Source organism: Rissa tridactyla, chromosome 2 (assembly GCF_028500815.1).
Source record: "Rissa tridactyla isolate bRisTri1 chromosome 2, bRisTri1.patW.cur.20221130, whole genome shotgun sequence".
Taxonomy (NCBI): Eukaryota; Metazoa; Chordata; class Aves; order Charadriiformes; family Laridae; genus Rissa; species Rissa tridactyla.
Window position 1 is genome coordinate 64,816,919 of NC_071467.1, and position 72,089 is coordinate 64,889,007.

Consider the following 72,089-nt stretch of genomic DNA (forward strand, 5'->3'; position numbering starts at 1 on the left):
ATTCATGCAAAAAAATAGTACTGGTACGTCTTTGTGGAAAATTTTATGCACATACATACTGAAGGCTTTCATTTTGAAATGTATTTCTTGTGAGGCTTCAGACAAGAACCCTGACGAAGGTTGCGTTCATCCACTCTAGGAGCAGAAATAATACCATGTGACAAATCACCATCAAAAATGCAGCTCTGGTGGGAAGTGTTTAATATCAGCTGGAGAGTGAAAAACAGCTCACAGATAGAATCTTTGCAACATTTATCAAGAATTTTAATAACAAATACATAAAAAATAATGCAATCTCCTCCTAGCTGTAGCTTGTTAAAACTTGACTGAATTTCAGAATTTCAACAGAACGTTACATTAAAATTTCAACTGACAAACAAAAACAAACCACATTGTTAATGATAATTTATGCAGCAGAATTTCATGCTCTTTAACTAGTTCCACCAACTTAACTATTAGAAAAAAATCACACTTACAAAGCACATTCCTCAGGGTTCCCTCTGTAGTACCACTGAAGGTGAAGAGAATGGATGGAGAGACAGGAAGAATCCTCACTGACCCCATGCAGCTTGTTTTGTTATGTTTTGTTTTGTTTTGTTTTGTTTTGTTTTGTTTTGTAAGTACAAAACTTGATCTGGTAAGTCTCTCACACTTGATAATTCCCATAAAAATTCACTGAAAAGTAAAGAAGAAGAAACATGTTTTTGCTTTGTCTGGTGGCAAAAATATTATCCAGACATTTGTATTTATTAAAAAATATGTAACTATTTAATATTAATACAGTCTAGATCATAAAGTACTCATTTTCAGTCCTTCCTTGAGTACAATTGTTTAGTTATTTCTGCTATGGCAGTATTTGCAATCTGAAGCTGCAATCTCGACTCTCTTTATAGAAGACACTTTACAAAATAGAGAAGGAAACCTTGTCCCTAAGAGCTATAGTGCTGACTGCACAACTTCAAAGGGAGGAAAGTCTATCTTCCAATTTCATATGTGCTGAGGATACAGTAGAGTCAACTTTATGATTGGTATGTTGGGTAACAAAGGTGATTTCCAAAGGCATACTAGCTCACATGAAAGCAAGAAATAGTAGAAATTACACAATCCATTATGTAGACACCTTTTCAGGCCGTGGACAAAATGTGAGTTAGCAGACAGGGACTGAGTACCCATCATGATTCATAGCATCATCACCCCGTCCTGAGCAGATATTAGAGGGTCTGGACTTGCTATTGTTCTGTGTGCAGGTGGAATTCTACCACATAAAAACTGCCAATGCTCCCGCTTTCACGTCATTGCAGCATATGCACCAAATTCTTAGGATATTAAAAAATGCATGTGCTTAATTCCTATTTATTTAACAAAACACCAAACCCTTCGGGACGACAAAAGCAAAAGTTTCCCAAGGTTATAGCCATAATTTATATGGAGATTTCTTCTGCAGTGACAGGGGCCCCAGGCAGTGACTATAGGCTTTCCTGTTTCTCTCCACCTCCTCTCTCTGGTGTCAGTCATGATGTACTCCATAAAAGTCTATCTGTCGGTGCCAAGGATTTGACCTGGGGACTGCAAACAGGTCTTAGTAAGGGTCACAGAAAGGCATAGCTAGGAAATGGAAAGCTTTTTTTGGCTGTTTTTTCAGTATGTTCTTCAAGCAGCTATAGATACAAACCTGTTTTCACTCTCTGCCGTGCTCTTTGGCTTGCATTTTCAAATTAACCCAGGAGAGTTCAAATCTCAAATCCCAGTAAGCCATAACGTGCCTCTCTCTTAGCCGTAGTCTTTTCCCTGTGCTTTGATAATGAACCACACTAGTCCTTTAATGTTAAGAGGAGACTAGATGTTCAAAAGTTCATGGGGAGGAAAAGCCTGGCCACCACTGAAATGATGTGGTGTGGTGCCTTTCAGTAAAGGGAAGTCCATGGGAGAAGGTCACCCTCAAAACGTCCCTCCTGCCTTCTCCGGCACTGCACTGTGTGGGGCAGGGAAGGCTGCTCATGGTGCTCACCGAATGCTGGTGAAAGTCAGGAGACTGAAGAGTAGGCTCTTGCAGGTATCTCAGAGCTTAACTCCCACTCCACCTAAGAGGTGTAAGCACCTGGTCCTTAAATCATGTGTGGAGAGTAAGAAACAGGTGGGCGGTGGGCAGTTGGCAGGGAAGAAGCACCCCTGAGAACCCATGATTTTGAATGAAATACTTAGGCAGGTGAAGAGATTTCTCCCTTCTAAGAACCGGATTCACAAGGGAAGGACACCTGGATTTGTTAGCCTGGGATCAAGGCTTTGTAGCCTCTCTTGATAACCACGAAGGCATGCTCCCATTGAGGCCAAAATCATCCCTTTTACCCAGGAAAAATCTGCATTTGCACTAGGCTCATTACCTTCATCCTCGACACAGTAATGTTCAGCCTCTACTACTGACATGCAGCCCTCAAATGTCTGCTTGGTGCCATGGGCTGCTGCAGGGTGCCACGTACCAGCTTTCCCCTGAAGCTGTAGGAGAAACCACAGTACTCCTTAAATTTTCTCACAGGTCTCACTGGTATAGTGGGGCCCAGGATGCTGAATGCTCACCTTCTAAACCAGAGGCTGGACATCCAAATATCATTAGCCTGAGTCTCAGAAGAGCTCGCCGTCTTGAATTAAAGTAACGGAAGATATTGGTCCTCAGCATTTTCTTTCAGGGACAAAATACAGGGTTTGGCATCTAATCTAGGTTTAAAAATTGTCTCTAAGATCTGAAAAAGCCTTTCTTACTGTGGCACATTCTAGACGTATAAGCTCAGTTAAAAATGCACCTAGTTCATATTCCTTGCTTTTAAATTAACGCATGTCATTGCAATGATTTGTCAATAAAAGTAATGCAGAGACGAGCACTGACTTCAAACTTGTCTGAAACAATGAGAACAAACCGCGACTACGTGGGTAGGTTAAAAAAAAAAAGTGTTTGTCAGGTGTTCGTGGACACACGGGTTTGACTTCAGGATGGAAAAAGAAGATTGAAAGGAAAGGGTAACTATGAGAAAAAAAATGACTGAGGATTTGTTTCTGCCACTGTTTTTTATATGAGACCAGATCTTGACTTGTGTACAATTAGAGCCTGAGCAGCAATGATATTCTCCTTCATCTGAGATTTTTGAAAATATTAAATATTAACTTATTCTTAATGTGTTCCTTAAATTGATAAAGAGGCAGAGCTGGCCCCAACACAGGCAACGGTAGGAAATAAGTAAATCCTCAGGTTCTGAGGAAATGAATCCTGGCCATTATTTTACTTCACTAGGGCTGCATGCCCTATTCAAGAACACAAACTTTCTGTATGGAACAAAGGAGGTTTGATAAAAACACATACGCACACATTCCTCTCTGCTCCCTTATTTACACATTTTATATGTGAATCAATAAACCACGCATTTTTCATCCACAGTATTCATATTGAGCAGAGTCATGACAAATTACTGCAGACCAGTAAAAGCTTTCAATGAAAAATTTAACCCATCTGGAGTGTTGAAGATCACCTGATTGTTTCAAGATATTTTTAGTAAGAATGATAGTTGCTCTTTAAATTAAAAATTAAAAATCTCTGTCCTCTGGCAGATGCTTTTACTACCTTGTCAAGAGCTTCGCATTTTTCCCTATTGGTGATAATCGGATGGTTTGAGGCTTATGTGTTTGCTAGGAGGAAAAATATGGTTTATCCTGTGCCTGATAGCCAGTTTACATATCAATGCATATATCAATGCATATACTTTTACATATTAATGACAGCCCTATAAACCCTAAAAATTTGGTGAATCAGGAAATAATAATCTGGTTTAGGCTGTAGCACAGCAAAAAATTATTGTTTCACTCTGGAGAAAATTCTGGGGTCAATCTATGAAAATTTTTATTTTTATATGCTAATCAATTACTGTTGATCTTACCCACAGGCATCGTATCCTATAGGCAAAGACCTGAGCCTAATTGTACCAATAGGATGAACCAATGGACAAGTTTAAAAATATACAAAAATGTATTGTGAAATCCGTATTTGTTATTCCGTTCTTTAAAAAGTCATAATTCAAACCTTTAGCGTTCCACAGAAATAGGCCCTGCCAATGTGAACTTCTCCGTATTGGTTGCCCTTAATTGTTCTAAGGGGGACTTCAACCCCATCAGTGTCTGACCTGAAGTGTCTCACCTCTGTCTCACCTGCTGAAGCGAATGGCAGAGCATCAGCAAGAGGATGAGGTGCTTGGGTTTTTCTGGTGGGTGCCCACCGTAAGGAACTACCTTATTTCCAATGATGAATCTACGACAATAACAACGTATGGGTAGCACTAACCTGCACAAGATCACGCTTTGCAAGAATGAGATGTGTTTCTCATTTCCTGTTCCCATCTCCTCAGACTTATCATATTTCCTATCTCCTGTCACCCTTTTCTTTCGGTTCCCTTCCCTGCCTCTTCTGTGGTTTTCCTTCTTTGTCTCTACCTCAGTTTTAATCTAAGTTTCTCCCTAATTCATCGTACCTACTTCGTGTTCACATTGTCCTATTCCTGACTTGCTTGCTAGCCCTGTTCTACCAGGAGTTCATTGAGATCTCTTTAGTGTCCAGGAAAATACATGGCATTTAATAAACTGCACTTTAAATGAAACTCAGTCCTTCTGTGCTGAGACGTTGAGGTACCTCAACTATTTCGTTAAATATCAGCAATGATGATATTTAACAGTTTAGAAAAATATCTGAGGATGCAAAATGACTCATTTGGGGCCAGAAAGTGAATCAGAGGCAGAGCTGGGAGCAGAAGCCCAGACTTACATTTTTTGCCCTCCGTTCAAGGACTTTTGCTGCCCTGTGTCTGCAGTGACTTTCATCTGAAGAGCTCAATATAAATTCAAGTAAAGTCCAGGCCTCTAAGCAGTAGAAAGCATTGTATTTATCTATATCTGTGCTGCACATGTACAGAAAGATTCATGACTTGTCTATATTATAAGGGCACATTCAGAGTCAACGGTAAGCAGATCCCTTGGTCAGAGATGTCACAATGTTTCAGACTGCCTTAGTTTATTTCTTCACTATAACCTTGAAATTCAGACTAGATATATGAAAAGGTTCACTCAAGCTCATCTGAGCTAATGCATATTTACACCGAAACAACGCATAATGTGTGATAATTTGCTTTTCACAGCAAAATAGAGACCGTAACCCAACTACAACCAATATAAACATTGTTTTGCTTCAATTTTTAGAGAAACATCCAAAACTTCCAACACACCCACAACAGGTATTCAAAGTAAAAGCCAACAGCAACTGTTTGCACACATCTTTGCAAAGTAAAACCACAGTCATTATTCAGTTCCTTTTCTGTTTCTTGCATTATTCTTATTGCCTCTCTAATTCCATGTTACCAGCTGCACACATTCTTTGGGATCCAAGTCTTCATACTTAATCCAGAGTGCATGAGTAGTAAGCCTGTGCCATCATACTGTCCGAAGTGATGATAGTTAGAGATTAGGTAACTATTTTGGGCTTAATTTCAGCATCAATATTAAAACATAAGATAAATTTGTAAAATAAGCTCTCAGAAAACAAGTCTTCTGCAGAAAATTACTGAAAAATTTAACCCTTTCCCTAGTGTTTTAGTCAATGTCTGGAAATAAAAAAATGGTACAAAGTTCTATTTAAGTTCACTATTACATTTCCCAGTTAGTTTAAAAATGCTGTAGAAAGTCTGTTTTCCATTATATCTTGCATGATAATATAACATCTCCTACAAAGTGAATTAGCAACTTTTGCATATCAAAATGCATATCTGAATCGATTTGCATCTGATGTGCAGTTGTCTCACAGATTCTGAAAATAGTAAGGAAGCAGGTAATTTTTTTTTCCATAGCAGTAGATGTTCTCCTGCCCTATATCTGCAAAGCTAAAAGGATATTCTTTATCTTTTCAAGCATTAAAGAAATGTTGAATAATTAATTTCCAGAAGTATCAACTGTACAAAAATTTATGAAAAAAAAGGAGAATTTATTTTATTAGTTTCCCAGTTTGAAGACATTTCAAAATATTTGTGAGATACTAATCTAACAAATGTAATGTCCTTGGGAAATGGAACTTGGTGCCTGCTTCTCTAACCAAACTTGACTCCGTGTTTACTTTATGTATTATTCAGCTTCTGCCTACTCTGTCCTTACTGAAATAAATGGATGAAATTCCTGAAGAGTGGTGGAATGGATATTCATAATTATTATTGGCTATCATAAGATTTTAAATCACTACTGAATTCTTTGATTACTTTATAGTATGTTTAAAAAGTTTGGATAGGAGGGAGAGACGGGAGAGAGAGATAATGAGGCATTAAACTATTTTTTCTTCAACCCTAAAATTGAAAAGTTATTAAAAAATGAAAAAAGGGAGGAAAAAAATCTACTTTTTGAGCTTTTCCAGCTAGTGTGCGTTTTGGCAGGTAGATTCATCACTAAGAAAAAGTTCCGACACTGAAAAGTTTTACCTTTGCTCTGCTTTTACTGACGTATCACTTCGAAACACTGAGTGACTTAGGAAATGAAAACTCATCTTTGTTAAACAGGATAACAATTACAATTTATTTCTCAGGTGTTTTGAGCGCCGCCTTTGACTTACTCCGCATGCTGGTCATTGAAGTGAGATTATGGTACTTGCCAGTAACCAGGCTTTGAGATCCCAACGTGGTGTGAGGTGGGTATACTTTATTTGTTCCAAAGCCCTGGGGTGGGGTGGTGGGGGGGAAAGGCATCTCAAAATATGTTAACCTTGGAAGAAGAATCACGTAAGGAATTTCAACAGACACAAGGCCAGCATGACTTAAAATAAACTACTGAAATGATCGAATTGAGCTCTTCATTGCTGTGGTGTTTCTCATGCAGAAAGAAGCATTTCTCTCCCCTCCGCATGTTTTAGGCTTGCCACTTTAGGCAGCAATGTCCCCAAGGCAGGGACGGGCTCCCGGTGGGGCTTGGTAGGGTGCCCACCCCAGTGAGGCCCCGGCCCCGGCTGGTCTGCAGACACCACGGCACCCTCAGTGTCACCATCTCTGCCCACACTCCTCCTGATGAAACCTAAAAGCCCTAAGTTCAAAAGGGGAAAAGGTGGCAGGATGAAGTGAAACAAAAAAACACAACACACAAGACAAAACCTGGATCGTTTCAATGGCAGAAGAGGAGATGTTAATTCATACTCTCTCTCCATACCTTTAATTACACAGTGCCTCAATAAATCAGGACAATACGCTGGAAAAGTTGTGAAAGACTGGGAAGAAATTAGAGGAAAGGGAAGAGAGGGGACATGTCAGTGCCCAGGAACCAGTTCTTGCCTTGGGGTAAATTATGCATCTTCATCAGAGGATGCTACAGCAGAAGATCTGCCAGTAAAAAGTGCTGAAGGGCAGTTACTGAAAACAAATTCCTCTTTGCCCAGAAAACAGGTGGAGCAGAGTCAGTGACTTGGCGGAAGCTCTGCCTCATCTCCTCAGCTTGCCGTGGGTGGTGGACTGGGATTTAGTTTTGGTGGGAATTTTCTTCTCCGTACCCAAAGCTTTGTGTCTCTGCTTGCATAGCTCCAAGGTGCCACTTCAGGTGGTTCTGGTACGGCAAGAAACTGGGCTGCAACCAACAGCACTTTTTATAAAGGCCACTGAACATACACTGGATGCTACTACCGCGATTTTCGGTAGCTAACAACCTGAACTTGATTCAAGTCAGTAACCTGGAAGGAAAAGGTACTATATCCTTTTACCAGTACTCTGAGCCAGGTCTCCACCTGCTTTTATCTTAATGGCTGCTCTGCAAACTAGGAGCTAGCATCCCTCCATCCCCCCTTTTTTTTACTTCTTTAGAAAGGAGAGGAGGTTCCCCATCTATACTCATGCCCCATGGGAAGAGGCACACAAGAAGCTCGTTTTATGGTTTACAGTAAATCACACCATGCAATTATTGCTCTCTTTCTTTTCCTTCTGTATCTTCATCAATTTCATAAATTGAAAATGTATTGGCAGGGAATAATTGTAGTCTTGACATCTAACTTGTGCAATGTGTCACCAGAGGAAGTCTGATTTTTTTTGCTTTCCGAAATAGCTATTCAAAATACAATCCATAGTGCTCAGGACTATTTTCTGCATCAGAATAGCGCAGAAAAGACATATATGATTATTAGGTTTCACTGTGATGCCAAATATGTATGTACAGATGGAAGGACAGCAGAGAGCAATATGCAATTAGTTATCAGGAACTAACTATTATGAGAAAATTTTCTTTTTTATCATGATACCAAGCAGCAGCAGTAATGTAGTTTTACCTTTGAACACCACTAGAAATATGATAAGCAACTGCAATAGCTTCTTAATGGAGGGAGTACATGTCCCTGCATATTTGAAAGGCATGCATCATTAAAACACCAGAAAATATACACCTGCAGATCAATCCTGCCGTACATCTGTGAAGCTCTTTTGAAAATGGTATAGTTTTTACTACTCTTAAAGTATCTCGGTTTAAAGCCGAGAACTCCGGGGCATAGTTTTAAACGACACTTCAGGTGAGAAGATTTGTCTTTAAACTGACTAACGAACTCCCTGTGATGGCTGATCCTGCTTGGCAGCAGCAACGTGGTAGGGGCTGCTTTGTGCTATTCTTAGAGCACTATCCACAAGAGCTGGGCTCAGGCTTGAGTTCCTGCTCTCTCCTTTTACCCCAAGGAATGGGAAATACTTACCACTGGTAGACTCCAGGTAAGTGCATGAGGCAGTTATCTGCGGGTTTTAAACAGAAGACACCTACCCCATGTGCTACCATGCTGTGTGTTTGTGGAATGGTTGGCTGACGGGCTCGGAGGGCTCCTCCCGCGCTCCCCATTCAGCATTACCCAAAATGTCGTTGCCTCTAGGGCAGCCACGTGACAGAAGCCAAAATGTACAGAAGCTGTTGCAGGTGAGCGAAATTTTGTGCACGGACACTAAAGCAATATTTAGCACTAAAACACTGCTATGCTACTTTCCAAACCTGTGGAGAGCAGGTCTTTAAGATTTCATCTATAATTCCACGGCTTTTTCCACAGAGAAGCAACCTGGTACTCAGATTACTTATTTGTACCAATTTCTGCCTAATTTTGTAACAAATGAGCAATCACCCTGAGCCCATTGCTGCAATCTTTACATGTTCCACAGATTAATGAATTCTTTTTCCTCGCTGTGCGAGAGGGAGAAGTTATAATCCCTACTCTCAGAGGGGATGAACTGCTGCTAGAAGCTCAAGACAGAAATCCTCAGATGTCTGACTTGTGTGTTGGAAATCAATGGAGGTTAGGGGTACCAAAGAGGAGCGAAATCCCTCAAAGGCTTTTGGACCAAGTGGCTTTCTCTGGCAAAGCAGAGAACTAAATCTAGATGCTCCAGCTCTGTGTGTCTAGTAGACCATCCCTTGTCTCTAACAGTAAAGGGTGACGAGTTGGATCAAGCAGGATATAAAACAGTATTACAACCTCAGGCTGAGTTGTAGGTCAACTTTGCAATCAACTCAAGGCCAGGATTTTACTTGGTGCCCTCCTCATGTGTCTGGAAAATAGAACAGAAGATAAAAATACAAAGTTAGACAGGATTTTTTTTTTTAATATTTTTGTTAAAATTATTTAACTTGGTTTACCGCTTCTAATGTTTGTGACTAAAATGCTGAATTAAAAAAAAAACCCAAGAAAATTTTATTGGAAATGAAACTTCCTAATAAGAGACCGGCTCAGCCAACTAAGTTCTTCATTCGATTTTTATCCTCAGTCTAATGAGCCTCACAATGACTGGAGGCATATGGCATTTTGTCAAACAAGTACAGTAGAAGTACTGTAAACCTATTTTTTCTCCTGAAAGTACAAGACTTTGGGTCACTTTGTCCATAGAATTTGCTAGAAGCAAAGCAAGTATGTCATTTTCTTATTATAAAATACATCCAACCTAAACGTCTTCCTAAATGCAGCCTGGAGGATGATGCTTCCTCTTTAAGGGAGGATATTGCAAGCAACAGATAATGCCACTTGCAAAAGAGGCATCTACAAAACTCATATACATCTGCATCATGGAAGAAAAATTGCTGCCATTTACTTCCGTTAACTGTGCTAATTGCCAGTCCAGTCACCAATCCTCCAGACAAGCTTTGTAGGAAAAAAAAAAAACAACAAAAAAACAAAACATGAAAAAAGAACTTTTTTTATGCCTGATTCTTTCAGCTCAAATAATGCAACTTTATAGCTAAACAATTAGACTTGTACGGAAAAGTGATGATAAACTTCCTTATTGCCCATAATTCTTTTCAGGTGCTATGTTCACAGGGTCAGTGTGACAGCAACAGCAACTCCTGCACAGAAAGGTGCTGCAGACCTGCAGAAGAAGAGTTCAACCAGCACCGAACACTGGGAGACCTGAGACCCCTATTGCAGAATCTGACAGACTGCTTTAATGATTTGGGCTTTTCTGCCAGTGTCCAGAGTCTCCAAAACCAAGGTTTTTTGAAGACATCTTTCATGCATTGACAGCGTTTGACCTATATGGATCCAGCTGATTTGGAACACGGGATGAAAGGTTGCCAACGGCGAGATGGTGGCGCCAGGTTGTACGTTTGCCAGGTGAAAGAGGAATGAGTTCAGACCAAACACTTCTTGAACTTCACCTGATGTCCTTGGTGAAGGACTTAGTTACCTTGGTGAAGGTAACACTTAGGCAGGCTTCGAGTCTCTTTCCGAGGACTGAAGTGCGATGAGGCCAAAGAGGATCCCACCTCTCAGTCTCAGCCTTAAATCCTAACCTATATATTTTCTGCATTCTGAGGATAAGGCTGAGTGGGGGATGCTGGCAGGAACCTTTGTCAACCACATATTGCGTTGCACTCACACTCTCACCCCAGAACCTTTCTCTGGTTCTGGGAGAGAGACGGACAAGCGGGTCTTCTGAACTTGTCATATAAGTCTTTCCATTTTCTCCCTGTCCTGGGAATGAGGGCCCCAGCCACAGGATGCGCTTTGCTACCTGCAGGAAAGTCACTGGCCTCGTCCTCATCCTCCCATCCACCCTCCAGAGATGAGCTCAGTGGGGAGACCCTCCAAGGCACAGATGTGTTTTTGTTGCATTTTGACTGATTCAGCCCGAGGTGGTATATGCTGATGATTACGGTAGTCATGAGATAGTTACAAAATATTTCTACATTTTTCTCCTAGCTCAACAAGACAGTGTGTAGTAAACCCCATTGCCCAGGTTTCCCTTTGTAGGTGTTGTTGCATGTTCTAATCCATGTCTCCAGGTGTCTTAAAGCTGTTCAACCAGAGGGCAAAAGGCATTTTGCTCCTAAAGAATTTCAAGCCATTTCCTCTTTACTCCTGACCAAAAGGAAGAGTAATGTGAGTGCTCTGAGGCTGCTTTAAATTATGCAGAGCCAAAAAAAGCCCCTGAGCAGCCTGAGAATGCAAAGGGTAAGAGAAGATAACTTAAGCTCTCTCTGTTTCAGCCCTTCTCAGCTGCATTAAGGGTACCTTGGTGACGGCTAGGTTTGCGACTCTTGGTAATTATCTTGGCCATTTTCTTGTGGTATGAGCCGATAATAACAGAGATGTCATAAGAATAAATTATGTTGTGACAGACACTGATTTTAAGGATCCGTATCCTCTGCCATATTAGATATGGACACTAGATACTAAAGTCCTACAGAGCTGGCTGGCAAGATTTTAAAGATCAAATTCAAATGATACCCCTGATTTGCCTTTCAGATTGAACTGAAACATGAACCTAATCCAGGTTTCAACATGACTCATTCAGCCCATCTAGCAACACCAAAGTCCACCAAAGTCAACATTACCTGACATGCTGTTTGATTGTGGTTTTTTAGTATAGCAGATGTCAAATCATCTGAGAGATTTTGCTTACAGTCACAAGCAAGCTAACAGAGATAATGTTTTATAAAACACTTACAATTGTATAACTTGCCAAAAGTTTCAGTAATGGAGAATGACTGAGTCTGGCTTCTTTCTTTCACAGGTTGCCAGGTGTCTCCTCACACACCTGCAGAGTGGCCACATGATTTGAAAATATTTTTGAACAGGAGAAAAATAATTCTTTTCTTTCCTTTAATATCTTTATCAAATATTATCAAATGGTCCTGGCTTTGCAAACCCAATATCATGAGGGTTGCTTTTTAAAATGGGTTTATCAAAAGGATTCACTTCAAAATCTTAGGAAAGGCTGTTTTAGCAGGATAATTTATATTGTCCAAAAATGACTCCATTAGTATAATACTGTATTTTTTCCCTGTGGTGAGTGAGCTGCTTGGTGGTAATTACGTAAAGACAATAAAAGCCAGCCAATACGCAGGTATCTGTGTACCCCTGAGAGGACCTAAGGTATGTAGCAACCTGCAACGAGGAAGGAGATGGGGCTGCAGGAGTCCTTATAGAGTCACTCCCTTTGCCCGTGGCTTGAGTATTATCCAGCAAAGCAACTCCAAGCCTTTCCCTTCACCCAGAGCCAGCTCAGGTATGGAAACAGCCTTTCTCATTATGATCGCTGGGCACGCTCTGCATGCAGCATACATCAGATGTGAGGGGGGCCAGGCTGAGCCTGGTGTTTCTCTGGGTTCCTTTGGCATAATGGAGATCAGGACCCCACGGCAGGAGGGATGGCTGGGAGGTAGAGGCACAAGGGGCCCAGGGAAGCTGTAGCTTACCGGAGTGGACATTGCTGACTGCTGAGGTGATGCTAGTACCACGGCTACCTAGGACATTTCTGCCGTGGCAATTAATTGCGTACAGTCATCAGTATACTGATAACAGTAACCCTTGTTTTTATTTCGTCGGGGTAAATCCTTCTTGGGAATCCCACTTTCCAGAGCTTAGAGGAGAGCAGGGTGAGTTGATGGAACTCTATGCATTTACCAAGTCACTAGAGAAAGAATAAGTTAATGTATCTAATATCCGTGTGGATGGGAAGATCCATGGATACGCAGGTGATGAAACTGTGTGAGGTGCTGGAGGACGGGGCCAAGGCAAAAGCCCATGACAGGGATGACTAGGCAAGGAACCTCACTCCATTTATTGGCCAACTGTTTCTCGTAACCAACATGATTCCTAGTGGCCAAACCCCTGCCTACAAAACAAATATGAAGCAAATATGTTATGGCCTGGAAGAACTAGGTTTCAGTCCTAAATACAGAGTAAGGAGAAAAATCAAATAAAAATCATTTGGTTGTGATTTCCAGCACCAGAATCAATAGGAAAAGCAGGTATAAATCCAGCTGGGGTCACAAGAACAGAGTACCTGCCACTTGCAAGGGCTGTGCTGCCGGGGAATCCCCTGATGGCCAGGGACAGCATGCTTGCCACTTTCCGCTCTGTCCCCCATCTCTCCCCTGTTCACTGCCTTGTTGTAGCTCCTTGCTGCATTCCCACTTTAGATAAATTCCCAGAAAAATGTTAGGGTTTAGTATCGCATGAGCTTTTCAGCCTGGTGCACACCACAGTGTGTGTTAATTCTGATCAATCAGGGACGGAGGAGGAGGAAGCAACAGTGCACGCCCTCCCCCATTAGCAATGCTGGGATTACGAGTAAGGTCTTGATAACACCATTCATTCTTAAAGGGCCACTTTTTGTCAGTCTGGTCACGGCAGCTGGCCATGAAAGCAAAGGATTTGGGTCTGGGAACCTCCATACAGGGTCTTTGTCTATACCTTATAAACAATTTCCAACACTTGCTCACTAGCGTGATTTTTCCATGACCTTTTCCCTTTGTGCTTGCCCTCGGCTATACATACATATATATATACATATATATATATATTCGGACCCTGTGCTGTGTCCGTCTTTTCTTTGCCTCCTTGGCTTTTTAGGTAAGCTTCCATTTGTGATCCCCTGCCAGCAGCACTACCTGTACCTTTTCTCTCACCTGCTTGTGCCTGAGGTTCTCTGTTCACTTGCCATACTTTTGCCACAGACATAAACATAAAGAAGGGGGCAGGGATTTTCTTTCTTTAAGCTGCATTAAAGCACCTGCTTACTGGAACTCGCTATCTTTTGCTATCATTTTATGCCAACACAAACACGGGGCACGTGGTAGGGTTTTACCCACTTGAAAACAAGCGCCTGAGAGGCAGAACAAGGAAGAACGAGGCAAAGAATTTAATCCCTGCTTGTTTGATGCTTAGGAGGGGCAAATGAGGTGGCTTTATTATAGGTGACAATGACAAGCTAGGGACTAGGTAAGCTTCCTCAGTGAAAACACTGCTATTGCTTTGCATATCCAGCCTTAGGACAACTCCTTAGTCTGCTGATACTCCATAGGCAAAGCTAGCATTCATAAAACTTTAAGTCTTCAGTGCTTGATCATTGTTTAAATACAGCACTTATAATAAAAGGAAGTAAAGGTTGATGTGTATAGAAAAATTTCATCATGGTTTCTCATTCTTCCTTTTTCCTCCCATTGTTTATTGTGACCCTTTTCTATGTTAAGCCTGGGTTATGCTGTAAGATCCTTTAGTTGCTTAAAATGTTGTGCGTGCTTATCGTGGCATATGAATACGCAGACCAGGCTCACACTGGTGAATAGTGGGTGCTGTCCCGGTGTGGTGGAAGGCAGTAATTGGGTGTGGAAGAATGCCGGTTCAGAGGACTGCCGCCGGTAATGCTGTCTTCCGAGGGACTTGCCGTGCTTCTGATAGAGCTATCCACGCCTCTGCAACATTTGTCAAATGTGCTACCCCTACCGCAAGTGAGAGCACAACAGAGTCAGGCAGAGTTTCTTTCTCCAGTTAGTATTCTTCTTGTAGAGACAGTGGAAAATCTGGTTATCCAACTGATAATAACACTCCAGCTCCAGCATGCTATTCTTCTCCGCTGCACCAGACTAAATCTGGCTGTTATAAGTGAAGTTACTCTTATTTTCACAGTGCCAAGGCAGTACCACACTGTCTCTCTCCTTCTCGTCAGCTCAGTGCCCTCAGAGTTACTATGGACTCACACCTCACATCAAAGCCTAGCAAGAGTCAGGGCTTTTTTAAAAAGTATGTCCCATCTATTTAGCAGAGATTCCTAATCCTTTCATACAGCTAACATGGAAGAGCAAGACTCAAAAGGCTTCTGTTCTGTTATAAATCAATATTTTTAGAGACAGATGTAACTTAATGGACCCATTTGGCTGCCTCTCACTGTTTCCCATGTTGAGACTATCTTGAGATCCACAAACCTCCTTCAGTGCTAGGGACGCTGGTAGATGGGAATAAAAGGAGCTTTGTTTTCTTTCTCATTTCTCAAGTGTGTTAGCTAACAGGTTTTAGACTCCTGTTATTGACAGGACAAATTGTATTTTAATATGGTTTAGTTGGCTCACTCCTAAGGCTCATGTACACTACCTAACACATATTAAAACATTACTTGCTCAGCCTGCACCGGAATATATAATATAGTAGTTAAAATGAGTTAGCTAACAGGTTTTGGAGAAAAATGCCGCTTCTACTCAAGCCAAGACATTCTGTTAATGAGCTGAATATTCCTTATAGCTCTTTCTTCAGCAAAGGGAAAATAGTTTTTACATTGTCCAGACCTCTGGCATGGGCTCAGACGATGGGAGAGGCGAGAAGGCTGGCCCATGGGATTGGTGGAGCACACCCCTGCCCTGCAGCGCTGTGCGCTGGGCCGCGGCCAAGCACTCGACACCAGCTGAGCCTCGCAGGAGAAGGAAAGCAGGGCCAGGTGCCTTTGGCTGGAACCCTGCTACACGTGGAACCATGCTAGCTGCAGGGCCACAGCCTCTCCTGATGGTCAGGCCTTCTGCTGGCACACAGGGAGAAGCTGAGCCACAGCACTGTAAAAGCATCTCAGAAAGAAGACGATGGCCAGGGAATATTAGGATGGAGGACAAATGAGTATGTCATCCATAAAATGAGTGAAACACAACAAGGCTGGCTGTCAAACCTGGTGACAGTGCCTGATCCTATGGCTGCTGAAATTACTAGGAAGAATGGAATGGAATGGAATGGAATGGAATGGAATGGAATGGAATGGAATAGAATAGAATAGAATAGAATAGAATAGAATAGAATAGAATAGAATAGAATAGTTTGGGTTGGGTTGGGTTGGGTTGGGTTGGAAGGGACCTTTAAAGCTCATCTAATCCAACCTCCCCCACAAAAAGCAGGGACATCTTCAACTAGATCAGGTTGCACACAGCCCCGTCTGACCTGACCTTGAATGTTTCCAGGGATGTGGCATCTACCACCTCTCTGGGCAACCTGTGCCAGTGATTCACCACCCTCATTATAAAAAATTTCTTCCTTATATCTAGTCTAAATCTTCCCTCTTTTACTTTAAAGCCACTACCCCTTGCCCTATTGCAACAGTCCCTGCTAAAAAATTTGTCCCCATCTTTCCTGTAGGCCCCCTTTAAGTACTGAAAGGCTGCAATCAGGTCTCCCTGGAGCCTTCTCTTCTCCAGGCTGAACAACCCCAACTCTCTCAGCGTGTCCTCATAGGAGAGATGCTCCATCCCTCCAATCATTTTTGTGGCCCTCATCATGACCTGCTCCACCAGGTCCATGTCTTTCCTGTGCTGAGGGCTCCAAAGCTGGATGCAGTACTCCAGACGGGGTCTCACCAGAGTGGAGTAGAGGGGCAGAGTCACCTCCATTGACCAGCTGTCCACACTTCTTTTGATGCAGTCCAGGATACAGTTGTTCTTCTGGGCTGCGAGTGCACACTGCTGGCTCATATCCAGCTTTTCATCCACCAGTACCCCCAAGTCCCCCTCGGCAGGGCTGCTCTCAATCCCTTCATCCCCCAGCCTGTGTTGATACTGGGGGTTGCCCCGACCCAGGTGCAAGACCCTGCGCTTGGCCTTGTTGAACTTCTTGAAGTTCACATGTGCCTGCCTCTCGACCCTGTCCGGGTCCATGACCTGCCTTGGCAAAAGTGGCAGGCAGTGGTGAGGGACTCAGTTTGGATGCCTCCTGTCGAGTCTCTTCCCCCACCATGCCCCAACCCATGATCCCTTTATTTCAGGAAACTCTGAGGTATGAAACCAGACCTCTTTGCTTTCTGACACTTCTGTTACCACTGTCATGATATCCCACTCCACAAACCCACCAGTCCAAGCTGTGTCTGGATTGCTTGAGCCCCCCTAAAATAAATGTGTTTGGTTGCATCTGGAAAATGGGCCTTTGATATTTTCATCACTTTGTACAATTTTACTTCAGGGTTGGTTTGTTGTTGTTTTTTCGGCTATATTTACAAATTCCAGCAAGCTATCCTTAAGAGAAAGGTGCTTTTTACAAGTCTCCCATTCAGCATTCATGGCACAAATCATGGAAATTCCTTTAGGCTACGCTGGTGCCAGACTCTGTGCCTCCGACTTTTATGTATGCTTAATAAAATGCATCTATTTTCTTATGACCAAACTATCTTGGTTTCAGTCATATCAGGGATGAAATACAATTGCATTAGTAATGCCATATGTGCAGCGCCTGATCTCCTGTTTCTCCGTGTTTCTTTAGGATCTTTTTCCTGCCTCGGCATGGAACTTTTTCTTTTCTCTTCAGCTGTTCTTTTCTCCCTTTTTAGCCTTTTTCCTGCTGCTTCTCCCTCCTTCTTTTCCCCACCCCCGTTTACACTTAACCTTCTGTTTCTCCTCGTGTCCTGGCAGGAAGGATATAATGCAATCGCTGCTATACAGTGACAAAGTAAATATGTAGCTCTGAGTAAGCGCAACAGGGTTGAACAGCCCTTTTGCAATATGATACCGCATAATCTGCTTCCCTTCTAGAGATAGTTGCTTGAATGCTAAAGAGTTGCAGCTCCACTGCTTTTACAACTCAATAGTTTTTACCCTGCTTTTTTTTTTTTCCTTTTTCTTTTTTTTTTTTTTTTTTTTGCTTTGCATAAAGCATTTCTTTTACTGGGACTGGTTCTGGAGCTATCTTCCAGCCTAAATCTAAAAGGAGAATAAAAGGCACGGATTTGTGTTTCAGATGATTCGCTCGTCTTTTGAATGCCCGTGTATTTTTCCGCACGTAGGAGGGAAAAGGAAAGCTGGATAATTTATGTGTGGTAAAGCCACACACACACACACAGACACAGGAAGACTTCTAATGCTAAATCCTTATGACTAAGCACCCAACACAGTAAGCGTTCTCTTTACACAACTGCTGGTGGCGTGTGGGCTTTTTAACTTTCCCAAAGAAAATCATTAAGGGTAAAAATTTTCGAAAGAGCCTACATGACTCGGGGGTCTAAATTCCATTGAAAGTCAATGGCACTTCTGGATCTAAAAATTCCCTGTCGCTTGTGAAAAACTAGCAATACTGAGTGGTGCCACTGAAGTGCATTTTATGCATCTCCTACAAAGGGGTGCCTTTAATACGCAACCAGAAGTTTAAATTATGGGTTAGCTGTTTTACGTAACCAGTTAAATATGACTAGTTTAATTAACTGCTTTACAGAAACAGATGCTTTTTAGTACCTGCGAATTTCATACTTTAAAGGCACCGGGCAACCGCTGCAAATTCACCTGGGTCAGGAGACAGGATGTGGTTCTGGGTACGTTTTCTTTGGCCGCAAAGCTGCCTTGCGAGATCCTCTGCACGCTCTCGCATCCCCCACGCCGTGGTTCACTGTCACCCTGAATTGTGCTGATACAACTGTCTGGGAGGCTGTGCTGTAAACTCATCAGTAAAAATTAGCCTCCAAAAAAACCTCAGGTTCTCTCATTTCCTTGACCATTTTATAGCGCAGTCTTACAGTTTTATTGGCACACGTCAGAAAGGGATAAATTGCAATTCAAGAGCAGGAGCTTATGGGAAAACTGGGACTGGCAACATCTTTAGTCTCCTTCCCAATCAAATAAAATGTGCATGGAACCATGCTCAGAAGTTCATGGTGCCATCGTTACTCTTCCAGCAGCAGTACCATGTTAAAGAGTATTTATTCCCAGCTCTTAATTACTGTCTCTTTGCTGCCCTTTCAGTTTTCCAGGCTGCGTGGTCACCTAGATCAGCCAGCCAATCAAGGTTACAAATGTATAAATAAACAGATAAATATGGATTAATAAAATACAAGTAAATGACAGGTAAGTAAAATATAAATAAGTATACAGATTTAACCTACTTCTACATTACTATTTATTTTTTTTTTGCTGGGATTTAACAAATGGTGTGGAAGGGGAAACAGGAGTGGCTAAGCTGGCATTACTGGTAAAACATAAATCTTCATAAAAGCCACTGATGACAATCCATATTGATTCCGATGGTGCATTTTGCAACCTTTGCAGTCTATTCCTGGGAAGAGTGGCAGGAGAGGGAGTTGTGGGGTAGGGGAGCTAGAATAGCTGAAAGGCAGGGAAGCAGAACCCTGAGATTTCCCAAGAAGTTGCTTTGGGTTTTATCTTTAAAGGAAATATCCTTTCTGAAACTTAAGCATCTAAACTCCTTCTGCTATTCAGGAAGCATCTGAATTTGCATGACCAGGAATGAAGTAATGTCTTAATGCAAAATAAATGCAAAGCAGCTTAGAGTTTCAGCAGTTTCCTTCTCTGAAGATGACACTACACACTAAGGTGTCTCAAGTGCTGAGGAAGACAAACTTTTAGTCGATTAGCTGATTTGCACAGATTTAACAGCTGAAACTGTGCACCACAGCTACAGTGTGTCACACATACCAAAGAATAAAGTAAAAAATTATAATCCCACCAGGAAATAATAGAGAACCAAATTCTTCACTAATGAATGTATGCCTTCGTGACACCAAATAACTCTCACCTAGTAAGATAAAGATGAAATCTTACAGCCAAGAACCTGAATTATGGGCTAAGAGTGTCTCTTCAAAGCTCATATTTCTGTGACAGTGCTTTTGTGAAACACAAGACCTGCGTTGTATAAGTAGGATTAAACCTAGAGCCTTATTTCAGCAGACTCATAGTTCTAGTTAATATGGAGCTATTTCAAAGATCAGGCCCATAAGAAGTCCTACAGAGATGTAATCAGACGCAGATGCTAAAATTTTCAAAGTTAAATCCCTTGTTACCAACTCTGGGAGGAGCCTTAAGTATTGCAAACAAGCACGATAAAATAATAAAAGCCACAGTTCTTGAATACACATGACACCGTCAAGCTCTCATTTGGCGATAAAGGCAATTGCTGTCCCTCCTGGTTGTTAAGAAAAAAATCTTGAAAGTAGAACTTTAAAGACTGCAGCATCAGCAAACAAAACGAATCATGGAAAAAACAGGACTAGCTTTTGTTCAAGTTGGTTTTAATCTCAAAATTCTTAAATCAATCTCTAGATTTTGATGACTCATGGATTTTGTACAGCTGGAGTTGAAAATGGCTAGTCTAGCACCAAAACCTTGTCAAAAAACCCCACTACTAAGGTTTGATCTGAGGATGTTCTAGATACCCACAGAAATACAGACATTGAGCTTCCTCCATGGTATACTGTTTACTTAGATGCTTAAATATACATTTCAAGAACCAAAGTAAGGAAACTAAACTGAAAATATTGGCTATAGTTAACATAAGAAAGGAAATTTTATACAGCTTTTTAATACTTGTTTTACTAGATATTTTTTTTGACATATCCTCTTTCAAATACAGCCACAGAAGCCACAAGGTTTGTTATACAGTGAAACAGAGGTTGGAAAGGGAGAGATGAATACAATTATTGAGCGTGATAAAAGAAGAATTGGAAATAGGAGTAACATTACATGCCAGGCTCCCTGAGGCTGGGAATTTTCTGTGTCTCAAACCTATCATGTTGTGGTTGCTACCCAGAAACAAATTAACACAAATCAGAAACAACCAAGTAAGGAGGAAAGACACTTCAGGGTTGTGAAGATGCTGTCACAGGACACTACAAATCAAAGCAACAGCAGGGAGCACGGTACTGGAGGAGCAGAGTCGGAGACGGGGCTGGGGCCAGCCCCAGTGAGCAGGAGCAGTGCCAGCAGCAATGGCACTGGGGAACTGGGAACGGTGATGTGCCTCAGCACCAGCAGGCAAAGAACCCCCTAAGTGCAGAGCTAACTCAGACAAAGTGAAAAATGGACGAGTAGAGACGGTGTTGGCTCTTACACAGCGAGTTGCGAAGTTATAAAAGTAGTGTGAAGAGGTGCACAGGGTAGGAGGACTCTTATCTCTCTTCCTGGAGCAACAGAGCTGTCTGGCTGCTGTGTTTTTAAAGTCTTCAAGTTCAGAAAAAAAATATGTTGAAAAACAGAGAAAAAAGAACTTTATCATGGATGAGAATCTACTTCATGTGTGTGTAAATATACATATACACACACAGAGTGTTTTCTTCCACTGCAGAGACTGGAGCTGTGGTTTTATTACCTGAACTATTTTAGCAAAGAAATGACCAGTAAATAGCTTAACGCTATAGTCATATCCTGATCCAATGTGTTTGACGGCCCAGCAGTAATTCCGTGCTATATTACAGAAAAGTAATTTTACAGGCAGGGGTACCTGCTTAAAGGTGGGACGGCATGTGTGCATGTGCAAGCGTGTGTGTGTGAAGGTGCTCATCTTCCGATCTCTTTGCAGCGTTGTACAAATGCACCACACTCAATTATGAGATATGCAAACTTAAAAAGGCCACCTTTTCCACGATATGCTCAAGCAATGAGTAAGAGAACAAGGCCGAAGAAACATCCCTGCCAGCACACGACAGAGGGAAAGAAAGGCAAAGAAAGAGCCAGCATAAGTAAATAAAAAAAATTACTTGTAAAATCAAGAGATGAAAAAAGCTGCTAAATAAACATATGTACAACTAGGCAAGTTAATGCTGCTCCTGAGGAGCTTTATTTACGTGGTTGGCCTTTACATGCCAGCTAATCCTTCTAGACACTGACCTTGTCAGCAGTGTTTGTGTAATCTCTGAATAAGAATATGAACTGTTCTTTTAAATAGTACCTCCAGGATGGCCAGATGAGAGTTTTGCATGAGCATTACACATGTAAAGGGCCCAGGGCATGTTCCTCTTCCCACGGTGGGGGTACCAGCCCCTTCTGCTCACGCTACGGTACGAACAAGCACCCACTGACTGGGGAGGGCCACGTCGCTGCAGCACAACATTCGGCTCTCGGGTCATTGTGCCAGAGACTATAGATACCAAAAACATGCTGTACTGCAACTAACCTAGATCTCGGGCAGCTGGAATAAAATTACATAGGGGAGCGTGTTCAAGGCATGTTTTCACAGGGCGTACGACAACTCAAATATTTCTGCATGTTGGAGACAGCCAGGCCAACTGTAGCGCGAGCTAAATTCTGAACTCCCGTGTGACACAAGCCAAAGAACGCCATGCAACACCTTTTTCCTCCAATCTGATCAGGAGTAAAGCTTCAGGTTTGCCAAACCAATGTCAAAACCCAAGTCATGTAAAAAAAAAACCCAACAAAAAAAGAGCCATTTATAGCTGATTAAATGCTTTTCAAATTTGTTCTAGAGCAGAGATCTAGACAGAAGACAGAAGGACCTCGAAGTTTGGAAATCTAAAGATGCTCTAGTGGCTGAGGAAGCACTGCACAAATGTGTAATACAGAGATTAATAAATATTAGTTGAAATTGTCAATAAATTGACTTTTAGGGCTCTTATAAGCTCACTGTAAGAGAACAAAGTCAAGCAACAATGCATGATTTTAACAAAAGGTAATAAACAAGATGCATGTGGAAGGTTTTAGGTATGAAGCTCTTTGAAGAGTTCATGGAATAATACACGAAAATCCATGATGTATGAGAGTGCAACCCATCCACACACAGTCGGTGCTGCTACCTGACCCTAGTTTATGCTTAAACCAGCTAAGACCAGTACAGGTTTAAGATACCACAAGCAAGAGTGAAAAAGACGGTTATGATCTGCAACTTGTTTTCTCCAAATATCAAAACATGCAAGGGGTAGTTTCAGATCAATTATTCCTTTTCCAGCAAATTACTTTCTCTGTGATAACATCCAGCAGGGGAAAGACTAATTTTAGCTGGGAAGTTCACAGAATCTCACCAAGGCACAGCCACAGTCACAGCTAATTTGAGGCAGAGAAAGTTAAAACACTGTCAAAATATAAATGCTTCCTTCAGCTGATTCATTAGTTTGCATATCATAACAAGGACTTTGTGTTCTTGGGTAAGGTTAGTGCCTCGAGGACATCCTGCAGATGTGTGCATTCCCAGTCCGAATTTCTTTAATTTGTTATGCAAACATCAATTCTTTTTAAATAGTGTAAAAAGAGAGACTTTTTATTGCAACTAACAACCATCAGGATTAACAATAGCTGTTCCTGTGAAGCTGCTTTTTAGGACAAAGGAGGACACCATATACTAAACAGATGTTTACCCATTAATGAACGTTATATTTCTCATTAGAAGAGGTTTAATTGGCAGACGAACCTTGAAACAGCTAGCAAGTGAACTCAGTAAGTCCTGCCCAAGTCAGAAGGTCTGGTATATTTTGACACATTAACTATTTTTCCCCTCAAGGAAACTGTGAGCTTTAAAAACCCTAAACAACCTAATAGCAGGAAAGTCCGAGGCTGGCTTGCATTTTCACTTTTCCCTTTTTCCTTGTATGGGTGCAGTTTAAAGGTATAAGGCAAGCACAGAAGCAGCGGCAGATTTTGGCAGACCTCAGAAAGGGCCGAAATTTGGGATTTTTAGCCTCAGAAAGGCAGCTGTGGCAGCTCCCCCACAAGTAAGGCAGTGCCCAGCTGTGCTTTGGATCAAGCAAACCGATTTTGGTGGTCGACTTGTGTGTGTCCCAGGCTGTCCCAATGCTGGATTTTCATTTCCCTGAGCTGGGGCAGGAGGGCGAGGGTGAGGAGACAGGCACCCAGGCGGTGGGAGGAGGCGGCACGGGGGGCTGCCCCCTTGCAGGCCTGCTACCCGAGCTGGCAGATTCCCCAGCCTCTCTCCCTTAAAACCAAGCCAGGGTCTTGCTGCAGGTCACTCAGAGCTCCCCACCACCCCTCCGAGCCCTACAGGCTTGCCTTCGTCCAGCCTGAGGGAAGGGAGGAGAAAAGAGGCCTGAGGACTTCTTTGGTGGCCTCTGGGGGTTTGTTTCAAGCCAAATGCTCTTACTTTCGTTTTTAATCTTTTTCTTGAGGCAGCTGAGATGTGGCCCCCATCTGGTATTTGGTTTCAGGGCAGCAGGATGGACCAGGAGACAGAGTCCTCTCTGCCCCCTAGGGTTCCCAGGGCTTCCAGATGATCATGGGAGCACCAAGGGCCGTTGGTCTATGGGGTCTGAATCCTTTTTGCTAGCCCATGTGAAGTGGAGGACAAAGACAGTTTGGCTCTCTCAGGGATAAATATTGTGTCATTTGATGCTGCGCACCTCAACCCAACTGAAGGACCCTGACTAAGTGCCCTGAGTGCAGGACCTTGTCCCCTAAGCTCTGCCTTCAATGCACCTCCACCACCTGCTCATGTGCCAACAAAAACCAGAAAGACCCTCCCTGCCAGTTAGTGCCATACCCCAGATGCTGTGGGCCGTACTGGTCTTGTAGGCTTCGTCCAGAGGGTGTCCAGGCCTCCAGATAATTTGACAGGGAAATAAAAAGAACCCGCAGGGACTGCCAGGGTTTCTGCTTTCAAGATAGCCAAGCCTGCGGTACCAGATGCTCGCTGTCTTGCTCTATCCGTGCTGCCAGATACAGGCACAGCCAGCCGATGAGGGAGCAACGGAGAAGGCAAACAGACCATACTCCCAGCCCTGACCCGTGTAATCGTTTTCTCTTTCCCCTTTTATTCTGCGGCCTTGTGGATAATGGCGTAACATTTCCTTCTAGAGGAAAGTGGGATGCATGTGAAACAGAGGCGCGGCAGTAAGGAGATGCTGAAAGGGTCCTGACAGGAATTTGACAGGAGGAGCCCGTGATGTTAATGGCCGATCTGAAGAAGGTGAATGGAGGCGACTAGAACACTACAGAGATGCTTTAAGAGGCCACAGTGTGCAGATGGACGGGGCATATCCACCTCGAGAGCCACAAGCGGGACAATCCCCTTATGGTACAAACCAGGTTCGCACACAAAAAAGAAAGATTTCATTTCATACATGGTATTTTAAGGATGAATTCATTAGATACTGTGACAGACTTGTATTTTATGATAACAGAGACCTTTTACGCAGCAGAAGGGACAAGCAGATTCCACAGACAGACAGTATCCTGCCACATTCATGGCATCCCATAATGAGTTCTTGATCAGTGAAGGCTGTCCCAGTGAGGAGGTCTGTTTAGTTTTGGGAGTCAGTGAACAGTGACAGGCAGAAGCATGCACTGATCCAACCATACACCAACAAGCCTAGCTAAATCCCATGCAAGTAACCTGTAGAGGACATTTTCATTTAAAGAATGATGTGTTATTCACTATTATCTTTTTGTCTTCCCTCCTGTTTCCTGGAAGGGCAACCGCAGAAATACAGTGTTTGGCCCAAATTCTGTGCTTCTGGGAGCGATGGTAGGCTCTCTGCCATCTGTGCTGTGCTCTGGGCTCTGGGTCTGACGTGGCACCAGGCTGGTGGGCAATACTTGCAGTTTGCACTGGCTGCAGTGGTCCTTCTGAAGCCAATTCTGCAGTTGTAACAGCTGGGACATGAAGGCCACCTGGAAATAGTCTTATCACCTCGGCTTAGACTGTCACTGACATACTACTGCCACTGAACCTGCTCATGCTTTGCAATTGCTTTTCACTTCCATTTTCATGAAAGTTTTGCATAGTTGCACTTTCTCTTATTAAGTTTTCAGGCAGCTTTGGTTAACACAGGAGACGAATTTTTCATTAAGTCAAATTTAAATCTCATTCACGTGAGGGATTTGAAAGCTGGAATAAATAAAAGGGGTAGAAGGCAGGCTTAGTATCACTGAATCTAGTGACTAAAGAAACTTCTACATGAGATCAGTTAACCGGATACTTCAAAAAGGTCCTAATGAGTAAGAACAGGCAGACAAAATGGTATCTTTAACTTAACAATTGACTAAAAGGCTGGTCCTCTAAAACCATGTACCTAAATGCAAGAAAAGTGGAGGGTCTAATAAACATGAATAAAAGGAAGACTTCCTGTGTTTCATTTTATAACTCGAGCATGTGTTCAAACAATGATTCATTTGCATTGAGAATAATTAGTGATATTCTTCCAGTGCTGGAAGAATCAAAAATGTAAGGACTCCTTGGACACGGCGCAGCAGATTCAGTGCAGCCTTGCACCTCTTAAAAGACTGATCCCAAACTAATCAGGCATAAATAGGAATGTGATCCTTGCCAATGTCACCCAGCGGTACCCTTCCTCTGCAACAAGGCCAGCATGGCACTGAGGTAGCCCAGCACTGAGATGTTCACTCCCTTCTTCAGTGGTGGATCGATGTTGTTACAAAACACCGACCAGCTGCTTTCTCTGTCTACAAAGTTTTTGTTCTGCGGTGCAGGCTCCCGAGGCACCGGACGAAGCAGAATGGCTCCGACCGCGGCTCACAAGATGCCTTTTCCTTCGCATTCCCCTTCTGACAATTGATAATTGGCCTTTTAAAATGCAAAGTCATTCTGCGGTCTGTGCCCTAGAGCACCGAACAGTCTCCTAGGTTGGGAGCTCACGCTCCTCCACTGCTGCTCCTTTTATGTGTCTTTGGGAATCGGCATGCCAGGCTCCTTCAAACTTGAGTCCCCAAACACATTTTCAGGACAAAAGGGAAAGAGGACGGCTGTCTTCCCATGAAGACTAAATGCTTTGAGGAGGAGCACGTTATAAAAGCTGTAGACATATTAGGTGTTTAATGGCAGACAGAGCCAGTTGTTTTTTTGTGGGAGGCGTAATGTGTGGAGGGATCAGGCAACCCTGGGACTTTGGGGTGACTCAGTTTCCAAACCACGTCTCGAAAAGAGATAAGAGTTGTTTCCCTCTGGTTGTTGTCTCTGTCTTCACCCCTCCTCTCCCATCCCCTTCCCCCAAGACACAAACATCCAAGGAACGCATCATATGCTACTGGAAATGACTTTAAAATACCAGGATAAGCCAGCTGTGAGCCTGTGTATTCAGAAGACAGGCTACAATGCTATGCAGCTGATTTAGAAATAAATCCCAGTGTAGAAGTCAGCCAGCCACATACTGAGATAGAAGCAGGGCTATAAGGTAAACACAGATCAGCACATTCAGATACAGGGTGGGAAAAAAACCTTCTTTCTGTCCATTAAAACTGTGTTCTCAATTTGTTCCTTCCCATGGGAAGTGAGGGGTAAACTCTACTATACTGTAACAGGTTAGAGTTAGAGGCAGGTATGACAATGCGAAGGCGATTTTCCTCTAAGAAAATACCATCCCCTGTATCTCTCTGAAACTACATTATTGAAGGGACACAAACTCTCCTCTTAGCATACCACCATTTCTTTCAAGAAGGGTCTGATGGCCTTCATACAACCCCCACCACAGCCTTTCTTATTAATGCAAGATCTTGCCTTTAGAAAACCACTTAGTGCAGCATTTTGAACCCTGTCTGTATTATTATAAGGCGAGTCAGACTATGATTGTCTTTCAGTTAATGATGTGGTAGGGGGTGGCTTTTTGCCAGGTTTAAGTTAGATTCTTTTTAAGTTGCAGCCTTTAAGATCCACCTGGACAAGCAATAATTAAAGGGAATAGCAAATTAAGTGTATTAGGAAGGGGAAATGATTTACTAACCAAGGGGAGAAATAATTTATTAGAAAAGAAAACTTTTCCTTTAAGCTGAGAGAGTCATATTACCTCTTTCACAAATCATTTACCCTGTTGTTGGTAACTCACTTTCTAGCTTTTCCTCCTCTGTGAAAAGGCGCCTGCCCCACTAGTCTGTGGCTATTTCTTTCCCTGGGGCCACCATTCCCTGGCATACGGGGCCCATCCTGACATGCGCTTTCTGTTCCCGCTCAAGAAGACTTTCATTTTCCCTGCAAGCTTATTTTGGGACAGCGTGGAGGGATGGAGAGGAGAGGCGGGGGAAGAGTTCTCGGAGTTCTCGGACATACTCTACACGCTCTCCAACGACAGAAATAATGACGGGCACCTCAATAGAGCCGTCCTATGGAGAGGACTCTCCCGAGGCTCCTGCCAAGGCTCTCGAGGCTCTCGAGGCTCTCGAACCAAGCCAAAAATATACAGCTTAAGCTAATCAACTGAAATTGAAATGCAAGCATTCACAAATCAAATAAGAGGCAGGCTGCTGTACTTTCCTATCAGAGGAGCAAGCAAGAGCAATATTCGAGTCATCCCAATTACTGTTTGTTTCTTTAAAAACATTTTTCTGGAATGTCTTATTGGATGTCTGCACCAGAGTTATACGTGAGACCCTAGTGTCCATGACAATTAAAAAACACCCATGTTTATTAAAATTCAGTCACAGTGGCACAACATAGCGTGCAATTATAAACACAAAACAGATGCAACACCATCTTCTCCATAGTCAGCGAAGATTGCAATCTGCAAAACCATGGAAATTTGTGTCCTTGATTTAATGGTTTAAAATGCAGGAAAGCTGTTTACATTCACTGTCAAAATGTTTGCATTACATATGCTCACTGCCCCTGTAGTGGAAATATTTTTCCACTAACATTGCAGAATAAGCAAAAAATGAAGATGCACCACTCTTGCTAACAAAGTGCTAGCATAATGCAGTTTCACCTCTGCTAAAACATTTGTTAATGACTCATCACACTGCGCTATTTGTTCCCTTTACCTTGGGTCGGCTTCTTGAGAAATTTTGTCTTATGCACATATTTTCAACTCCCCGCTGATCAGACAGCCTTTTGTACAATCCCACAGGCACAATTTTCATGTCCTAAAAGCATCAGCAATACAAATTTTTTTTAAGTCCTTTACTGCAAACTTTAGATTACACAACTGAATTTGGAAAAGGTGCAGGCACCTTCCATGGCACATGTTTAGGATCAAGTAGATAAGTTGGATATTTCAAATTCTGTTTTCACTTACTTAAAAGGTACGGTGATGATTTTCAAGCGTCCGTACCCTTAAACCAGAAAGGATTTAAGAATGCAAATCTCAAGGAGAGTCAGTGGCATTTTTTTAAATCTTTAGCTGAGGCATCAGTGAACATACATTGCAGACATAAAATATTCTGCTACCAGAAAGTCTTTTAAATGCATATCTAAATGCATAGACATAGTGTTGGTAATGCTGAAGTTAATTGCTATGAAAATCAGCGTTTCTCACAAGTCTGCAAAAATTCATTTAATTTACATTGGCACTGTGCAGACTTGCCTATCTTTTCTCACGTTTTCCTCAGTTTCCATGGGACTATTCCCAAGATTAAGCACATGCGCAGACCCAGAGTCAAGGTCGTGGTGTTTTATACTGGCTGTAGAACATGATTCAGACAATCTTATTATATGGCTGATTGCAAACAATTTCATTCTACAGATAAGCAACTGGTGGACCAGTACAACACAAAAGACAGGGATATTCCATCGAAAATATACCAGGTTCATCTATTTTTGTTGACTATAGTTTGACGGGAATTGCTGATACGTTTGTTTCATCTTATGCAACTAAATCGAATGTTTGAAATACATAGCAATGATGAAATCTTATGCAAGAGTTTTCTGCTCTTAAACCTTAGCAAGAAAAGTACATTATTTAGTCAAATGCACACTGTGAAAGATTCTTGCAATTTTGTTTGCTTAGCTTTTTTACTGTGTGGTTTCTTTGTTTTTAAAGAAACAGAAGATGACTTACATCTGAGCACATCGAGTGAATTCTGCAGATATTTTGGCTGCACTAAAGGCTTCTCTTGACTATGTTAAAAAGTTTGTTGTCAAGAATATTTACTAACACATTCTCAAGCCACCACCCTACAGCCAGCCAGCATCTGTTAACAACAATTTGCCTTTGGTTAAATACAAAAAATTAAAGCAAACAGTAATTTTTCCTAGTATAAGGCAAATATTACTTGACTGGAAGAATCTCTCCCTACCTGGTTGAACTAGGATGCTGCAAAACCAGGGTCTTCTGCCTGCAGCTGAGAAAATTTGCATTGTAAGTTTAGAGGCTTGACTATAGCACAGCAACCTGGCATTACGACGTGCTTAAAATGTATTATCCCATCCGTCCAAGTATAAGATGGCTAGGATATGTGAATGGCTGCTATCCATACACGGACAGCAAGGTGGATTTCCTCCATAACTCTGTTTAGTAGGAATGAATCAGGCTTCCTCTCTCTACAATCGGGCATCCACACCGTGTGTTTTCACTGTGAACAGATTCAGTTAACAACTCTAATCTGTTCCTGGTAGCGGAGAACAGAATATTTTGGAGACTTTTATACTCCGTTTATGAGGGTGTCTAAACACACATATATTCTGAAATGCGCTTTTTTGCCTATCTGCTGATGCTCACATTACATGAAGATGGCACACATGCATTGAAACAAACGTGACTCATATTTGAATTGCACGTACACCCAGAGTAACGTATTTTAACGTACTAAAAATGCAATCCCCAGAGACAAATATACTGAAATAGATCTTCAGCTGCTTGAACTGCAAGCCTGTTCTTCTACATCCAAGTGAGCTATTCTCTGTCCTGACTGCCTTGTGACGTTGCTGGTGGAACAGACTGGCATGTTTCCAGGGAGTTTCTGTTTCTCTGTATTCAGTCATTCAAGACAGTCTCTGAAAGAGAAAATACCATTTTTTTTGAAAATTATTCACTTGTTTCCCATATTGAGATGTCATAAATTATGGAAAAAGCCTGGGATTACTATGTGAGAGTACTTTTAAGTTAATCACCTTCTGACAGGTCATGAACAGCCCTTTTCATACAGTGTGTGCCTAATTTCTATTTGTGGCATTTGTTTTCTCAAAGCTTTTCCTCTTAAACATGAGGAGATGAAAGGAGACAGTAAAAGAGGGGTAACATCTAAGGAGACCTGCACAAAATGTCTAGATGAAAGCTACTTGCTTTGCCATTTTGCCACGAATTCAAAACTTAGAATAGGGTCACTAATTCTGCAGCCTTTCAACTGCTCTCAGGGTGATTTATGGTTTCGCGCTGAACTGCTATAGCAAACTTAATGGTTTTGCATGGTTGAAGCATGAAATAAGGTGGAACCTGAGTGCTTCCACTGGGTGTCGGTTTGAGTTTGGGAGAGTTTTGGAGTCCAAAATTTCAGCCAAATTGCTAAATTGTGAAGCATATACTTGCAGGAGGGCTTGGCAAAAAAACTCTAATTAATGCTTTTCTGCAAATGCTACACGCTCAGTAACATCAAAATACTTAAAGACTCATACCACTTTTACTTAATTGGCCATTCTAAAAGGAATCCAAAAAAGTCAAAGGCATTTTGTCTCACCAGTTTCTTAATGGGATGTTTTGCATTTTCTTGCTCAAAATGTCATTTCTTTCTTAGAGGATTGAAATCAAATGCCTTTTTCCTTTTCAAAATGAGCAAAACAGTTCACAAGGCCTAAACTTGTTTGTTTGCTTGCTAGTTACCTTGACCAAGGTCCAGGAATCAGGATCCTCTCTCCTAAGGAAATCCCAGAAGTCCAAGGCACAAAAGTCATGCTTACTCTTTCTGGATGGTGGAGTCCTGCATTCCTTGCATTGCAGTGACATGGAAAGTAGCTCAATCTTGTTGTTGTCTACAGTTTGATGGTTAGGGGACATTCCTTAGGGGGACAGTTGTGAGTTCAAGCGCTTTCTGACCCACAACCCAGATTCCTCTTCCCTAAGTAAATCCTCAGGCCGCCTTGGTCTCCTTCTGGAGTTCAGGTGCGTAAACCTTGGAGAGTTTCAAGTTTTCACTGCTGGTCATACAGAAGTGTGAAGGTACAGGCTGCAGACTGCATCGTAAAACCAACAAAGAAGCAGGATTTGAGATTTCAGACAGCTTTGGAATACAGAAACCTTTCCACTCCCTAGCTGGATTTCATTCACAGCTGTGAATCCTAGAAATATCCAGGGGAAGTACTTGCTGTGAGGTGCACCAACACTTACCGCGGTAATAACCTAGACCTTTTGTTAGTTTGGGCCTCTCAGGTTTGTTTCAGCCTTTACCCTCATTTGGAGACTAGAAAGTCTCGTGCAGCTGTACTCTCACCCACTTTGCATCCTTCCCTCCTTCCCGTGATTCTCAAGGAGCACAAGACTTAGCAAGAAAAAAAAATAAAAAATTCAGGCTACAAAACTCAACTGAATTTCCTGGGTAACTTCATATAAATACATTTTTCTAGTTGCAAACTTCTACGATATTTACCTACTTGTATATCCCTGAAGGATTTCGGTACAGACAGACCAAGGTCATGCGGGCAGGGTTTCAGAGCAGCCTTTTGCCCTCTGTCATTGAGAGTAGACATGGAAAAGGTTCCCTCAAAACTACGATTACAAAACTTACTTTATCATGGAAACCTAACATAATTTTTCCTCCTCTGGCAGTCTAGGTTACATATATATATATATATATATATATATATATATATATATATATGGTCAATATAGCATTTCTTAGCCAATCAAAACTTGCAATCTTTCTGTACGATAATGGGGAGAGAAATTCATGAATTTCATATGTTTTGGTACATTAATGAATAAAACAATCCATTTGTAATGCCCAGCCAGTTTTGCTGCTAGGTGGTTTTTTATGCTGTAATGCGATTTTTTGTTAGCCTTGAAAGTTAGAGATTGTTAGAACCCTTAAAGTTTACTGACTCCTGACTATAATCAAACTCTAGCCATAATCGTTCCTCACCGATTCAATATATAAGGAATCAGGTCCTCAGAATAAAAATTTCCTACCTTTTCTCACTTCAAAAAATTATCAAATTGCCATGAGCAGCCCAGCACTTTATAGAACAGAATCCGGGGATCACAAAAAGGTAGAGGCGACCTGGGTTTTAAAAAGTAAGAGCCCCCAAAAGAAAAAAAACTTATGTTTAAAGCTATAACTATATTTATTTACTTGATGGTTCTGCTGTAAATGTCCTCCTTTACATGCTACATAGCAACAACCTAAGCATTCTCCCTTCCTTCAGGATGGTATCCAAGTAACAAGGGAAACCAGAGAATTAATAAAAATATAACAGGGATCTGATTTAAGTGCCTCATTTGTGTGTCAGCTAAAATAATTTCCTTCAACCGCACAGAGTGGTTGTGATGGGAGAGCTTTGCTCTAATGAAGGTGGAAACAATATCAGAAAGGAAATAAAGAAAAATTGACTAATGTGACATTTGAGCATAATATTTAAAAGCAGTGATATGAATTATTGATCTCACTCACCTGTTAACAGCAACTACAAATTTCTTCCAAAAAAGCATTTCTGAAAAAAAAAAATCTTCCTTTCTTTGCAGCTATCTTGTTGACATATTGATAAAGTGATAAATTGATCCTAACCTAAAGCAACTTCACGGGTGCGGGGGGATTTGAGAACCACAGAGTAGCTGGCAGGACAGGGACCTTTGCTTGAACTTCAGAACAACTTTGCCTGGTGAGGTCTGACTATTAGTTTGACTACAGATTTTTAGGCTTGATGACAATAAGCTGTCACTTAATGCTGCTGTATTTCTTTCACCGTTTGTTAACAGGATCTAGGTTTACCTTCAAGCACTGGGTGGGACACGCACACACACAAATGAGTATATTGGTGTGTTGCTTTGGGAAGTGTAGGTAGAGATATGACAGTTTCTATGGTAACAACAAGACTTTTTTATCACTAACAGAAAAATAGGTGTTGAGATAACCTCTTGTAAATTGTCAGTGCATAAGTTATTTCTTGTCTCAGACACTGCTTTCAATTAATACACATTTAATTTGTAAATAATGGGACAACCTTCTTTAGGAGTTATACACTTCTCAGGCGTGTAATGAGAGGTGTTGAGTTTCAGGTATGTATTAGGAAAAAAAGCTGTAATGAGTCAGAGGAAAAATGTTGTGCAAGGAAAGCTTTCTGCTTTCTATTGGATTCTCATGGTGTTATTTTTGTAACAGGGTGATTAATTTATTGTTCACCAAAAGAACTCACTGATGAGTTGAAACATTAAGGAAAATTCAAGTAAACATAATGAAATGGTAGCTTGATCCCTGATGGTGGTTTTGGTCTTAATATAACATGAAGAAATCTTACTTTTGGCAGGTCAATAACTACCATGACATCCAGACATGTTATTGTCATTATTTATAGTTAAGCATGCCATTTCATATGCAAAATAATATGACCAGACAAGGCTCCTGTATGCTGCCAATAGAGGAAGATCCCAGATGGGACAATTCTCCTAGTTAGAGGAAAAAACAAGAAATGGTTCACATGCATATTTTTGTTCACAGAACTATTTAAACGCTCACATTTTCAGCCAGCTCGATGCCTGATGTAGAGGCTGCTGTTTCAACAGCCCACAGCATTGATAGGACCAGGAGCATGTTGAGACAGAAGAGGGAATGGTTGCAGTACTCTATATTCTCTATCTTATGGGTTGCATAGCCCTCATAAATTAGGCCAGTCATTCCCATCAACTCTTATTCGTGTAAGCAGGACACGCATGGGTTCAAAGCAGCCCAGGCACTACAGGTAGGAAGACGACTTGGCCATCTTCCTGAGCTTTGAGGCTGTAACCTACTGGTTGATTAACATAGCCCCAAACGTGACTAGACTTACAGGGACTTTACTCCTTTTCCAAGGCCATTGATTTGAGCAAGGCTTTGTGCAGGCAGCCTTGTAAATAGTAAGAGTAACGTCTGTAGCATCTCAAGGTTTGTAACCTGCGCCTTCTCACAATCTTGCAAATAATAACAATAGCCTGTCCATCCTCTTTTTCCTTACAGAACAATATGATGGCTCCTTTTCCTCACAAGAGAAAGAAGTCCTGCTCACTATAACTGAAGCAATGCCAGCTGTTCGGACCTGCTGGAAACTCTAAACTGAGCAGCCGTTACTTCTCAGTAGAAAAATGTTTTTAAAAGTAAGTCTCTGTTTCTGGATGGTACTTATCTGGCCCCATTACAGTGCTCTCTGAACAAATCATAGCTTTCTGTGTGATAACCTTCAAGACAGGTAAGCATCACTATTTTACAGACACACAATTTTGTGGACAAAGAATTGAGATTTTTTTGTTTGTTTGTTTGTTTATGCTACAAAATTTAATAGGTCATGCCTGCATCCACACTTAATTTTGAAGCCAGATAAAATCCTGAACTTCTGTTAGTCAGGTTAGACCAGTTCTGTCAGCAGCACAAGGCCTGCATAGTACTAGTCCACTGCTGCCAGGCTTGTGTAGACACTCCTGTGTAGTCATTATCTGTCTCTCTACAAGGAGTTTTTCATTAATAATCCCGCAAGTGCACTATTGCTTTTTCAGGATTTCCCTAGTTGTACTTTTCAGTTTAGAGGTTTGGGACTACAGTCATGATCAGTTTGGCCTTTGAAAGCCTCAGTGTGGTTTAGAAATGCCTTTTTTTCCAACTTTGTGAGTTCAGAGCAATTCCAGAGCAATTATCCACACAAAGCGACATGAACTTGAGTATTTGCCTGAACCAGTAAAATAACAAATACACAAACCAGTATCTAGAGACTTAAAAAAAAATACACTGGAAAATGTCAAAGCAAACACGGAAGGAGTGGAACTACCACTGCAAATGCATTTGATGGTGCTTTTCAAGCCACATTGGTACTTGGGGTTTTCAAGAGACTTAATGAGATTTTAAGGGAAGAAAAGCATATAAAGTTGTCCTGGTTTGAGGTAAAACAGAACCAATTGGAACATCAGTAAGTGAACTAAGATGTCATCCAGCTACTCCAATAGCAAGCTGAACTCCTTCCAAATACTATGACAAAAGTTTTGCAAAGGATGATGTACAATCGATCATTATACTGTGTAGAAAATTCCTTATTCCTAAACTTTCCAGGTTTCAGCATCCTGTACTTTCTACTGAGAATGATAAAACTGTTCTTCCCATGCATCACTACTGAATGATAAGGAGTACTAAGAGTACATACAACTACCTCTGATGCAGATCAAAACGATAATTTTGTCATTTGTTTTTATTTTGTTTGCTTGTTGAACAATGGGGTCTCAGTTTGGTATGTAGACAAGAATTTTTCCCTTAAAAATGAGATATAGCAAATTAGTAAGAGATCAAATGAACAAGAAGAAGCAAATAAACAGCAATTCCATGAATACGTAGCTCCACACTAAGATTAATAAAAGTTCTGAACAGTTATTATTGGCCACACACTGCATATTAGGAATGCATCTCTTGCTGTCCAGCTCTTCTCCTTAGCATCAGCCACACAGGCCTCGGAGAGGTTTTGGCAAGTGCCTTTGTGCTTAGATTTCCTAAATCCTTCTTCTTCCACCTGATGGAATTTCTCAGTTTTATAAACACTCATAAACATTTTGTTAAACAACAATCAGCAGTATTAAGACTAAGGTTTTGAGCCTATTAACATCTGGCCTGATCATAAATCATTTCCACCATCTTTTTTGTCTGACCACCATACCTTCTTCTACTGCCTCCCACCAGCCCAGAGACTAAATAAATCATTCTTCGTTACTGCCCAGGTCCTTATGAGAGGTCTTTATGAGAGGAGTGAAAAGGTGCTCAGAGGACTGAAAAGGAGACCTTAAGAACCACAGTTAGTGTTGCAACAGCATCTAAATGTCTGTATATACCGACTAGGATAAAATGTCTTTTTGTGGCTTTTCAGTAAGTCATGCAGCTTCCCAGATTAATTAGTGAAATACCCTAATGATTCACCAGTACCATTTCTGTGTAGGTGCTCAGAAGGTGAAAAGAAAAAGAAAAAAAAATCAAAGTATCTCCTAAATGCTAACCTCAGGACGGTTCAGTGAATCAGTCAGTGACTTTCAGCTCTTTCAGTTCCCTTAAGCAAAGCTGGTTTAAAGGTCTTGGGTATCTCACTGATGTCAACTTCCTCTGTAGCTTTTCCTCAGACAAAACAGACAATTGAGAGGAGGTGCAGCCTTCCTCCCTTCCTCACCCCACTGCCTCTGCACTGCCGCCTAAGTCTCATCCTGATGCCTTTAGGTGAGGAAGTTTAGGCAAGGTGGGAATGCTGCTTTCCAGAGCTCAAAATCCCACCCTTGGATGATGGTCCCATACCTGCACCACAGACTGCTTGGGGCTCTTTTCAGCAGCCCAGAAGGGCCACTGGCTCCCATGCAGCTGGTCACTGGATACCTGTAGCAGCTTCTGACTGCTGGCTCCTGCCTGTATCACCTTCTTTTTGTCAGTGACACGTGAGCAAGGGGACCTGGGTCTCTGTCTCCAAAACTGAAAAGGCTCCACCAATCCTTTCCTATCCAAGCTGATGAGTATAGTTTATGGTATATAGGGTTTGAGATTGGGTTGAATTAGGAATCTGAATGAAAGGAATTGGAGGACCTGACCAAAAGGCCCTGCAGTTCTTGGGAGGAACAAGGTTTCCTCGTGGTGCAAAGCAACACTTCCCAGACATAGCCCCATGACAGCTCCATGAAGAGACAGTGGGAGAGGGAAGGCTGGAGCACCTGTCTGGCATGTCAGAAGGATTGCATGCACCCCAAAAAGACAAAGCCCAAGCAAACACAAGTGCATAGTTAGCAACTGAAGACACTTTCGAGAAGAGACACAGTCAGCACGGCTAGATACAAAGTCCAGCAAAGATCCAAGCTGACTTTTTCAAATGCTAGACACATCCTTGAACCACTGTAGCAATAGTGCTGAATCTCATAGGACTGTAGAATATAAAAACCTGTAAAGGATGAAATACTAAGCAAAAAACCAAGCATGAGGTACATATGGTTTTGTTCATCATGAAAGACAAGTGACAGTGAATAAATGGAACAAATTTTTATGCTGCAAAAGGATCTCCAGAATTTCTCTTTCAAGAATTTTTGTAGTGATTTGAAGACCTAATTGTCTTTTTTTCATGCTTTTGGGTTTTTTACCTCAAAACACTTCCATCCTGGAGTTACCTGGGATGGCATTCATATTACTTCCCTCTTAGGAATTGGGGCAAACATTAGTACTGGGTCCTAAAAATCCTCCTACACATGGCTAGCTTTATAAGCATGAGTAGTAGTTCTGTTGGCTTGCAAGAGGTTTGACTAAATGTTTCATAAGCACATAGGTAATTTTATCCTCTGTGAACTGAAAAGATCTGCTGAACCTTTTGAGGTTAGTCTACCCATAATAAAACTGGGTCATAGTCATCTCTTGATCAGTTATGCCATTTTATCTGGTGCATAGTGATCTCATGATAGGATATGCAAAATCTTTATTTCTTAAACAGTCATTTGAACACTGTATTCGTTAAAGGGAAGTTAGCATGTCATTTTGTTCTCCAGCGTTTCATGGGTCCTTTACCGAACTGAAAATTACACCTTATTTTCCTCCATTGTCTGAATGCCAAGCTGAGCATGGTTAATGTTGGTATTGCTTTGAATTATGTGCGTACTAATCGTTAGCATCAAACCTGGTAGCATTGTGGAAGCACGCAAAGTGGTAGACGGCAGGTAAAGATATCACCAAGACGTCAATCATTGCTTAAAGGCATTTGGTGTGGTGGCATTTCTGTAAGATGGCCACAATTCCTCTTTGTGAACACAAGTAATTTCACATGGAGTAGGAAACCCTGGGTTTTCTGCCCCCTTTCCAATTGCATTTCACCTGCTCGAAACCTCCTCATGAGACCATGTAGAAACAGCAGTTGAGAAAGAGCTGCTTTTTTGTTTTATTTTGTGTTTTTGTTTTTTTTTTCTGTTAACCTACAAAATCTGTGGGCTTTTTCCAGGCAGAATTTCTGGTTTTATTGATTCAAAAATAAAGCTTTGGGATTTTCAAGGGTTTCTGAAAATTCTGGTTTCCAAACCAGTGAGAACCTTCCTCAATTGTCGTTTTCCAAAAAAGTGCTTTCACAACTATTGTGTGTGAGGAAATTCTGGTGTTCTGAACCTTGCTAAAATCTGCTTTTAAAATTTAAGTGTGAACACCAAGTGCATTACGATGGTTGCACTCCCAAGGAACACAGTTTTGACACGCTTCATTTTCAAATCCCGCTTGGCACTTCTCTTGACTCCTCATAGAATCATAGAATTGCCTAGGTTGGAAGGGACCTTTCAGATCATCGAGTCCAACCATCAGCCTAACACTGCCAAAACCACCACTAAACCATGTCCCTAAGCACCACGTCTACCCGTCTTTTAAATATGTCCAGGGATGGCGATTCCACTGCTTCCCTGGGCAGCCTGTTCCAATGCTTGACAACCCTTTCAGTGCAGACATTTTTTCCTAATATCTAATCTAAACCCTCCCTGGCACACCTTGAGACCGTTTCCTCTTGTCCTATCACTTGTTACTTGGGAGAAGAGACCGACCCCCACCTCTCTACAGCGTCCTTTCAGGGAGTTGTAGAGAGCGATAAGGTCTCCCCTCAGCCGCCTTTTCTCCAGGCTGAACAACCCCAGCTCCCTCAGCCGCTCTTCATAAGACTTGTTCTCCAGACCCCTCACCAGCTTCATTGCCCTTCTCTGGACCCGCTCCAGAATCCCGGTGTCTTTCTTGTAGTGAGGGGCCCAAAACTGAACACAATACTCGAGGTGGGGCCTCACGAGGGCTGAGTACATTGGGACACTACCTGTCCTCGCCCCAATCTGTCTGTCCTGCAAGAACAGTCTCCTCAAAAACCTTTGGGTATGAATTAATTTGCCTCCTTCTGTGGAAAGCAGCCTTGGGCCGTTGCTGCTTTCGGGGGTGCTCCCCAGGACGGCTGCAATTCCGCCCAGCCCTCGTTGCTGAGCAGACACTGGCAGCCTGCGTGGGGCAGGGCTCTGGGCTTGCCCCCTCGCAGGTACCAACAGCAGCAGCAGCGATTTATTTGCATGATGCTGACCCCATAAATGAAACTGATCTTGACTCTGTAATTCAGAGTCAATCAAAAACAAGCAGAAAAATGTTCTGGGAATGGAAGAAACCAAAGGGCAAACAGACAGAGGCATGGGAGCTATTTTCTTTCGTGATTTGTCAAAATAAGGGGGAGACTGAATAAGTGGTAAATGCAGCGGTGATGAAAACTTCCTCAAAGGTACGGCCATGGGGCATTTCTACAGCTCTTACTCAATCAGTTAAAACTTGTCTCAATATGAAATCTAAGGAGAGCTCGGTTTTTATCTCTGAAATAGTTTTTCAAATTATCCTGGAAGTTTCAAAGAATTTTTTTTTTCTGTCGGAATACCAGAATAGTTTAAACCAGATTGAGAATAAACTGCCAGAAATGTGCTGGTTTCTCTCTAAATAAACCCAAACAAATAAATAAAAGAGTCGGGCTTTCTGGGTGCACGGGGTTTAACACAAAAAGCATTTGAAAGTATGTCCCCAGACCTCAGCATTAGCTCTTGGCTTCTCTGCACTGAAGAAGAAAATTAACCGCTTTAAGAAACGCATATGAAATTTCCCATCTGGCTAACAACATGGATGTTTCTGCTCACTGTGACAATCTGAAAATGCTGCTGAGATGTTTTAAAGTCAGTGTTTATATCTAAAAAGCCAAATCTTCAACAGCTAAGGTAGCCCTCCCTGCTTTCCTGGGATATAAACTGAGACAATAAAGTACATCTGAAACTCATTTTTAAAGGTGCACAACCATGTTAGATATGCTTTGATAAATGCTCTTTAAAATCCATCTTCTTAGGCTGATGCAAGTATTTCATTTCAAAGTTGGTTTTTTTTTTTTCCCCTCCATCAAGGAACGTTTAATAATTGGGTTTACAGCACATAAATCTGTTGTTTATATTTACTTGCTAATCAGCTTAGCATTGCTAAATACATGTGTCACACGAAGGTATATTGCTACAATTCTTAACTTTCAAAGGCTTCAGGTACTTTGGAAAAACTGATGACGTTATGACAGACAGGTAAAGAGCACCATAAAGCTGTCTGCTAGATACAGTGTATGCAGAAGCAATTTGCCTTCTAAAACTCTGAACATGATATTCTCTAATATTTCCTGGCAGATCTTCAGTAGCTAGAAAATAAGCATTTCCATATGTAAGAAAATATTCCTTTGAAATGTAGATTTTTCTTTACAAGAAAAGAACACGGAGAGAATTGCACTTTTAAGCTAAGGGTTCATTATTATTTATTTTTCTGCTTTGAAAAATGTTGTGCATTTCCCATACAGCACTTAGGTGGTAATTGCAATTCTAGTATGAGCTAAATTACTCTTAACAAACCTCCTAGCTGTCTTTGTCCACCAAGAATAATCTCTCAATGAACAAATTTTGGCTTATACCTTAGCTCCTCGCCGAATACTTGGATTACGTTAAATTTAATCTACTGCAGCATACATTACTGGATTTACCTAAAATTTAAAATACGTTCACAGCACTGTCTCTCTGTTCCACTGCTTTTATAGGGTGTTTTCCCCTTTAAGGGAAGCAGTTTAAAATGGTTGCTAGTCATCTCAGTTGCTGCAACCACATGATGCAATCTATTGTCAAATTAGTGGGTGGCAGCAAGTGGAAACAGATTTCACCAGCAATAAAGCCCGTCACATGATTTCATCTGTTCGCAGTCATACAAGCTCTTAGCCCGTTCCTCCCGTTTGATCCGAAGGCCCTGTCCGCATGGAAGCTGATCTTTGCTATCTTAAACGCGACTGCTGAGTAACAGGGTTTGTCTTTGTGGTTGGTTTTCACTAAGTGGCATTTTGGGAGCGTACAGGGAGTTCAACCATTTAGGGCAGAAAATTTTGCACGCTTTTTAAAAAAGTGGGCCAAACGCAGAAAAGTTTTGCCAAGTCAGAACGAAACTTAAACAAAACAGAAATAAAATATTTGCAAAAAGGACCAAATCTGATTAAAGCCTTATAAAAGGTTATACTTCTAAAAGCTGAGCCTACTATACATGCAGATTAAAACTGTATCTGCAGTACAAATAAAGTAATCTCTCTAGCATTAAATTAGCAGTGATCGCATATGAACCAGCAAAAGGACAGAGGGGGGCAAAGGTGGAGAACAACTTGGTATAAAAATAGGTACAAACTTGCCAAGTAAATGGAAAATTGAAATAGTTCTAACCAGAAGCATTTTGTTTTCCTTATGGAATAGTATTATGAGACTTGACTTCTAATTTTAAGTGCCATTAAAGTCACCACCACAAAATATAAAGCCGATCAGGTGTTCCTGGTTCTTTCTAAGTTTATGAAATATCTTCAGCCCTTCCTGGTCCAGCAGAGCCAACAAATTACAGGTCCCAGGGCCAAGGTTTTGGATTTCCACATTCATTTTGTAAGGGTAACACAAGGGAGAGCGGGGAATGGGAAGCACAGGTACAGCAGTAAAAAGCTTGGTAGAAAACCGCAGTGAGGATGACAGAAGACAGAAGGTAGGCTTGCCCTACCCCTCTGTATACCGTACCTGAGGGCGAACTGAAACAGTCACAGGGACTCCGGGGCTCTCCCACCCTTGTACTGCGGGCATTCCCTATTTCCCAAAAGACTCCTGGAAGAGAGCGATTGTCTTGTGCACCAATAACCTACGGGAAACACCATTTGTCAAGGAGTGCAAATTCCCTTCCGACACGTCAACACCAGGGAAACGTGGTTTCTCAGAGCTTCCCCGCTCAAGGCTCGGCCTGTGACAAAACAATACTGCATAACTAATCGTCTGCAATATTACTCTACAATAACTATCTATCCCAGTTTGAAATGAGGACAAATGTAATGTTCTTCAGAAATAGCTCTCAGCACCCCAGACCACCAGTCGAACATTGATTATTCGTGAATAATGTGATTCCCACTTAATGGGTCGGTGAGTTAAATTAAACATAAATATTTGTGCTGTCAAATAACATTCAAAGGCCAATGCATAAATTTTTCTGGAGAGGTAAATGTCACAGACTTCATTTTTGGAGAACTGCAAGATAATGTGCGGATCAATAGGATCACCATTTCCTTAACAACTATGGAAATGCTAGATACAGCGCACAGCACGTGTTTGAATTTCTCAGCCCTTACTCAGATGAGGTTTGACTACAAAAGGAATCTGGCTATAAAATATACCTGACAACACCTAATGCTGCATCCTCTATAAACTTTTTCCATTGAAATTTCATTCTCTTGCAGTGTAGGAAATTGGGAAGCCTGGAAAAACGTAAAGCGCTGGATCTAAACGTGGGTCCAATTCAGAAAAGCTCTGAAGCACGTGCTTAACTTTGCTTGGGTCTTAAACTCCACTAAAGTTAAGCACATGCTTAGGTGTTTTGTTGGTATATCTACTAGGTTCACTGTTAAAACTACTTTATTAGTGAGGTAGTTCCACATACATAAAGAAATACAACAAACTTAAGAGATGATATGAGACAGAAGTCCCCAATCTCAGAGGTAAAGGTCCTTTTTTTGTGTATGTAGTCGCTTGTGTAAACAGATCTGTATTTAATTGTATTTAATTTAATTTCAAACATATCTGTATTTCATGTAGTCATTCTTGTAAACAGATCTGCTTGCAAAAATATATTTATGCAAGAAGATCAAGTATTTGCACATCTAAGGACCCATTTTGCATGGGCAAATAGTTGTTTACACATACGAATGAAAAATAAGGATGCACAGATATGCAAGTGACTCTGAAATCTTGACACACATTGCCTTACAGGATAAAGCTGGAAGAAAGTCAACAGGCAAGAATTATCCAATTAAAAGTCCGCAGTTGTGTATGCATTTGGAATTAGTTCTAAAGGCTCCGCAGAAAGAATCTACTGCAGTAAACATTTCATCGTCACTAATTCTGTCCAGATCTATTCAAAGCAGAACCTCTCCTGAAGATCCGTTAATACATTTTGGATTGAGAGGAAAATCAGCAAACCATTTGTTCAGAAAGTTGCCAAAATCAGACTGATCTTGAGACACATGTAGTGGAAAAATATCTTTTTCCACTTTACTCACTCTCGAGAAAATAAAATAATCAGAAAAAAACCGAAACGACTGAGGATCTGAGAGCAAAATCTGTCTCTTGGTATTTTAAGACAAAAAAACTGAACATGCACTGGTTGCTATAGAGAGAACCTCTTACTTTCAACCACAATTGCAGATGTGGTGGGGTTGAAGTGAATATGTACGTCTGATAATATTTAACAGCTACGTAAAAGATGCATAACAGTGATCTGAGATATTTTTTTCCCCAAAAAAAATTAGATAATTGTGAGTTATGCACTGACTGCCCAAAGGAATATAGGAGCATTCCACAAATAAATGAGACTTAAGTAACCCTAAACAAAGCATAACAGTTGGCCAAACAGTAGTGCTTGTTTACAGATAATACATTAAAAACAGTAAAATAAAACATGCATTAAACAATAGTCAAATGTAAAGAATTTACACATAGTTGCCTGCTCTCTCTGTGTGGAAAACCATGAAAGAAAGTCTGTAGTCACTCATGAGAGGCAAAGAGCCGCACATCTTACCGCTCGGTGTAATAAAGAAAGTTCACTGCCGGAGTATCCTCATCTCATTCCCCACCCAGACCAGTGCCACCTTTGTCCTTGTTAAGTCCCTCCCGCCATAAATAAAGGTAAGTGCACAGGTCTTCCTTAGTACAAGAGGCAGCATAGCGTGGTTAAAAACTCCCTGTTATTAATACTTAACGCTTAGGTCGCACTAGCACCAAGGGGCCACTGGTCAAGGCCACACCGTCCTAGGTGTAAGGCAAAAATAGGGGAAGTAACAGGCTCTGCCTCAGAGAGTATAGACTCATTTATATAGCCCCGTCAGCCAATTTCTGTACTGTTTTCTAGATTTATCTTCTAGAGAATGCAGGGCCAAGTTCATTGTCAAAGTGCTAGTTTTTCAAGCCATTTTTATGAGGGCTTGGGTTCAGCTGCCCTCTTCAGGGACTCTTCAAGCCCCTGCTGGTGCCTGGTGGCGAGTAAGAGGTGAGAGTGAGAGGGACCAGCGAGAAGATGCAGGGGCCGTGCCACGAGGTCCAAGCAGGGCTGGTTCACACGCGCAAAGCCACTGCACTGCCCGCCATGGAAAGACATGCCCCCAAGCTTGCCTTGTTCAGGCCAGCAAGGTGAAAACTTGAGAGAACATAAATATATCTTCATAAATATATCATGAGGACTAGCATCAGGGACCAAGACAGGCTACTAAAGCTAAGAACAATTTTGGCACAAGAAGAAATGGCTACGAAGTAGCCAGGGGATTTAGAATCTGTTTCTCAACCACCAGCATAGTGAGGGTTCAGAGCAGCCAGCCTTTAGGAAGGAAAAAGGAGAGAAATCCTTAGGTATTTATAAGACGAAGCACAATCTGTTCATGGAAAGCACAGTGTGCTGTGACCACCTGGAACAGCAGAGGACTGGCCTTGATGAGTAAGATCTCAGGTTTCTAAAGGGTATTTTCTGCAGCGTTCATGTGTTTATCATTCTCAGACAATCCGGGATTCACATGATGTTGACAACCGTAATATATTCTTTGTAAATTGCAATTGGATCTTTGAATCTCCAGACAGTTGAGAAACTAGTTTCTCTCACCTGTTTAATTAACCATGTCATGTTTTCCAAAGAGAATTAATTGTCTCGGTGAAGCAGTAAGGAGACTCAAAGGTTTGAAAGAAAAATAAATACGAGCACACAGCAGAGTAAACATTTATCCAATAAACATTTTCACAGCTGAGTTTCAAACTTCTCGTGTTCCAACTTCTTGTATTTTATCATCTCATCCCACTTGGTCCTGGCACCACATCTCTTTAAGATACGCCTCATGGGAAAACACTGCCTTGGTAATCAAAACATTTAGACTGCGGAAGAAATATCAAACAATTCTCAAGGAAGTTTTATGGCGCAGTGACTGCTCCAAGACCAAATTGTAACTTTTTCCTGCCTCGTCCTTAACAATTGTTTAACAGAATTGTTTTTATATCAGGCAAATCTGCCCCGATCGGATCCAGTTTTTGGCAGATGTTCCCTCTGAGTAGAGGCCAGTAACTCTCCTGGTGACAAGCGCAGTGCATCTTCTTGTTCGCTCTTCTGCCCCTGAGATTGGCTGTTGCTGTTTTCCACAGCCAGAGTTAACCCTAAAAGTCTCAATTTTAACTAAATTGAAACGGCTTTCTTTTTTTTTTTTTTCTTTTTTCTTTTTGCAACTGCTTTCATTTCTGCTTTTACCACCATTTTTTTTAGCATTACTCTGAGAATGGAGTAAACAGTTGCACGTGAAAAGGAGAAATGAAAATGATCTTCAGATAGCTGTTCCTACAGCAGAAAGCATTTTTAGCGTTCAGCTGTGGTTACACGATTGAAGAAAACCTTTAGGGTGTCTGCGAGATGGGTAAAGTGGCAATCATTGAAATGATGACGTTAATCATTGTCAATTCAATCCTGAGAGGGCTGAGGCCCTGAAAGTTTCTAATTCTCTTGTAACATGATTCTGCGCAGAACGTTAAAGGGAAAGACCAGCATTTAGCATCTAAGTCGAGCAACTTCTTTCTTAAAAAAAGGAATCGGGATAAGTCATGAAAAATATACATGCATTTCAACGAGAAGAGTTTCAGTTTGGGGGAGGGGGTAAAGTGTATTCTGTCCTTGGAAATATCCTCATCGTTTTGCAAGCTTTGTTCTTACAGCCTTGAATATTTCTTAGTCTTTAGAAAAACTGTTGCATTACCTGCATTTGGAAGCATGTTTTAGTGCTGGTCTCCTCAGAGATTTTCTAGACCATTAGGGCAGATATTCAAAAAACATACCAATATACCATAGCTTTGGTGAAGTCAACAGAGAGAAGCCATTTATAACCATTTTATAAGCAACTAAAGGTGCTCCTTTGCATATTTCAGCTCTAAAGAGCAGTAAATCTCACAGAAAAAATAGACAGCATGCTGTAAGAAAACTTGATTTTTGAAACTTAATGATATATTAAGTATGTTTTAGCTATTGCATTAGTCCAAGAAAACGGAGAAACACCTTCCTTTGGTTTGTTTCATTTTGGTGTTGTTCAGAGTAAATCTTAAACGATTAATCAATGCTTTAATAACTCCCTGTCTGTATGTCCTTGATCTCATTTTCACTTTTTCTTCCACTCGTGCTTCTGCACGTGCGTGTCTGTATTTAAATCTGCTCCTGTTCTCCCTAACTAGATGGCAAAACTCCTACAGCCACACTTTTCCTGGTTTTCTGAGCAGCAAAGAGCTGGCAGCCCCTGCGCAGCCCCGGGTGTCCAGCCCTCCTGAAATCAAGCTCCAGGTGTTGGAGGGCCTGAGCAACGGGGCAGACCATATGGATAGACTTGAAAGACTCCAGCCCTTTCTAACGAACAGAAAGGCAGAATTTCTCTTCCTGTGAATAAAGGAGGAGAGTCAGTCAGGCCAAGCAGCCAGCTGATTTTCTTTGCTGAAGGCTACCCCCAGCGCCTGCAGCAGCTACTATTCATTGAGACATCTCCAGACGCAGCACAAACATCCCCAAACCAGCCCAGCGGGCAATGTTGGAGGGAAACGCATTTACCCCACTGGAACTGTGTCGATACAACTGGTGCTGTGGCTCGCCTGCTCTTTTTGAACTGGTGACTGCAAGAGGCAATTGCAGATTGCTGCTTGGTGAATACCTGCCCGAGGAGACGAAGGCTTTGGGCTTCCCCACCTCCCCTCACTCGCACACCTGCTCCCGGGCAGCCACGGTCTGGCCATCAGCAAAAGCAATAATCTCTGCAGCACGAGAAACAAGCAGGCCCCTGGGCCTCACGTATACCAGAAAGCCATCACGAGGAACTGAATAAGTGATTTTTTTAAAAAAAGGTGTGCTTATAAATCATTAAAGTGACATGGTATGGGCTTGGGGTTTGTTTTGCAAGCTAGAATGGGAATCGTAACATCCGTATTTCAAAAGACACACTCACCCTTACGCTCCCGTTTCCTGTGGATGGCATCCAAATTTAACCTTTCAGTTCTTGAAGAGCAGTGTCTTATATTTATTTGGTAGAATAAGCAAACAGCTGACTACGGCAAATCCAGGGAGCTCTTTTAAAACTAGCTGCTAACGTCAAGATAAGTGCATTTCAAACATCCCCCAGGAACTTCAAAAATACACCACTTACCTGCTACCAGCTGTTTCACTTACTTTTATTTTAGTGGAGCTGGTATAGGCTCATCTCAGATCCATTGTGACCTCTAAAGTCTGAAATCAGCCCCACCTCTGCTGTGTGGAACCCAGTAGGAGAAGGCAGGCTGAGAGGAGCCTGCTCTCAAGTTGCTTTAAGATTTCCCAGTGTGTCTTTCAGGGGCCAAGTTCTCTCTGGTGACTGGTGGCCAGGCACCCGAGCACACCAACAATTAGCAGAGCATCCCACCTGGTGGGAGACCACGATGCACAGTAAGGGCCATTCTCCAGTTAGGCGTACAAAATGGGTGTCCCAACAGTACACTGTCACCAGCACTGAGGGCTCCAGTTAGGGGTTGGCTGCCGCGGGGAATTAAGACAGGCTGCCTGTTGCACTCTTTGTGCATTTAAATTCAGGCTCCAGGGTCACTGGTTGCAGCTGAAAGAAGACCTGTAAGGGGTGGCAATCCAGGCAGTGACGCCAGTGAGCCTTGTTCTGAACAGCAAGGCCTTGACTAAAAGTTGGTCCCCATGAACGGCAGCAGTAACAAACTAGGGGGATCTGGAGCTATGCATCCCCTTTAGGGGCTTTTATATAGCGGCTGTGGGAACGGCTCCAGCTCTGGTGCTCACGGGAGGAACAGGGAGTTGCAACCGTGTACCCATCACATAACGAAGAGCACATGCAACCCCTGGCAGCAAATGTTGGGAGGTATAGCCCTCTTTAATTTGCAACCCCCTCCCTATACTCCCACAAATCAGTGCCAAGGTTGCCTGCAATGTTAACAGTCTGAACCTGATGAATGAGGAGTCCCAGTCCTGTGCCCAGCGTGTTGGCCTGAAACACGCAGGTGTGGAACCTCACACATCCCCTGTGATGAATTTTAGACCTGACCCTGCTTGCAGTCAAGCTGATCACTCGACTGCAGTGTGTGGTGAAGATGCTGGCTGCTGCAGTAGCTGGGCAACCAATTCTTAAATATTTGTAATTTTCCTTCTGGCTGCAGCTTCCTTCGGCAACTGGCACAATGCACTGCTTTCTCCGCTGCAGCTACCTTCGTCTTGGCTGTCAGCAGGTAGGGAGGTGACTGCTGCTAGATTAGATTTTGGTTCTTGTAGCCATTGCTGCTGGTCACATTGCTTCCCTTTCAGCAAGGGTTTGTTAATCTTTTTTTTTTTTTTTTAATGTAACTTTGAACATGCAGGCAGCGTGTCACACATCATGACGTACTAGTTCCCAATTACCACAAACACCTACGCACGCTGGTGTGTCAGTAACGAGAGCAGCGTCTGATGGCCCTTCACTGCCTCAGACTGCACTTCCAAGATTTGGGATCACCACAAGAAATTGGTGGCAATCCTATTCCATTAGCAGGAGCCACAGGACCTTTGAAAACTTTCCTGAAGTGCCTAAGAGCCTATTTGTAGAAGCTTCAGGACAGGCCCCCAGGCTTGCAAGCGCTGGCCTGAATAACTAAGGGTTAATACGAGCTCTCTCGATAAATCTGGCTCCGGTGTTTACAGCGAGGGTTCCAGAGGGTGGCAAGTCTGGGGAAAGGAGGGGCTTTCCACATTGGTAGGCCCATCTGAGAACTTTTTAATCCTTATTACTGTTACACTTTTCTGTGCCTGCCAGCCCGCAAGAAGGTTTGAAAGTCAGCCTGACCTGTTGTGTGTCTGATCTAGATCCAACAGGGAATGAGATCAGGGAGCTGTGAGAAGCAAGCTCAATGGGGAGACTGCTGCAAATGTAGCAAAACAAATAATAGAGGCTGGAGGTTTTTTTGTTGTAGAAAATACAGTGCTATGGCTTTTGGGTGCCAAGAGGCAGTTCTTTTAATAGCTACATTCTTTGTAATGCTGATGAGTGGCAATATAGAAAGATGAAAGTAGGAGGGCTTTGTATTATAGTCTTACATATATTATGCCACAAAGAAAATGCGGTTGCTGGGTGGGGATTCTTCGCCCTCCTCCTGCTGAGCTATTCATACAAACTCTCCTCTGTGGATGGCAATCCCCATTCCACCTCTCCTAAATCTCAAGGGGTTTGCCAACTGACTTTCAATTTTTCAAGTGGAAATCGCAGGACTGAATGGTGCATTGAAGTATTTCCTTCTACACCTCACTGCTCCTTTAGGAAGTGAGCAGACATTTTTTTTCCAAAAGATGTATGCCATCTCCTGGGAACAGTAGAAACTGCAAGCCCCTTGTATGGAAACCCCCTGTAAATTATAGTTGCCTCTCCTCGGAGGGCATTCTACAAGCACCAGAATAAGGTCTGCAAAGCTAGGACTACCCTCCGTTTCTCAATTTGTTGAACTGTCCACATTTTACACTAGCAAAACTCAAATTACATCGAAGAGATCATCATTACTTTGTGTATCGGAAGATTTGGATGTACGCCAAAGAGTATGACAAGATAAGATTCGTCAATACGTAATAGTAATCAGGTACAAAGTAGTGTTGGAACTTACCATACGCTGATGCGACGTTTTAATGCAAAGGTACGAGTGCTGAAGTGCAGCCCATGGCATTGCTCTGATGCGCCTGGTTTTGTCCTGCAGGACGAGTGCAAGTGGCAGAAGAAAAACATCAGAGATTTCTTTCGTAAAACAACATATGATTGTTCAGCATACAAGGGAAGATATGTTTCTCTTAACTCATAAACTGCAACTTGCATGTGTCAAACCACAGACTCGTCTCCTCATCAACCTTAGGCTTTTTATTTGCTGCAACATGCTATTAAGCTCTCCCCTGTCAAGAAGACACAACAGGGAATAAAATCCATGGATAGAAATAAAGATATTTCAACATTTTGAATTAATAGATGTGTAGGTGGATGAATCCTTTGTCTTTGAACTGGCCCTTAAAACAAGCTAGTTATTTCTTGTGGCTAGGTCCTTGAAATAATGTGTATAAGCACAGATTCATACATAAAATGGTTTTCTGGGTTATGTCTATGAAATATACCTGCAAAAATCATAAAAATAACTTTGTTTTCTTTAAGGTAGAACTGTATCTACTTTTAAATAATTGGGTATGACACACTTTATGCACATTCAATTTGTTTTTATCTGGTAAACAGTATATTTAATAATTTTAATTTTTTTTTATCACTTCCTATTTCTTCCAGAGACCTGAAGGACTTTGGATAAGAACTGAAATGAGAACTTTTTTTGCAAAAAATATCATCAGACAATACCAGCAACTTTATGTAATAGCACCGAAAAATAAGTGAACAGTCTTCAAACAAAATTTATAAATGTAAATTATAAACCAATGTTATTGTTCATCCTAGCAGCTTTCTGAGAGACACCAAGTTCAGTGGGAGATGGGGTTTAAAAAAAGCTTATGTGTAAATTGCTGGTACAGTGAGGGGTCACTCTCATTCTGTAACCCACTGTCACAGGCGTGTAACGTCTTTTGGTTGATTTAGTAACGCACATGTGCCCTTGTATACCCTTGTCTGCCAAGGAAAGCAAATGCTTACGAAACATGGTCTTCAGTTTGAACTTAAAAGACTGGAAAAGAGAAACCAGCAATGACTCAGGAAGAAGAGATGACCGTGTCAGGCATCCACATTGACTAGCGTCTGAGCTTCAGCAGAGGTCATTTCTTAACGCCCTGAAGTTCAAGTCAGGATACTCCAATCCTCACTGCCAAATTCCCAGCTTCACGGGGATTTCCCTTTGTAGTTTGTCTTCCTGAGATCTGCCAAGTGCCTCTGGCTGCCATTTGGGCTGTCCTCACCTGCACAGGGGAGCAAGGGGAAGGGTGGGAGAAGGTAGAAGGAGATCCCTTGCTAAAAGGAAGCAGGCTTTTCCTTGGGGTGGATCACCATCCACCTACACAGAGGCTTTAACAGACCATGCTTTTTAATTTACCTTCAGCTGATTGATTAATAAAATAAATCCTAAAGCTCCAAACTACAAATAAAATACATTTATTTCGCAGCCTTAGTGGAATTTGCCACCCTGGGAAGCAGAGGAAGAACTTCTCCAGATCACCATCTAGAGACAAAGACGTATGTCCCCCGCAGCCGAGTGGGGCTGCTCAACCCAACCACCAACACAAGCTTCTACCGCTTAACTCCCAACTCAGTGAAACCCCTTTGGCACACTTGCAGGTGTGGAAGAATAAGGTACTCACACCAGCATGGCTTAAATTTTCAGGGAGCAAGAGGATAAGAAGTCTTTGCATAAACAAGAAAACCTCTAAATTTGGGAATGCATCATCTCCACAATTTTAATAGAAAAATCACTAATCAAGTCAAAAACCTTTAAGCAGCCTAAAATCCTGTAGATCCAGACTTGCACCAAGATTTTTAAGTTTGAGCAGCCAGAGCTACGCCACAGTTAGGTGCCCAAAGAGGAGGTACCTGGCTTGCCTACAAGCTGCAGATCTCCTCGATGTCCATGGCAACTGCATGTGTCTCACCGTTTTGAAAAGCTGATCGTTTTCATTTAAGCACTTTAAGTACGGTGTGAGGAATCCGCCTGTAGGAACCGACACTTTCAAGGTCTGGGCTTACACACGGGAGTACCCCGCCGGCTGCCTGCTTATTCTGGCAAGGTGCAGAGAAAATTAATGGAAAGTTAGTACCATCTAAGTGGATTTCTGCAATGTGTTTGCTATGTGCAGTAAGCATTTACTTGTCTTTTGAGACCATTAATTTTATATACCTGGAACGGGTAGCTGAGACAAACCGCTCTTTTATAAACTATCAGCACGGTGCAGGACGCTGTTCCACGGGTTCTCGTTATAACGTCTCCATTGTTTGGGATGTCGCAGAAGCAGAATTTTGGAGGGTGGCCAAAACCAGAGGGAGAGCATATTTCTAAAGAGATATTATTGCTACACATATTCCGTCTCTGACCTGGACTTTTCTTTCACTCTCTCTGAAATCGCTTCTCTTAACAGTGCCTATATTTAGAATTCTAAATCTTTAAGATTCTTTGTTTATGTGGGTGGCTGATGTATCAAATTTAGCATAGTGATTAAAGAAAGGCTGTTTTATTTTATCCTGTTTTAATTTAGTTTAACTTATTTGCAAACTCCACTTGACAAAGAAATAAAAACTCTTTCTGAAGAAAACTAACTCCTACTGTTAGAATTTGGCTAACTCTTCGCTCTGAGGCAGGATGTAGAATACTCTGGGTTCCCCATGCAGTCGCCTGGAACACAATGCACTTTTCAGGATGGTTTTACTTTGGAAAACTTATTACGCAACTATCACCACTGGTCCCATCAATCTGGGACTACTAATGGACTGCGCAAGCCTGATATAGTGTGTATTAATTTTTGTTCTTGAAATAAACAAATATTACTCTAAATATATTACGAACTGATGGTACGAAGTAAAATGGCACTGGTTTTACAGTCTGTATTCTCAATGGATTTTTACTTTATGCAGGGACACTACACAGCCCACACACTACGGGTGCGCTCCGCTTGGCACTGAAGAGCCACCATCATTTATATCCCCACACCCATTCTCTCATACTGTATCCCTGACCAGTTGAAAGATACAAATATCAAATAACCTTAAAAAAGATGTTTTAAAGTTGAAAAATAAAATCACTGCAACAGCAGCTCTGGACTGAACATTGAAATATTAAAAGGTAGAAAATGAGGAGAAAGCCTCATTTATATCCCAGTGATTCAAGACAACAAAAATCATCGGAGTGTATTAAGACTGAAGCAGTTGGTGGTGGTTTGTTGTTTTCTTTTTTTAATTATTTTTCCTCTTCCTGTTTAATCCCACAAGCTGTTGACTGCTGTGTTCAGGCTCCCCAGGCTGCTGTTGTAAAAACGGGCGGACGTCACTACAGAAATCTTCCTTCAGTGGACAGCAGTGGTTAAACTTGCCCAACGTTACCCAATAAGGAAGCTTGCGCATCGGTATCATCAGTGGGAAACGGCAGCAGAACCCAAGAGAAGGAGGGGGAAGGAAAGTTTGAAAGATTGCAGGCCATTGAGATAGATACAGAGCACGGAAACAAAACATGTTTTATTTATTTGGAAGGTCAGTGCCCTCAGCTGGAACAGAGGGTTTGGAAGTGAATTAGAGGAAAAATTTAATCTATCACAAGCACTAGCTAAAGCACGTTTAAATTCTGTTTATGAAGCAGTTTAAGTAAATTTGGGCTATGGGAGTTAGGAAATTGTAACCACATTTGCCTAGTAGATTGCAGAAATAACAGCAGCCAAAGTTTAGGAGTAATCCTTTCTGAAAAAAAGAAATCCAACAAATCTCCATATGAAGATCAATGATATAGACAACACCCAATTCCCAGGTCAGTTAAAATGCATATATTGACTGCTATGAACAGCGATGTAGATGAACTTGACTCAAAACAACTATCTTCATATTCCTTTAGCTTAAACCTAAAATGCCTGTGAAAGATAGAGCAGTCAGGCTTGTCACACAGCAATAAAATAAAAAGCACTTTCTCTTTGGCATGTCTTTGACTTCTTTCTGAACAGCTTGGTTCAGTCAGATAATTCTGTTCATAGTTATATCTATTTAGTCTTGGAGTAATGCCATCAAATTCAATGGTATTATATGGATTTACATTGCTTAAAGGAGAGGAAAATATGTGTATTGCATCACTAGAGTTACTCTAGCAGTGCATTTGGCCCAGAACGCGCAGCTAATATGCCAGATTATTTAACTGTTACTGAGACGAGACAAGCACAGGGCATCATCTCAGAGGCCATAATATAGCAAATATTATATTATTTTACTTTTCAACAGTTCCATATATGATTTGTCTCTCTTCCCACACACGTGGGTGGGCATCCTCGGGGCCATAGTACATTGCACGCACGCGACATAGACAACGCTTGAGAGAGTTAGGGAGAGGACGTTATTGTGTGCTCAGCATTAAAAGGAGAAATGGCACTCCAACCTGATGTTTTTGCAGTATTCCTTGCAAACTCCATTATCCTTCTCTTTGTGCAAGTCTGCACATGTCGTGCTTATATATTCACACCCACTTTGGGTGTCAGCTGGTTAAAACCATTTATCTGTGGGGTCATGACACCTACAGCTTATCTAAGTGCATACGAATCAATGTGAATAATACAAATACAACAAGCAAAGAACATATCCATACATTTTGAACAGTACGACACAAGCCAGGTGCGCAGTAATAAGTTGTTTGAGGAGTGCCATGTTGGGGAGGTAAGAGAAAAAGCCTCCTCCACTGGAAACAGAAGATGTTCATTCAGTGGCAGCCAGCTAGTCATTAGGAAGATGTTCTTCTTGGGTAGTAGAATTGACCAATATTTAAAAAAAAAAAAAACACAGAATGAAGTAATCTGAAATTAATCTGATGAGTCAGAAGCAGCTGTTGAAGCAAATCTAATCATACTCCTATTAGCTTGCTGGTTTACAGTTACTGCACCTATGTGCGAGGGTAAGTGCAGTGAAAATAGAAGTGGTCTGGTATTATAACAACAGTATTGAGCTTTCATTGTCTCCCTGGTGAATGAAATTGGCAAAAAATAAATAAAAATAGCCCTTTAGGGAAAAAATGTAGGTCCCAATAAGATAGCACATTATGGACATTCTGTTAAGTAAATTGTTGGTACAAAAAATGATATGTATGAAAATTGGAAACCCTGGTGTTTACTTATATGTATAAAAAGAAATAGGTCAGTGACTTTGTTTCCGTGGTGACCATTATTGAAATAAAACAAACTGACACCAATGCTGATTTATCTTCCTATTCTGCACCCTTTTTAACAACGGCTTTAGTCTGAGGTTGCTACTGAATGTAAACAGGACGTCAGAGTGAACTTCTGCAATGTGATCTTCTGAGGTTCATAAACGAAAGAAAGACCAAAAGAAAGATCCGCTTCAGAACAATTCAGCTTTCTGAGCAGGTGCCAATTCCCACTATCCTGCAGTAGCGTAGCTGACATGCTGTAGAGCAAGAGCTCATTGGGAATTAATAGACAAAACCAGTTTCAACAATGAAAAAATAAACAGATTCATCAGATCCACAACACTTCCCAGAAGGACGGCAACATTTTCTTCTTTGGAAAAATTTTGTGTGAACAGATTCTTCATATCTATATTTTTTAGTCAAGACCAGGCACAGAAGGATGGACTTGAGATTCAATAGTTTGGTGACTATGAATCATTCCTGGGTTTGCTGGCAGCCCAGCCTCTGCTTCGAAGTGGATGGTGCTGTAGTTATTGGGGTCTGTCACTTCAGGAAGACTTAGGCATCTAAACCAGCGACTTCTTATGTGCTCCTGAGTGCAGGGACATTTTAATAGCTTTAATAATCTTGTTCTTATTCTTTGTGATGCTCAATTCCCAAATGCATAAAATGGTAGGCGTAGCCATTTACTGTTTCACAGAGGTTCTGCGAGGTTAAATTCATTGAAGATTTTGAGATGATCCAATAATAGGTTCATATAGACATGCTCGAAAGATAAATCTTGTAGGGTTTCAACACAACCTAGCAGACCAAGGATATCAACCTTGTTATCTTACCATAGCACATAAGGAATAGTAGAGATACCATGTTTGTTTGGCAATGTTTGTTCGGTATGAATTGTCATGGTTATGGAAATGGAGGAAAAGAACACTGTGCAATAACACTTGTGACAACAAATCAATATTTGGCAGGGGTTGAGTGTACACAGTTTATTTTGTTTCCCAATGTCATTGTTTTGATCTGTCATAATTATAGTAAATAAATTTATTTAGGCAAGGTAACTAGTGAGGAACACCCCAAGTCAGAGTGTTATTGTTTTTATCTTGCATGTGATATCACAGCAACCCTACTGTTTCTATGAGCACATATGAGAAAACAAAAGACAAAGGAACACAGAAACACTTTTTAAACCTCAACCTGTAGAAGCAAAGAAAGCACAGTGAGGTTGTGTTTATCAGAAAATGTATGCCTATCTACAAGCTTGCAAGTCTCTAAGGAAACAGAAACATAAAGAAATTAAATGAAAACTACTTAAAAAAGTGAATTTTTCTCTCCCTGTTTTGTGTGATGAAGTGGAAGCAAGATTGGACTCTAGCTGCTTTCATTTATAGTGAAGGAAAGGGTCTCCCCCTCAGCTTGAACCCTGAGTCCAAAATGCCGTTTAATGGTATTTCTGGTCAGTATGAGATTTTTCGGTTTATACCTCCTTTCTTAAAGTTTTTTCAGTGAGTTTCAAGTGGAGATTTGGATGCCGTAAAAGCAAAAAGCAGTGACGGATGTTGCTACTGCTCTGAACGGTACTGATGGTAGCCCAGTGCAATCTATTTTTTGATGTTGGTAGGGATTTCCTACACTAGAGTTTTACCATCAGAAAAAAAACGATAGGGAATCACGGCTACTGATTATAAGGTACAATGGCGTAGCGTGGGGGACCACCAATTGATCTTATATTAATTTTTAAATACAAGAAAAGTTATCTTTTTAAGTTCGCTGTATAGCAAACTGTACCATTCAAGGGCATTCAAATTACTGAGTTCTTCAAATTATTCTATGAGTAAGATGACAACAAAATCAGGGTAATGGGAAGAGTCCTTTTTCTATCTCAATTCAGTAAAGAGGCCAGTAACTCCATGTCCGGAATGTTTCATATAATGCTGTGATAGTTATCTACTTATCCTACAATGCCTCTTCTCCCAGTTTATTTTTTAAAGATTTACCTCATCCATTTTAATTATTTGGGGTAAATAATTAGATTTAATTTACAGCAGATTCATGTAAATTCCAGTATATTTTTCAACAACTGTTTTTGCTGCTAATGCTAAGCCAGCTCTCTTTCTTAAGGCTCCTTATCTCCTAGACATGTGTTTTCTCAGATGTCACCTCTGTGATGAGGGAAGAGATACCCTCCTTGATGTACACCTTTCTGAGGGTTGTTGCTCTTTCACCATACTTATGCTCACTTTTTCCCCTCTACATCTGCATCTCTTTGTTCAAAATTTATATGGAGTCCTCTGCTTTTGTTTCTACATGGTTTAAAAAATTCAGGGTTTTTATATAGCCATAAATAGAAAGGAGTTAAGAAAGATCAATTGGTATACCCTCTTCTTCAAACTTAACCCACTGAAGTCAAAGGGATAAGATGAATGGTTCATTCTGATCCATCTTGTAGCTCTTTACTAAATCCTGCCTTTTGGACAAGCAAGGACATTCCTTTGAATTCCCAGTGACTATTACAGTAATAGGAAACTGCAAATGTCTACCATGAATGGATATATTCAAGACAAAATGTCAGAGTGGTGAAGAGAAGCAGATGTCTTCTTATCAGGCCTAGCTTCAGAAAGATTAAATCAAATTTGCCACAATACCAACACATGGATGACTCATCACCAGTCATTTGCAGCTCTAAATATGCAATAAAGTACTAAATTATTTTTGTATAACATCCTTAAGTTCCCACAGTTCTTTTTTTATTTAATTGGCTTTTCCAGACTAAGAAAGATAACAAACAAACCAAACCTCAGAAGATTATCTTTTTTCTTCATTATTAAATTCTTTTCTCAAGAAGGAAAAAGTCTTGTGGGCTGAGGAATATTTCACTTGACTTGAAAATGGATCATTAATATTGTCCAGAGGAGTATAGTGCAGAATAATTCGAGGAGTAACACAAGCAACCCAACCAAAGTCTTTGAACCATGAAATTGCAATGGTACGACTGATACCAAGATTTGGCTAATAGTTTTCTGGTATGTATATCTGATTTCCACACCTACATAATATCTGTCAGTGAATGAAAATAGGGTTAGGGATACCACTACCTTATTGTCAGAACTCTTCATCTATTGCGTAGTGTGGCTTAATATCTCTCTAATTATACTGCACTTTTCACTCTCTAATCACAGACCCAACTTCTGTAAATAGTGCAGGTATACTCTTTCCCATCGTCAAAATTATCTAGAGGGCAATTTAGTTTAAAGAATTCCATACAACTCACCTAGAGATATAGAAAGGCATTTTTGTAAGGCATTTTTCCTTTGAAAAATACATTTGAGCTACACAAAATGTAGAAAACCCGTGATAGCCAAGCTATGGAATTTGCCCCCAGTATAGTGTGCTTTGTGTTCCGGACTTTAAAAGTACAGACAAATTAGGCTCTAGGTAAATGAGATAAGATGCTTTATCTCTGGTAATTTTTGTCAGCGTTCCTCCTTACCCAGAGGAAAAAGAGGCATGCTTTCCTAAACCTTGCCCTCAAATAAACCTTGGGTTGTATCCTGCTACACATACAGAGTAGATAAGAAGGTATTTAGCAACATTAAGAATATATGAAGAGTGATCATTTCCACACTTTTGTTCCTATTTGGCCAAAGGAAAAAAACCAACTCGTGGTCCCACTACACAAATTGTGGAAGAAAACATAGTATAGCTTCTTGCACTCCTCTGAGCACTTTCTGAGTGGAACCAGTACAACATAGGGCAGTATGTCTTCACCACCAAATGTGTTTGAGTAGCCTAAAGTATGTCTGAACTGCTGTAGTGTTTATGAGCTTCTAGGCCCATGTATGCCTCTTGAGTGTGGTGAAACATACACATGACTCAGACCTTCTTGTCTTGGCTTTTGGTGTGTCTGGGCCAGGGGGAGCCCCAGGTGTTTGGAGAATCATAGAATAGTTCGGGTTGGAAGAGACTTTTAAAGCTCATCTAGACCAACCTCTCCTGCAATGAGCAGGGACATCTTCAACTAGATCAGGTTGCTCAGAGCCCCGTCCAACCTGACCCTGAATGTTTCCAGGAATAGGGCATCTGCCACCTCTCTGAGCAACCTGTGCCAGTGTTTCGCCACCCTCATTGTAAAAAATTTCTTCCTTCTAACTACTCTAAATCTTCCCTCTTTTAGTTTAAAGCCATTACCCCTTGTTCTATCACAACAGGCCTTGCTAAAAAATTTGTCCCCATCTTTCCTGCAGGCCCCTTGAAAATACTGAAAGTACTGAAAGGCTGCAATGAGGTCTCCCTGGAGCCTTCTATTCTCCAGGTTCAACAACCCCAACTCTCTCAGCCTGTCCTGATAGGAGAGGTGCTCCAGCCCTCTGATCATTTTTGTGGCCCTCCTCTGGACCTCCTCCAACAGGTCCATGTCTTTCCTGTGCTGAGGGCCCCAGAGCTGGATTCAGTACTCCAGGTGGGGACTCACTGAGTGGAGTAGAGGGGCAGATATCACAGAACTGAATCACCTCCACACATTGTCAGCTCATGTCCAGCTTTTCATGCACCAGTACCCCCAAGTCCTTCTCAGCAGGGCTGCCCTCAGTCCCTTCATCCCCCAGCCTGTGTTGATACTGAGGGTTGCCCTGACCCAGGTGCAAGACCCTGCACTTTGCCTTGTTGAACCTCATGAGGTTCACATGGGCCCACTTCTCAAGCCTGTCCAGGTCCCTCTGGAGGGCATCCCGTCCCTCAGGCGTGTCAACCACGCCACTCAGTTGCATCTCTAGGGTCTTTCCTGGCAGCAGGTCACCATTGCTTCAGCTACGTGGGTTGGCCCAGCTGTGTCTGCTTTTCCTGAAGTTCGCATGGAGAAAGCAGCCCACAATTCTTTGTGCTTTAGTAGCAAATTGCATTAATAAGGTGGTGAGATGAATTGGATGCAGTTTAACAATTCCCGTGCTGTAAAGGAATTTTTGACAGAAGGTTATTTCTAATTTAGGAAAAAAAGCCCAAGTAAACAGCAAACCAAAAGGCACGAGCTCCAGTGCATGTAAACAGACATTAAACAAATGCTTACTAGGAACACAACACAAATTATGACTACTGAGGTTAATTAATTACTCAAATAACTTGTATAGGGAGGGCTAAAGTCAGAACTGGGTCTTCCTTGAAAAACCCATGCCAACTCAAACAGAAATGAGGCGCTTGGTGTGTAGATTACTGGATGAGGTACTTTGTTCCTTGTTATGCAGAATAAGTTACCATAACCTATTAATTGCCAAGCAGATCCCAGAAGGCAATACGGACCGCTCCTTCCCACTTCGCAGTGGAACAACGCTGTGTGTGCATCTGTATAATTTTAGGTACGCGGATATACTGAATACTGAATAATGCAAGTAGTGACATCTATCATTTTAGACAGCTTATAAATATGTAGGAGATATTCAGTAGCATCAACTGGCTCAATTTATCTGTGACTACACTGATGTTGCTCATATTGCAACTCTATATTCTGCTAATCCTACGGTGGCAAATTTTAGTATTTTAGGAAGGCGTGATGCTTTTGCTCACATGGGCAAGTAGTTACTCACCTGCGTAATCCTAGTCTGGTCCCAACAAGGCTGAGGTAGGACAAGGTTTTATTTTTTCTCTTCTGCAAATGTATCTAGAGCATCAGCCCACGGGGACATAATTGAACCATTTGATTTCAAGTGCTTCTTTCCAGTATGGTGACTTCTCCGCACACAGTTTTCTTTCTTCTGTATGCCTGGTGCCATCTCTCATTTGGCCCTGAGGGTAACGAGCTGAATGCAACACAGATGACTCATGCGGAGCACCAATCAAGTTGAAGAAGTCTGAATAAAAAAAAAAGCCTTGAAATGGGAAACCTGAAAATAAATCTGGATGTGTATATACGGCAGATGTGTATGTCTGCTGCCTTATGTGAGAGCTGGAAAGGGGATGGGGATCCTTTAAATACACTCACGGTAACAGTCAAGACATGAAGCCTAAGGCAAAGAACTAAATGATTTATCTCAGATACCATTTAATCAGGGGAAGCCAAACAACCTACACTGTAGGCCACCTGAATTGAAACCGTGGGTCTGAAATCTTTCCAAGACAGTTTGTGTCTCAGAAGTACAACAGCACTTGCTGCCCGAGGCAGCAGTGTCCGTGCGAAACAGCTCTAGGACTTCTCCTTTCCGCTCTCCCCTCTGTCCTTCTTAGCACAGAGCAACGCCACGACCTGATCCAAACATGGACTGCACACCCTGTTGTTGACTGGGGGTCTTCAAATGGCATCAGAAGAGGGTCCTGTTGCGTGGGAACAGCTGAACAGCAAGTGCCAAGATCCTGGCACAATATTGGGAGTTTGGGCTGATTTCTGTCCAAAACCCCAAGGTACCTGTCAGCAATGCCAGCTGTAAGGGTGGGGGGGAAAGGAAACAGCATGTGTCATTCCTTCCTACTGCAACACTTTGCTTTGGTTTTTATTACCAGACTTTTCTGTTAAAATTAAGCCAGGAATAAGTAGAAAGATCTTACAAACATTTAAAATCTCCTTTTAAAAACTTTTCCTCCTTTTTATTTGAACTCATTTTCCTAAACAGACCACGTCCTATATTTACAATATTTTTACTGGGGATCTAAATACGCTTTTTCAAAAACTGGTTTATTTAGTCTCGGTATATTCATCTGAAATAAATAAGAATTGTTTTACAAACAATAAAACTGAAGTACATAAGGGTTTAGTGACCCATTCAGGCAGAGAAGTGCCTGTCAGAGCCATGAAGAGTATCTTTCCTGGTTTCTAGTACTCTGTCCTATTCAGAACAGCACTCCTTCTCTCTGCATCGAACAAAAAGCAGAAGACAGGTTTGTTTCAGCTGAAAACATGCTTCTATCCGCAGAGAGCGGGTATCATTTTTCTCTGTGTTTGACTGATCAAACTATGTATTACACGCGTGCTGTCTCTTCTTTTTCTTCTGATAGATTTCACAGGAGAGCCCAAAACAAATATGTTAAACGTAGAAGGCTTTAGAGCAACACTGTCCTGTTTCTTGTGGGAATACTCTATAACAATCACGGATACTGGCAGAATCATCTGTATACTTTAAATGTCAGGAATGAGAAATCCTTAGTTGTTTAAAGTTTTTCAGGTTTTTTATTAAGAAAAAAAAAAGAGAAAGAATGTTATTGAGGTAAAAACAGCCACAAATGTGTGACTCACCCACTCACTGTCACATCTGTATTCATACTCCATACTCTCCCTAAAAGGCTCCCTGAGCAAGAAGAAGGTCATCCATTTGAGTACAGTAGCTGCTAATCAAACTGGTACTACACAGAGAAAGCAGATTACTGATTTTGTTGGAATAACAATATCACTGAAAAATGCGACTTTTTTCTTTGCTGGAAAAAAGAGAAGGAATAGAACACAGATACAGTTAAAGTACAACTAAAGTGGTTTTAGTAGAATAACCCTTTACTGGAACTGCCTATTTCAGTTGTTCCATTGCTACAATGAAATCTGGGACAATTCCCTCTATATATAACCAAGAATTTTCTATTGCCTTGGTATCTCTAAATCAATAAGAGACATGATTTGTTCCTGGAACTGCTACAGATACTTTTGAATTACAATTTTGTTCCATTTGGCAGAAAGCAGAGAGCACCAAATTTCAGGTATTTCCAGTACCCTTGCTGGGATAGGAGACTTCAGGAGCAAAATCCATTTTTTGGACTCCACTCTCTTTTTCTGCAACAAAGCCCAAATGCAGAACAGCACCTGCAATTTTCACTAGGTATTATATTCGCACATGAGTAGCACAGTTCATGAGAATTGCCCACTCTGCTAGAATTTTCAGGGTTTTCTCACTGGGGTTCCCATGGATGTTGGGCTGTGCTGGCAGCAGAGCATGAAGGAAGCCACCACAGCCCCAGCCAACCTCAGGGTTCTGTGAGCCGTGCCATCCTCAGCCCCATCTGATTTCTCCATTGCTTTTGCTTAGAAGGGAGAGAGCTGGGATTCCAGCTGCTTGTTGCTCAAAATGGCAACTGAGTGAAATCCTTCTGGATGTGTGTGTGTAGGGCAAGGCATAATGTAGGATGAAGAGGTGGCATTTGCCTTCTTCCAGCACATCCCGGAGCTGGGACTGAGGTGCGTCAACTTTGAGTTTCTCATTAGCTACCAGTTGGGCTTACAACGTTGCAGGAAAACATGTCTGATTTAATATTTTTTTAATAAGGTTTGTACCTGCAATATTTAACAGATTCTCTTCACATCAGTCATTCAAAGGGAGCGTGGCAGCTAGTGTATAAAATTTAAAGGTGGGTCTAAGCTGAGGAGATGGAAAGTGGGTCAGTTTGTTAATCTGAGCTGAGGGGTTTTGCGGGGGGGGGGTTGGCTTGCACAAATCTGTGATTTCCAAATGAACTTTGCATCAAACAAAAAGACTAGACAGCCAGAATATCAGATGATACATATTTCTCTGAAGAGCATGCCGCAGTCATTCAGCTCTATGCTGCCCATCTGCATGTGGCTGTTCAGAGAACTTTTTCTCAGCTATACTGTCGATGCATCAAAAAATTTGAATGGAGAATACGAAAAAAAGCATTTTATATGAAGCTGCTGTGACTTTTCTTGTGCTGTGGTAGGTTTCAAGATAAATAACAAAAAGTGGGTGGAAAAGCAGAACCCTACAGTTTTATTAAGCATGAATGACATTAAGTGTTGGCGTAAACTGCAGGGTGAGTCAGTGCTGTTAACTGCGATGCATTATGTCCATCTCGTAGTCATATGATAGAGAAGGAATGCTGCTCACAGCACACACAGAAATGACTTGTCTTGGCAGCACGAGCAAACGCACAGCCCCAAGACATTACTGTGTAATAATTTCCCTAGCAAAGGAACAAAAAGTATGACTGAAGCTTTCCCTGACCTTAGAAGTTGAGTCAGTTGTTTAAAGTTGACCTACTTTGGACTTCCATTTTCAACTTCTTTAACTAATAGGGTTTTTTTTATTATTCTGTAACACTGGGTTTTGGTTTGTTTTGTGGGTTTGTTTTTTTTTTGATCCAGGGAAGAGCAGTAGATCAAGGATAACGTTTTCGAGCACAGAGTGAGATAAGTGGAAAAGAATTTTCCTTTGCAGATTACATGTTTTCCTATAACATGTTTATTTACTAGCGAATTTATCCTAAAGCTGGCAGGCAACACATTTCCTTTATTACACATCATATATTTTGATGAACCATAATATCTATGATTGAATCCTTAAGTAAAGAAGAAAACAGAATTACCATAATGGTTTGTGTCATCATGGAGTTCCTTAGTCATGGACCAAACAGGCATAATAGAGGCCCCAAAGTACTAATTTTTATTATTTGTTCCTAAAGATTTTAAACTTGCTGTGAAGAAACGGGAATGTTATTATTTACTCCTTACTAAAGGTAAGACTTAGGGTAGCCTGCTTTGTACAGTACAAACTAGAGTTACCTACTTTTCTAAGCACCCAAAGCAGCCGCAAGTAGTCCGCTTAGCTACAGCAACAGGGATTTTCACAGAGCTATAAAACTCCCTCTCTGGCTAGAGACAGAAGACAAAGTTGCATTCCTCATCCGTATGGGTGGAACATCTACAATTATTCAAGGGAATTTCTACACAACAGTACCGTTTGGCCTTTGGAAATAGGAAGATTTATGCTTCGGGTATGAGACTCACTCGCTAGGCTCTTGCCTCCCACACGTCCACTCTGGGACTTCATCCGTCACAGGCATCCGTCACAGCTAACTAGTCTGACCCTCTAACCAGCTGCACCTGGAACTGAAGGACACTGCGGTGACGCTTTGCATAGTGACCAAGCAGCAAGTTTCCTAGCAATTTTGGTGTAGCCCTTTTAAAGGGCATATCCTTCAGCCACAGTCTCATGCCAATGAATCTCTTATCAAAAAAGTTACCATTTTGCCCAACCAACTTAGTCAACTGTGACTGAATACTTTTCTTTCACATCTTTCCTCCCTAATTTGTGATAATCAGAAGACACTCCAGAAATTTGGACGCATTTAGGAGCTTAATACATCCTGCTGTATAGAGGTGGCTTGATTTTCCCAAACACAGAGGCAGAGACAGATATAAAACCCAACACGTATCTACCACCATAAATGCTGGACAAATATTGCTTGTTTTAGTGGAAGCAGATTATTATATATCATGTATATGAGGCTGGCATCTGAGCATGGAAATCATGCAGATTGCCAAAATAAGGGGAGGGCTGTCATCTAGCACAGGCATAGAAACACTGTGAAAATGAGCAACAATAGTCTCCTCCTTATGGTAATCTGAGTTACCTTGAGCAAGGCTGGAAGACACTATATAAGTATTTCTGTTTGCAGTACACTTCATGTGGGCCAGAAGTCTGAGAAGTATTTGGAGCCCGGCCATCAGTTCAGAAAGTCTGTGCCAGAAGTGGAGCAAAAGCAACATTAAAGGTGCTTAACTAGCCAAATGACAGTTTCTCTGCATCCTTACCATCCACCTTGCAATCGCTGCCAGGAAGACAAGTATCTTATTGGGTGCTATTAACAGCTCAAGGTAGAGCAATCACAAGCACCAAGTGTAGCAACTTTCCCCAAAGCTGGGTTTCTACAAAGGAGAGTAAATTTACTTCTATTCATAGGGAGCCGTAGTAAGCACAGACATAGGTCCATGCTTCAGGCCCAGAAGACATGTTTATTTTGTCATAACTATAGAGTGTCATAGAATCAAAGAATCATAGAATTGCCTAAGTTGGGAGGGACCTTTCAGATCATCTAGTCCAACCATCAACCTAACACTGACAAAAAAACATCACTAAACCATATCTCTAAGCTCTACGTCTACCCGTCTTTTAAATACCTCCAGGGATGGTGACTCAACCACTCTTTGGATACTTAGGCCAGTTACTGACACTTTCCGAGTGTACCACAGTACTATATTATACAGTAACCCTGCTGTTTCCAGTGGGACTATTTGATAGCACTAAACCCATGTACAATTTTCTCAGGTATAAATTTGGAAATCAAAGGATCCAAACCAGTTTAGACCAGCTGAAGAACTTTTTCAAAATCTTCGCTTTTCTCTAAAGTATGTATGAAGTTATAAAACAATGAACGCTTTTGCTTAATTCATCTGGAGAGAGAGACATTTCAGTAAGTCTCAACAGAATCACAACTCTAGGATCTCGAGAATAGCATGGAAAGGGATGTTAGGGGGGTGATTTAGTAACACTTTATTTCTAGTGTTTCCTGTGCAAGGATGGAAAAAATGGTAAAGAAAAGGGTGTAAATCTTCTCTTCCCAAAATGTGATTTTTGGCTGGTTCCTGCTTTATTTAGCATGGATACCATGTCAAACATCCACCAGCTGACACCAGTGCAGCATTCACCATGCCAGCAGAGACTAGTTTGTTCTGCTGTTCCTATTCTAGAAAGAATGGAGACCGTCCCAAAAGAAAGCTGCTTTACAACTAAATTAATTTCTGGAGTTAGATTAAAGATGTGTGTTCTTACTTTCTGCATTATCACTTATCTCACTAATTCAGAAGACCTAAACTCTCATGCAGTTTTGTAGGGATTTTAGATTTGTAAATAAATAACACTTACAGTGTTCCACCTGAGATGTTTTTGTCCTGTGCAGGCTGGACACATTTGATGTCCCAAGTTTCCTCAGTCTTCACTCCTGTGGCTCATGAATTAATAAGTCTTCGTGTGCCCTAGAGTCTTCTCTAATCTTGTGTATCCTGTGTCTCTTGAATTAAATGATAAAAACTAAAAAGTAACAGAATCCACTTGCGCTGTCTACAAAATAACACAAAAAATTATTTGACTACATGAAAAAAACTGCTATGGTTTCTTTTCTGGCTTCTTAGGGACATCTCTATTCACTGCATAGATACAGTTTATTTCTTAAGATATAGTTTTCTTATTAATTTGTATAAAAATGGTCAAGTACGGTAACATTCAGAATAACTTCTTTGAATCAGCAGGATAAATTCTACTCTTGTTTAGTTTGATATTAACTCAGCAATTTACTTCAATGTTGCAGAGGTCAGAATTTGCTTAAGAATTTGGGGGTTTTGTCACTCTAAGGATTAATATAGACAAATATATTAATATAGGTGGTAGATTAATTAATCTAGTAAATAAAAATCTGTATAGAAACCAAATTTCATTCAAAGCCAGATACGAAGCAACAAATTTTTTTTAAATGTATCTATAAGTTACAACATGTTGTACCTCAGCATTTTTTGAACCTGTTATTCAGACAAAACTACTTTTCTTTCTTTTCATGTGCAGTCTAGCTTTGCAAGGAAATAAGGGTTATGTGATTACGATGTGTAGAGTCTACTTATGAGCCTTGATTTCCTTTTGCCAATTTCAACCCAAATCAGTGGCACATAGGTGCAGCACAGTAGTGCCACAAAAATAGATGGGAATGTATGAAAGAGATTCCATTGTTTATGTAGAAACATGGAGTAATTTAGGTTGGAAAAGACCCCTGGAGATCACCTGGTCAAGCTCCTTTCTCAAAATGGGCCAGCGAAGCTTGCTCAGGAATTGGTCCAGTCAAGAGCGCAACATCTCTGCGGACTGACACTCTACAGCTTCTTTGGGCAACCTGTTCCAGTGCTTGACCATCGTCCCTGTGGAAATGTTTTCCGGTAGCAAAGGAAGGATATGAACTTTTTAAGCGTTAGAAAATCTATGGTAGAAATGGGAGAGCTCCGTTACGAATAACCCTCCCATGGAAAAAGCTTGGAGTCTGTTAGATCCCTGAAGATGCAGTTGCACAACTCTTCAAGAATCAAGCTTTGTTAATTTCACTGCTCCCAGAAAAACTTTGGTTTTTAAAAGATTTTAAAGCTTAGTAGCATTCTCTTACAGCTTATTAAAGTCCTTGAGCAAGAACAACAGGACTTAATCATTTAAAAGAAGATGTACGACAGAATACTGTGCAGAAAAGCATTCCCCTAGTACCCTGGAAGTGCTAATACATAGTAACTTAATGAGGACAGAGGGGTACCACGTATCCATATGTTCCTCAGCACTCTGCACAGCACAGTACGAGAGGAGACGCAGATCCCACTGACTCATTACATATTCTCCTCATGCAGGCAGGCAAGAGCAGGCAGATAGAGACTAAGGCTGGAGAAAGCTTTGCCAGAATGCCAGCCAGCCTATCTGGGTTTTTGCATATAGGTGTTTACCCTTTTTCTGAACGGCATGGGAGCTGGAAGGGGTTTTCCGAGTGGAGCACAACCGTATGCCACTTCTTGCCCTGAACTAATTCTGGAGTCCTAAGTGCTATTGTGTGGTCTCCCCGGCTGGGGGGTCCAAGCTTAGCCTACAGTCACATCCTAGCTCTGTGTAGGCTGAGACCACCTTTTCTATCCTCCTTTCAGCTTTGTGTTTGGGGAAATAAAAGCGCTCTATCTATCTGGCCTGAAAGTGGAGGGGGGGAAGGCACTTACCAGCTTATTTCCCAATCTGGAGAACTGGGACGAGCACACCTTCCACACAACTTAGATGTCACTTGTGTAACCCGAAGCATATACTTGCTCTGTCTGACAATGAGCAATCATTTACACTTTTTTTAAAACACTCTTTTCCTTTTCTCATTGAAACAAGTGTCAAACCAGGACACGTATATATAAGTATAAAAGGAAATAAAAATGTACAAAGAATCTTCATGCCGCATTACGGGGATGCAGGGGTACAAATGAAGTACTGTAAAACTCAGCGCTACATTGTAAAACTCAAAAAAGGGGTTTTTTAAACTCTGAAAAAAAAAAATTCTGTCGCTTTAGCTCTGTTCAGTACTGTCTACACCTCTTTCATGTGCCAAATATAAATCTTAACGTATTATTGTATAATAACCTTAAAATAGATATTTGGTGTGGATGATTTAATGTGGTCGGAAAAAAAAAACAACCCTTTAGGATCTTCTAAACAGTAAGTATGTGACCTTACATGTCCTATTTTACACCACCACTAATTTTTCGCATGCGAGACTCACATTCGCAGATACACTGTATAGAGACTGACAAGCAATACTTTGTTTTAGGTTTTCAGCAACAAGCACTTTCTTTATTACCAAAGGACATTTCACAGAGTCACTTCAGAGAATGCAAATGAAATCACAGAGTAAATGTCTTTCATCTTACTTCATGTTGGAGGAAAAGTGCAGTCTTTCTAGAAAATATTCTATTTTGGCATCATTTGAAAAGAAAGCTTTAATTAATAGTACGTTCAGTTTTCTGATGTTGAGTACTATTCAGAAATGTGGGCATCTGCAGCCAGCTAGAGGCCATTAAACATGCTTTTGCGCTCTGTTGACAGGGTTTTGCTTCAGTACAAAAAAAAGCTCCAACAAAAGTCTCTCCAGCAGCTACAGAAAAGTGAAAGAGCGGGAGAAGACTAGGAAAGCATGTTAATATATCAGGTAATGCACACAGGACAGAAAATGAAATTGTGAATCTAGATATACAGGGAGTTAAAGGTTTACGCGAAATGGAAGCCGAGTGACTCATTTCTTGGTTTGCTGACTGAACAACAAGTTTGCTCGAAAATAAATGTTACAGGGTTGTTATATGGGGGATGCAAAGGCAGAAAGCAAAATAAAAACTAAAAAAATCCACGATGTCTTTTAAGTCAACTGAAATTGCTGATATGCAATGCCATTTTTTCTGAAAACACAGTATCTGAACAAAACAAGACTACGTTACAGCTAGTTCAATCCCTGCTGACATTTTGGACTGGCCACCATCAAATCAGGAATACTAAATATACTGTGAACCTGATCTGTAAGGTCCTATTGTCCCTAAATTTGAAGTGACCCATTTAATCCATCAGAAGAGTGAGAATATTCCGAGCATCTGCCGCAGGCGCTTGTGCAGTTGCGTAATCCTCAGGAACAGGATCCTGAAGGGCAGGGAAAAATCTCTATGCTACGCATTCAAGAATGTCATTTCTAGTTCTTGTTTTAAAAAAACCCCAAACAACTCAGTCCTGCAAATACCTTCACACGTTGGTTTACCAGTTCGCCAGGTGTTTCACTGTCTTCCAGTGAAATGCTTTATGCAGCAGCCACTGGAAAAGTCCCCTGCAGGTTTGATTGGTCCTATTAATGCTTATGCATTTGCACGGTGCGGTGCTGGCACACAGTTGCTAGGATGGCTTAGCAGAGATTCAGTAGCAGCCAGGGATGCATTCACAGGGGAGCCGATGGTGTTGCTATGCCCGCCAACTAGTGGACAGATGAACAGTGAGCCCCTTAATTAGCAGAATCCATGTTAAGAGTACATTTTCTACAGCTTCCTTCTGCATATGCCTTAGCTTGATACAATACTAGTTGAAATTTTCTTTTCTTTATATTTTCTATCTTGAAGTTGCTGCCTGTTCCTTGCTACGTCTCTTCTATTGAACTTAACGGGAGCTGCAATTGCGTAAGTATCTAAAAACCTGGCCGACAGGTAGATTTAAGAGTCTAACTCGGAATAGTGACATATATTTTAATGTTTTAACATTAAATTTATGGAGAACAAAATTCACACATTGTGCAAGACCCAAGCTTAGAAATAAACCCAAGGCCTTCTGTTCTTCATAGCAATTGTAAAAAATTAGTCAGAAGCGGATCGTGTGTAATAACATCAGTCAGGATGGCAGTGTGTCTTCAGATGTCCTGCAGTAATTCTGTCCATGTCATCCATTCTTCACAAAATACTTTTTTGAAAGCATTAAGCCAGGCGCAGCTCTTCAGTAATACAGGGGTCAAAAATGAGACGTAAGTTAGTTCCAGCTAATTCCAGAAATGCTAGCTTATCGGTGGGCCAGTGATGCTGGGGTTGTCTATCTATGTGTTGTGGACCATTGGCACAGCGTGCAGAAGCACTTTTGGGACTCAAGGGGTTTGCTAAATCTGCAACGACATGCAAACACGACCACAACGACCACAAATGGGAACAGCAGAGGCCTCCAAACATATAGAAAATGCCTGTCTCTCCACTTGAGCCTCAGAGCTTCCTTCTTTCTAAGTCTGATCACAGCTTTTAACACATGACGTAAAAGAAAAAAACATAAAGCTGACTATTTGTCACTGTGAACTTTAATGTAAGAGCAGGGGATACTGAAGAGGACAACTTAAGTTTACTAAACACACCACATGGAAGTGATCACCAAGGCCAGTCACTTGCAGAGAGCAAATCACGGAATCACGGAATCACGGAATCTTCAGAGTTGGAAGGGACCTCTAGAGATCATCTAGTCCAACTCCCCTGCTAGAGCAGGGTTGCCTAAAGCACATCCCTCAGGGCTGCATCCA